The 56253-nt window shown below is 46.9% G+C and overlaps 2 protein-coding genes across 4 annotated transcripts; one reads left to right on the top strand and one right to left on the bottom strand.

Annotated features, from left to right (window-relative positions):
- The first annotated feature begins 7649 nt into the window (after nt 1-7649).
- LOC144597466 (zinc finger protein 410-like) lies at nt 7650-26043 on the top strand. Of its 3 annotated transcripts, none has more exons than XM_078406895.1 (10): nt 7651-8817; nt 9079-9126; nt 12548-12683; nt 14210-14389; nt 15406-15571; nt 16418-16599; nt 17558-17647; nt 19015-19137; nt 24525-24668; nt 25226-26043. In XM_078406895.1, the coding sequence occupies exons 1-10, from the start codon at nt 8809-8811 to the stop codon at nt 25375-25377; spliced, it is 1230 nt and encodes a 409-aa protein (XP_078263021.1). In that variant the 5' UTR covers nt 7651-8808; the 3' UTR covers nt 25378-26043. The 3 variants fall into 3 exon arrangements, with proteins under 3 accessions (XP_078263022.1, XP_078263021.1, XP_078263020.1); XM_078406894.1 differs by having other exon boundaries at nt 7652-8817; nt 9076-9126; XM_078406896.1 differs by lacking the exon at nt 19015-19137 and having other exon boundaries at nt 7650-8817; nt 9076-9126.
- Nucleotides 26044-26757: 714 nt separating this feature from the next.
- On the bottom strand, nt 26758-54924 carry fam161b (FAM161 centrosomal protein B). The gene is made up of 10 exons (XM_078406893.1): nt 54754-54924; nt 43599-43930; nt 41304-41449; nt 39316-39726; nt 37179-37510; nt 35546-35673; nt 31987-32154; nt 31283-31382; nt 29195-29349; nt 26758-28771 (listed from the first exon to the last, which is right to left on the bottom strand). Exons 1-10 carry the CDS (start codon nt 54883-54885, stop codon nt 28510-28512), a joined length of 2166 nt encoding a protein of 721 aa, XP_078263019.1. The 5' UTR covers nt 54886-54924; the 3' UTR covers nt 26758-28509.
- Nucleotides 54925-56253: the final 1329 nt, after the last annotated feature.

Below are 56253 nucleotides of genomic sequence, written 5' to 3'. Positions count from 1 at the left end.
AGGGGGGAAGGGGAGAGAGGAGGGGGGAAGGGGAGAGAGGAGGGGGGGAAGGGGAGAGAGGAGGGGGGAAGGGGAGAGAGGAGGGGGGAAGGGGAGGGGGAAGGGGAGAGAGGAGGGGGAAGGGGAGAGAGGAGGGGGGAAGGAGGGGGGAGGGGAGGGGGAGGGGAAGGGGAGAGAGGAGGGGGGAAGGGAGAGAGAGGAGGGGGAAGGGAGAGAGGAGGGGGAAGGGGAGAGAGGAGGGGGGAAGGGGAGAGGAGGGGGAAGGGGAGAGAGGAGGGGGGGAAGGGGAGAGGAGGGGGGAAGGGGGAGAGAGGAGGGGGAAGGGGAGAGAGGAGGGGGAAGGGAGGAGGGGGAGGGGGAGGGGGAGTGGGGAAGGGGAGAGAGGAGGGGGAAGGGGAGGGGGAAGGGGAGAGAGGAGGGGGAAGGGAGAGAGGAGGGGGGAAGGGGAGAGAGGAGGGGAGGAAGGGGAGGGGAAGGGGAGAGAGGAGGGGGAAGGGGAGAGAGAGGGGAAGGGAGGGAGGAGGGGAGGGGGAAGGGGAGAGAGGAGGGGGGAAGGGGGGGAAGGGGAGAGAGGAGGGGGAAGGGGAGAGAGGAGGGGGGAAGGGGAGAGGAGGGGAGGGGAGAGAGGAGGGGAAGGGGAGGGGGAAGGGGAGAGAGGAGGGGGAAGGGGAGAGAGGAGGGGGGAGGGGAGGGGAAGGGGAGAGGGGAAGGGGAGAGGAGGGGGAGGGAGGGGGAAGGGAGAGAGGAGGGGGAAGGGGAGAGAGGAGGGGGGGAAGGGGAGAGAGGAGGGGGGAAGGGGAGAGAGGAGGGGGGAAGGGGAGGGGAGGGGGAGAGAGGAGGGGAAGGGGAGAGAGGAGGGGGAAGGGGAGGGGGGAGGGGAGTGGGGAAGGGGAGAGAGGAGGGGGGAAGGGGAGAGAGGAGGGGGGAAGGGGAGAGAGGAGGGGGAGGGGAGAGGGGAAGGGAGAGGGGAAGGGGGAAGGGGAGAGGAGGGGGAAGGGGAGGGGGAGAGGAGGGGGGAAGGGGAAGGAGAGGAGGGGGGAAGGGGAGAGAGGAGGGGGAAGGGGAGGGGGAGTGGGGAAGGGAGAGAGGAGGGGGGAAGGGGAGAGAGGAGGGGGAAGGGGAGGGGAGGGGGGAGGGAGTGGGGAAGGGGAGAGGGGAGGGGGGAGGGGGGAAGGGGGAAGGGGAGAGAGGAGGGGGGAAGGGGAGAGAGGAGGGGGGAAGGGGAGAGAGGAGGGGGGAAGGGGAGAGAGGAGAGGGGAGGGGGAGGGGGAGTGGGGAAGGGGAGAGAGGAGGGGGGAAGGGGGAGGGGGAGGGGGGAAGGGGAGAGAGGAGGGGGGAAGGGGAGAGAGGAGGGGGAAGGGGAGAGAGGAGGGGGGAGAGGGGAGGGGGAGTGGGAAGGGGAGGGGGAAGGGAGAGAGGAGGGGGAAGGGGAGGGGAGGGGGGAAGGGGAGAGAGGAGGGGGAAGGGGAGAGGAGGGGGGAAGGGGGAGAGAGAGGAGGGGGGGGAAGGGGAGAGAGGAGGGGGGGAAGGGGAGAGAGGAGGGGGAAGGGGAGAGAGGAGGGGGAAGGGGAGAGAGGAGGGGAAGGGGAGAGGGGAGGGGGAAGGGGAGAGAGGAGGGGGGAAGGGGAGGGGGGAGGGGGGAAGGGGAGGGGGAGTGGGGAGGGTAGGGGGAGGGGGGAGGGGGAAGGGAGGGGGAAGGGGAGGAGGAGGGGGAGGGAGGGAGGGGGGAAGGGGAGAGAGGAGGGGGGAAGGGGAGGGGGGAGGAGGGAAGGGGAGAGAGGAGGGGGAGAGGGGAGGGGGAAGGGGGAGAGAGGAGGGGGGGGAGGGGAAGGGGAGGGGGAAGGGGAGAGAGGAGGGGGGAAGGGGAGGGGGAGAGGGGAGAGCGGAGGGGGAGGGGGGAAGGGGAGGGGGAGTGGGGAAGGGGAGAGGGGAGGGGGAAGGGGAGAGAGGAGGGGGGAGGGGGAGTGGGGAAGGGGAGAGGGGAGGGGGGAAGGGGAGAGAGGAGGGGGGAAGGGGAGGGGGAGTGGGGAGAGGGGAGAGGGGAAGGGGGGAAGGGGAGAGAGGAGGGGGGAAGGGGAGGGGGAGGGGGGAAGGGGAGGGGGAGGGGGGAAGGGGAGAGAGGAGGGGGGAAGGGGAGAGGAGGGGGGAAGGGGAGAGAGGAGGGGGAAGGGGAGAGAGGAGGGGGGAAGGGGAGAGAGGAGGGGGGAAGGGGAGAGAGGAGGGGGAAGGGGAGAGGAGGGGGGAAGGGGAGAGAGGAGGGGGGAAGGGGAGAGAGGAGGGGGGAAGGGGAGAGAGGAGGGGGGAAGGGGAGGGGGAAGGGGAGAGAGGAGGGGGAAGGGGAGAGAGGAGGGGGGAAGGGGAGGGGGGAGGGGAGGGGGAGTGGGGAAGGGGAGAGAGGAGGGGGGAAGGGGAGAGGAGGGGGGAAGGGGAGAGAGGAGGGGGGAAGGGGAGAGAGGAGGGGGGGAAGGGGAGAGAGGAGGGGGGAAGGGGAGGGGGAAGGGGAGAGAGGAGGGGGAAGGGGAGAGAGGAGGGGGAAGGGGAGAGAGGAGGGGGGAAGGGGAGAGAGGAGGGGGGAAGGGGAGAGAGGAGGGGGGAAGGGGAGAGAGGAGGGGGGAAGGGGAGGGGGAAGGGGAGAGAGGAGGGGGAAGGGGAGAGAGGAGGGGGGAAGGGGAGGGGGGAGGGGAGGGGGAGTGGGGAAGGGGAGAGAGGAGGGGGGAAGGGGAGAGAGGAGGGGGGAAGGGGAGAGAGGAGGGGGGGAAGGGGAGGGGGAAGGGGAGAGAGGAGGGGGAAGGGGAGAGAGGAGGGGAAGGGGAGAGAGGAGGGGGAAGGGGAGAGAGGAGGGGGAAGGGGAGAGGAGGGCGGGAAGGGGGAGAGAGGAGGGGGAAGGGGAGAGAGGAGGGGGGAAGGGGAGAGAGGAGGGGGAAGGGGAGGGGGAAGGGGAGAGAGGAGGGGGGAAGGGGAGAGGAGGGGGGAAGGGGAGAGAGGAGGGGGAAGGGGAGAGAGGAGGGGGAAGGGGAGGGGGAAGGGGAGAGAGGAGGGGGAAGGGGAGAGGAGGGGGGAAGGGGAGAGAGGAGGGGGGAAGGGGAGAGGAGGGGGGAAGGGGAGAGAGGAGGGGGGAAGGGGAGAGAGGAGGGGGGAAGGGAGAGAGGAGGGGGGAAGGGGAGAGAGGAGGGGGGAAGGGGAGAGAGGAGGGGGGAAGGGGAGAGAGGAGGGGGGAAGGGGAGGGGGAAGGGGAGAGAGGAGGGGGAAGGGGAGAGAGGAGGGGGGAAGGGGAGGGGGGAGGGGAGGGGGAGTGGGGAAGGGGAGAGAGGAGGGGGAAGGGGAGAGGAGGGGGGAAGGGGAGAGAGGAGGGGGGAAGGGGAGAGAGGAGGGGGGAAGGGGAGAGAGGAGGGGGAAGGGGAGGGGGGAAGGGGAGAGAGGAGGGGGAAGGGGAGAGAGGAGGGGGGAAGGGGAGAGAGGAGGGGGGAAGGGGAGAGAGGAGGGGGGAAGGGGAGAGAGGAGGGGGGAAGGGGAGAGAGGAGGGGGAAGGGGAGGGGAAGGGGAGAGAGAGGGGGGAAGGGGAGAGAGGAGGGGGGAAGGGGAGGGGGGAGGGGAGGGGGAGTGGGGAAGGGGAGAGAGGAGGGGGGAAGGGGAGAGAGGAGGGGGGAAGGGGAGAGAGGAGGGGGAAGGGGAGAGAGAGGAGGGGGGAAGGGGAGAGAGGAGGGGGAAGGGGAGAGAGGAGGGGGGAAGGGGAGAGAGGAGGGGGGAAGGGGAGAGAGGAGGGGGGAAGGGGAGAGAGGAGGGGGAAGGGGAGGGGGGAGGGGAGGGGGAGTGGGGAAGGGGAGAGAGGAGGGGGGAAGGGGAGGGGGAAGGGGAGAGAGGAGGGGGAAGGGGAGAGAGGAGGGGGGAAGGGGAGAGAGGAGGGGGGAAGGGGAGGGGGAAGGGGAGAGGGAGGGGGAAGGGGAGAGAGGAGGGGGGAAGGGGAGGGGGAAGGGGAGGGGGAGTGGGGAAGGGGAGAGAGGAGGGGGGAAGGGGAGGGGGAAGGGGAGAGAGGAGGGGGAAGGGGAGAGAGGAGGGGGGAAGGGGAGAGAGGAGGGGGAAGGGGAGAGAGAGGGGGGAAGGGGAGGGGGAGGGGGAGAGAGGAGGGGGAAGGGGAGAGAGGAGGGGGGAAGGGGAGGGGGGAGGGGGAGTGGGGAAGGGGAGAGAGGAGGGGGGAAGGGGAGGGGGAAGGGGAGAGAGGAGGGGGAAGGGGACGAGAGGAGGGGGGAAGGGGAGAGAGGAGGGGGGAAGGGGAGAGAGGAGGGGGGAAGGGGAGGGGGAGGGGGAGAGAGGAGGGGGAAGGGGAGAGAGGAGGGGGGAAGGGGAGGGGGGAGGGGGAGTGGGGAAGGGGAGAGAGGAGGGGGGAAGGGGAGAGAGGAGGGGGGAAGGGGAGAGAGGAGGGGGGAGGGGGAGTGGGGAAGGGGAGAGGGGAAGGGGAGAGAGGAGGGGGGGAAGGGGAGGGGGAGAGGGGAGGGGGGAAGGGGGAAGGGGAGAGAGGAGGGGGGAAGGGGAGAGAGGAGGGGGGAAGGGGAGGGAGGGGGAGTGGGGAAGGGGGAGAGAGGAGGGGGGGGAAGGGGAGAGAGGAGGGGGGAAGGGGGAAGGGAGGTGGGGAGGGGGAGTGGGGAAGGGGAGAGGGGAGGGGGGAGGGGGGAAGGGGGAAGGGGAGAGAGGAGGGGGGAAGGGGAGAGAGGAGGGGGGAAGGGGAGAGAGGAGGGGGGAAGGGGAGAGAGGAGAGGGGAGGGGGAGGGGGAGTGGGGGAAGGGGAGAGAGGAGGGGGGAAGGGAGGGGGAGTGGGGAAGGGGAGAGAGGAGGGGGGAAGGGGAGAGAGGAGGGGGGAAGGGGAGAGAGGAGGGGGGAAGGGGAGGGGAGTGGGGAAGGGAGGGGGGAAGGGGAGAGAGGAGGGGGAAGGGGAGGGGAGGGGGGAAGGGAGAGAGGAGGGGGAAGGGGAGAGAGGAGGGGGGAAGGGGAGAGAGGAGGGGGAAGGGGAGAGAGGAGGGGGGAAGGGGAGAGGAGGGGGAAGGGGAGAGAGGGGGGAAGGGGAGAGAGGAGGGGGAAGGGGAGTGGGGAGGGGGAAGGGGAGAGAGGAGGGGGGAAGGGGAGGGGGGAGGGGGGAAGGGGAGGGGGAGTGGGGAAGGGTAGGGGGAGGGGGAGGGGGAAGGGGAGGGGGAAGGGGAGAGAGGAGGGGGAGGGGGGAGGGGGGAAGGGGAGAGAGGAGGGGGGAAGGGGAGGGGGGAGGAGGGAAGGGGAGAGAGGAGGGGGGAGGGGGGAGGGGGAAGGGGAGAGAGGAGGGGGAGGGGGAAGGGGAGGGGGAAGGGGAGAGAGGAGGGGGGAAGGGGAGGGGGAGAGGGGAGAGCGGAGGGGGAGGGGGGAAGGGGAGGGGGAGTGGGAAGGGGAGAGGGGAGGGGGGAAGGGGAGAGAGGAGGGGGGAGGGGGAGTGGGGAAGGGGAGAGGGGAGGGGGGAAGGGGAGAGAGGAGGGGGGAAGGGGAGGGGGAGTGGGGAGAGGGGAGAGGGGAGGGGGGAAGGGGAGAGAGGAGGGGGGAAGGGGAGGGGGGAAGGGGAGGGGGAGGGGGAAGGGGAGAGAGGAGGGGGGAAGGGGAGAGGGGAGGGGGAGGGGGAGAGAGGAGGGGGAAGGGGAGAGAGGAGGGGGAGGGGGAGAGGGGAGGGGGAAGGGGAGAGAGGAGGGGGGAGGGGGAGGGGGGAAGGGGAGAGAGGAGGGGGGAAGGGGAGGGGGAGAGGGGAGGGGGAAGGGGAGAGGGGAGAGGGGAGGGGGGGAGGGGGAAGGGGAGAGAGGAGGGGGGAAGGGGAGGGGGAGGGGGGAAGGGGAGAGAGGAGGGGGGAAGGGGAGGGGGAGGGGGAGAGGGGAGGGGGAAGGGGAGGGGGAAGGGGAAGGGAGGGGGGAAGGGGAGAGAGGAGGGGGGGAAGGGGAGAGGAGAGGGGGAGAGGGGAAGGGGAGAGAGGAGGGGGGAAGGGGAGAGAGGAGGGGGGAAGGGGAGAGGGAGGGGGGAAGGGGGAGAGGGGAGGGGGAAGGGGAGAGAGGAGGGGGAGGGAGGAAGGGGAGAGGGGAGGGGGGAAGGGGAGAGAGGAGGGGGAGGGGGGAAGGGGAGGGGGAAGGGAGAGAGGAGGGGGAAGGGGAGAGAGGAGGGGGGAAGGGGAGAGGGGAGGGGGAAGGGGAGAGAGGAGGGGGAAGGGGAGGGGGGAAGGGGAGAGAGGAGGGGGAAGGGGAGAGAGGAGGGGGAGGGGAGAGAGGAGGGGGAAGGGGAGAGAGGAGGGGGGGAGGGGGGAAGGGGAGGGGGGAAGGGGAGAGGGGGAGGGGGAGAGAGGAGGGGGAAGGGGAGAGAGGAGGGGGGAAGGGGAGAGGGGAGGGGGAAGGGGAGAGAGGAAGGGGAAGGGGAGAGAGGAGGGGGAAGGGGAGAGAGGAGGGGGGAAGGGGAGAGAGGAGGGGGGAAGGGGAAGGGGGGTGAGGGGGATGGAAGGGGGAGAGAGGAGGGGGAAGGGGAGAGAGGAGGGGGGAGGGGGAAGGGGAGGGGGGAAGGGGAGAGAGGAGGGGGAAGGGGAGAGAGGAGGGGAGGGGGGAAGGGGAGGGGGGAAGGGGAGAGAGGAGGGGAGAGGGGAGAGAGGAGGGGGAAGGGGAGAGAGGAGGGGGAAGGGGAGAGGGGAGGGGGGAAGGGGAGAGAGGAAGGGGAAGGGGAGAGAGGAGGGGGAAGGGGAGAGAGGAGGGGAGGGGGAAGGGGAAGGGGGGTGAGGGGGGTGAGGGGGATGGAAGGGGGAGAGGAGGAGGGGGAAGGGGAGAGAGGAGGGGGAAGGGGAGAGAGGAGGGGGGAAGGGGAGGGGGAAGGGGGAGAGAGGAGGGGGAAGGGGAGAGAGGAGGGGGAAGGGGAGGAGGGGGGGAAGGGGAGAGTGGGAAGAGGAGAGGGGAGAGGGGGAAGAGGAGAGGGGGAAGGGGAGAGGAGAGGGGGAATGGAAGGGGGAGTGGGGAGGGGGAGGAGGGGGGATGGAAGGGGACAGAGGGGAAAGGGGATGGGGAAGGGGACAGGTGGAAGAGGAGGGATGGGGAAGGGGAGAGGAGAGGAGGGGGAAGGGGAGAGGGATGGAGGGGGAGAGTGGGGATGGAAGGGGAGAGGGGGGGATGGAAGGGGGAGAGGAGAGAGGGAAGGGGACAGAGGTGGAAGGAGAGGGGTGGGGGGATGGGGAGAGGGGAATGGGGGAAGGGGGTGGGAAGAGGGGAAGGGGAGAGAGGGATATGGAAGGGGATGGGGAGAGAGCAGGGGTTAGGGCAAGGGAGGGTGATTGGGAAGGAGGGTTGGGTGGGGTGAAGGGATGGTGGGTAAGAGGGAGGGGAGGTGAAGGGTGGGTAAGAGGAGAGGGGATGGTGGGGGGTTGGAGCAAGGGAGGGTGTGGGTGAGGTGAAGGGAGGGTGGGTGAGGAGGGGAGGGAACGGGTTGGGGGTGTGTGAGGGGGAAGGGAGATTGAGGGTAGGATCGGAGTCGGTGCCCCAGTGCTGTGGGAGGGCGAAGGCGTGAGTCAAGACCCCTCTAATCCTTGCCTCCAACACAGCGAGGTTCATCGTTGTTACAGGAACCACTGGCACCTGGACAAGAGCTGCTGTGTGGGGCTGGGGGCTTCTTTCCCCTTGCCCCCCCCACTCTCTCACCTCTCACCTTTAATGCCAAGTCCGACAATCGGCCGGTGTGGAGCTGAAGGTGTCGGTGTGCCACAGTATGGGAGGTGTCTCCCGATCACTGAGGTCCGTCCTCACCTTGAGTTGGGTGGGTGCCAGGGATCTCCTGTCCTCACCTGGGATACCTGTCCTACAGGACAGGTTTAGAGGGACATGGGCCAAATGCAGGCAAGTGGGACAAGTGTAGATGAGACAAGCTGGTTGGTGTCGGCAAGTTGGGCTGAAGGGCCGGTTGCCACACACTGGATGACTCCATAACCTTGAGGTGGGTGGGGGTTGAGGCCAGAGATCCCATGGCAATGTTTTGAAGATGAACAAAGAGATTAACCAGGATATCACTGGCTTCAGTAATAGGCGCTGTTTGGATAGGCTGCGATTTTTTTTTCTTGTTCTAGGAAGTCCAGGCTTGGACCTTATCGAGGTGTACAAGTTCGTACAATGCTCAGTCTTTTTTCTCAGGGTCGAGGATACTAAAACTAGGGCTATGATGTGTCATAAGGAGAGGTTGAGTCGGCTAGGACTTTATTCCTTAGAGCACAGGAGGATCAGGGGGTATCTTATGGAGGTGTATCAAATCATGAGAGGAATAGATCAGGTAAATGCACAGAGGCAGGGGAATCGAGAACCAGAGGACATAGGTTTAAGGTGAGGGGGAAAGATTTAATAGGAACCTGAGGGGTAACTTTTTTACACAAAGGGTGGTAGATGTATGGAACGAGCTGCTGCAGGAAGTACTTGAGGCAGGTACTATCACAACGTTTAAGAAACATTTAGAGAGGTAGATGGATAGGTTTGGAGGCATATATGGGTCAAACGCAGGTAGGTGGGACTCGTGTAGATGGGACTTGTTGGTCGGTGTGGGCAAGTTGGGCTGAAGGGCCTGTATCCACACCATTTGACTGACTCGAGAGGGCATAGGCTTAAGGAGAAGAAGTGTATCAGTGCAACGAAAGAGCTGATTTACATTGCACTGAGCACAGTGAGGTTTGGAGTTCACCAATTGATTTTCTTCATTTTCAGTGAGCACATTCATGAAATAATTCTTGAACCAAGAGTTTTAAATCAAGAATTTTAAAGAAAGCTAGCTTCTTCAACGATTACAACTTCTCATATGATAGAGGTAAGAGCTGCTTTGTGTAAGATTGTTTGAACCCAAAAAAAAAATGTGAATTTGAAATGACACCAAACTTTGCAACATGTTAATTTAATGCTGCGGCATAAATATTTGAAAGGGAAAACTTTCTCTGCCAAGTGTCAGGAGGCTGGGGGGAGAACTCATTGGAAAGGCTTTCATAGACACTAATATATCTAAGGTGTCTGTCTGCTCTGCACATGTCGGCAATCGATCACTATAACCTATTTGGGCTTTTCCTTCCAGAAGTCAGAGGCTGAATCTATGTTGTCTGATGAACTCGAGCCCAAACCCGAGGTGAGTTTTAATTAATTAAAGATTTATTTGTCATATGTAGGGTGGCATATGTAGGGTCAACGCTACAATGAAATGTATTTGACAAGACAACGGGTCACTTCAGCAGTAATATTCCAAGGATAAATAAGATAAAAATGACTTATTCACAAAATGCTGGAGTAACTCAGCAGGTCAGGCAGCATCTCGGGAGAGAAGGAATGGGTGACGTTTCGGGTCGAGACCCTTCTTCAGACTAATGTCAGGGGGGCGGGACATAGGAAGGATATAGGTGGAGACAGGAAGATAGAGGGAGATCTGGGAAGGAGGAGGGGAATGGAGGGACAGAGGAACTATCTAAAGTTGGAGAAGTCGATGTTCATACCACTGGGCTGCAAACTGCCCAGGCGAAATATGAGGTGCTGTTCCTCCAATTTCCGGTGGGCCTCACTATGGCACTGGAGGAGGCCCATGACAGAAAGGTCAGACTGGGAATGAGAGGGGGAGTTGAAGTGCTCGGCCACCGGGAGATCAGTTTGGTTAATGCGGACCGAGTGCAGGTGTTCAGCGAAGCGATCGCCGAGCCTGCGCTTGGTTTCGCCGATGTAAATAAGTTGACATCTAGAGCAGCGGATGCAATAGATGAGGTTGGAGGAGGTGCAGGTGAACCTTTGTCTCACCTGGAAAGACTGTTTGGGTCCTTGGATGGAGTTGAGGGGGGAGGTAAAGGGACAGGTTTGCATCTCGTGCGGTTGCAGGGGAAAGTGCCCGGGGTTGGGGTGGTTTTGGTAGGAAGGGACGAGTGGTCCAGGGAGTTACGAAGGGAACGGTCTCTGCGGAACGCAGAGAGGGGAGGGGATGGGAAGATATGGCCGGTGGTGGGGTCCCGTTGTAGGTGACGGAAATGTTGGTGGATGATATGTTGGATCCGCTGGCTGGTGGTGGTGGAAGGTGGAAGGTAAGATAAAAATGACATTGGTAAGGTAAAAAGACAATATTAAAATAATCAACATATATGATGTGAAATGTGTTTATGAGTTCAGAAGCCTGATGGCCTGATGGTAGAAACTGTTCTGGTGTCTGGTGGTAGGCGTAGCCATACTCCTGTATCGTCTGCCTGACGGTAACAAGGAGAACAGCCTGCGTGCTGGGTGGCTGTGGTCCTTGATGATGCTGCGTGCCTTCCGCATGTTGTGACACCTTTTTAAATTTGTTCATTCGTGGTTGCGTTTGTTGCGCAGGGGATGCGCGGAGCAACTTTGTTTACAAAGAGAATGGGTTGTGTCTGGAATATGGTGCCGGGTGTGCTGATGGATGCTGATGAGGTTTATTGGATAAGCACATAATTATGCGTGGAATGGAGGGATATGGATCACGTGTAGGCAGAAGGGATTAGTTTAATTTGGTATCATGTTCAACATAGACATTGTGAGCCAAAGGGCCCACTTTTCTCCTTGGATTGCTGCATGAAAAGTCACGAGAATGACACTTGACATGCTTATCATTTGCATATTTGGGTCTTTTGTGTAATGGAGACCTTGTAAGTCCCCTGGGAGGATGCACAAGATCTTGGCGCTGTTGGAAGAGCAAGGGAGTTCTGGGGATTTCAGGGATCAGGAGATATAGTGATACTGTTGGGATTGGTACTGAGATGAAAGATCTGCCCAGGACAGGATGGCCCTGCAGAGAGTAGTGCGTTCGGCACCATGGGAACTACACTCGTCCCCCTGCAGGAGGTGCAGATCCAGAGCAAGCAAGATCATGAGGGACCCCTGCCACCCCAGTAACGGACTTCCAGATGCTACGGTCAGGCAAACGCCTCCGCTGTCACGCTGTGAAAACGGAGAGGATGAGACGGAGCTTCTTCCCACAGGTCATCAGGACTGTCAACTTTGATAACCCCAGAGACTAAATTTTTGTCGACACTTTTGGTGCTATGTTTAGTAACTTATTAACTTTATTTATTGTAACTGTAATTATTTTTGTGCACAACCCGCAGGCATTGCCACTTTCATTTCACTGCACATCGAGTATGTGTATGTGACAAATAAATTTGACTTGACTTGACTTGACTTGATCTTGGTGAATGGTGGAGCAGGTGTGAAGGACCATGTGGCTAATCCTGCTCCTGTTTCTTAAGTTCTGATGGGGAAAAGTCTTTTGTCCAAATCTGAAAACAATACCTGTTGAATATCTCGCCACAGGAACAAATGCTGGGTATAAATTGGCTTACACATTGAAGTTCCAGAAAGTGTATGAATCGAGAGTCAAGAGTGTTTTAATCTCATATGCACTGAAAACAGAACAACAAAATCTGTTAGCGATGCTGATTTAAATTATTATATCGTGCAAGACCAGAGACTTTCCTCTCCTTTTCATCAAATGGTCTTGCAGTCTTTCACTTAAAATCTCATTCAAATGCACAGACTGCTCTTTTTGCCTTCCATCACAGTGAAGGGGTGTCTGGAGGAGTCACTGTGATGGATGTTTGTGTTAAAATTGTGTGTCTTGTGTCTTTTACTCTGTACTGTTGTGGCTGCGTGGCAAATGATTTTCGTTCAATTCATTTTGAATGACAATAAAGGTAATTCAGATTCAGATTCAGAAATGATCTGGGATGTTTGGGATAATTCGTAATCCCACAATCTGTGTTTGAAATACAATTTTACTTTGTCTTAGAGTCACAGTCGTACAACGTGAAAAAAGACCCTTTGGCCTACCTTCCACGCCCACCAAGTTATCCTTCTAAGCTCGCGTTTGGGGCTTATCCCTCTCAACCTTTCCTACCCTTGCTTGCCAAACATTACTGTGTCTAATTTCTTTGTGGAATCCTTCCTCTGTACTGCTTCTTTTCGTGTCCATCATCCACGTTTTAAATGTAACATCACTGTCATCATCCATCCTGAAACGGGCACAAGCTTCCGGCGACAATCAGTGGGAGCCATCGCCTGTACAATAGATGATGGTGGTTGCAGAACCAGCTTAGGACACTTCCAGTTTCCAGCCTCGCCATGTGAACGCTTCTGCTACGGGGCTTCTGCACTGCTTTTACTGTATAATAATACATTTTATTTATATAGCGCTTTTCATATACTCAAAGACGCTTTACAGAGATTTTGAGAACATAGGGAAATTAATAAATAGATAAATAAGTAAATAAATAAATGAACAGAGAAAGGAGACAGTAGGTGAGGTGACCTTCAGTGGTTGAAGGCAGTACTGAACAGGTGAGACTTCAGCGATGTTTTGAATGTGGTGAGTGTGGGGGAGTGTATGACCCCTCGGGTTTTGCTACTGTAGAATTTGATATTAAATAATTCTGCACAAAGGTGCTATTTGGTCCATTGCGGTTGTCTTAATTTTAAACACTTTACCATGCAGGACTGCTACTGAAGTGTGACAATTTGAGCCTTGTAGCTGATGCCCCGATCTGTTTTGTTTACAGTTGCTGGTGCAGTTTGTCCAGAATACATTTATACCCCTGGGAGAAGGTCTTGAAGAACTAGAACAAGGTGCAGTACAATGTCTACTTCCAACTCGAGCCAGTAAGAGTGTGTTACCCAACCAGGTCGTGCCCTCTGGTAAGTAGAACAGAAGCGTGGGTTGGACAGGCTCTGTGCTGGGAGGTGTGTTTGTAACACAGAGCACTTCACTGGAATAAGCTGCTCTGTGTTCACATTGTCACTAATCTCAATTAGCATTGCCTCGCCACTTAATTCTCTGGATGTGGACACTGGCTTTGCGTGACATAAATAGAACAAGGCGACTATTACGTGCACTATTACGTGGGTACTGATTGAGAATGATCAGCCATGATCACATTGAATGGTGGTGCTGGCTCGAAGGGCCAAATGACCTACTCCTGCACCTATTGTCTACTGTATCCAGTTTTCCAGGTGTGAACTACACGACCGATTCGCCGAACACCAAGTTCAGTCCGCCTTGGCCTACGCGATCTCCCAGTTGACAAACATTTTAACTCCCCTTCTCAGTCCCATACCCATCTTTCTGTCCTGGGCCTCCTCCACTGTCAACCAGGTAATGCGTTGACCTTTTTAAATTGTGCGTTCAATTCCCACTCTATAGATAGTGAAGTAGACCTGGATAGATACACCAGTACTGTATTGAGAGAGAGAGAGTGTGTTGCTGTGTAACTGTGCAATCATTCAAATGAGATGTTAGTCTGCCCACTTGGATGGATATAAAATATCCCATGGCTCTATATTGACGCTGAGATTTACTCTGCGGCTTGCCTAATATATATCCTTCAAAAACGTCTTCAAAAATGTTGTTATGTGCGTGGGAGCTTGCTGTGTGCAAGTTTGCCGTATCTCCAATCTTGCAACCCACTAGGATGGCACATTGGCGCAGCGGTAGAGTTGCTGCCTTACAATGCCAGAGACACGGATTCGATCCTGTAGGAAGTTTGTACATTCTCCCTATAACCACATGGGGTTTCTCCGGGTGCTCCGGTTTCCTCCCACACTCCAACGATGCGCTGGTCTGTAGGCTAATTGGCTTTGATTAAACTGTAAATTGTCCCTAGTGTGTTGGATAGTGCTAGTGTCAGGGGTGATCGCTGGGTGGCATGGACTCGGTGGGCAGAAGGGCATGTCTCCACGCTGTCTCTGTAACGTCTTAAAATTTTACCTTAAAAAATACACTTCATTATCTATCAAATGGTTTGGGATATCTGAAAAGGATGTGGCAGGAGATCTTATCGAAATGTATAAGATTATTAAGGGGTTGGACACGTTAGAGGCAGGAAACATGTTACCAATGTTGGGGGAGTCCAGAACAAGGGGCCACAGTTTAAGAATAAGGGGTAGGCCATTTAGAACTGAGATGAGGAAAAACGTTTTCAATCTGTGGAATTCTCTGCCTCAGAAGGCAGTGGAGGCCAATTCTCTGAATGCATTCAAGAGAGAGCTAGATGGAGCTCTTAAGGATAGCGGAGTCAGGGGGTATGGGGAGAAGGCAGGAACGGGGTACTGATTGAGAATGATCAGCCATGATCACATTGAATGGCGGTGCTGGCTCGAAGGGCCGAATGGCCTGCACCTGTTATCTATTGTCTATGTCAACAAAGTTCTTTCTCGTGTTTCAGAGGACCCCTCGGTTTCTGCTCTCGCTGTGCCGCCACAAGTCGAGGTGCCTGACGCCAGCAAGAGGCCAGCTTCTGGTGAGAACGCGGATGGAAGCGCACCGTGGTACCTCCGCGTTCAGGAGCTGGCGCACGACAGCCTCGTAGCAGCGACCAGGGCACAGCTGGCCAAGGATTCAAAAGGTGCCAATGGTGTTGATGATTTGTGGGCCGAAGGCTCCTGTGCCGCATGATTTCCTGCACCCCAACCTCCTTCTATCCGACCCATTTATTCACCCAGAATTAAACCTTGCAATGAGCAATGTGGAATTAACTTCAACCTTGCTGTTCTAATCACACTGCTTCCAATGCAACTGTTCCATTTAATTGCTCTCCAATGTGAAAACATAAAATGCGAATAGTGATGGCCCTGGATAGAATGAATGTGGAGAGGATGTTTCCACTAGTGGGAGAGTCTAGGACCAGAGGCCACAGCCTCAGAATAAAAGGGGATGTACCTTTAGAAAGGAGATGAGAAGGGAGTCCTGACCCAAAACATCATCTATCCATGTTCTCCCAGAGATGCTACCCGACCTACTAAGTTTTTTTTTGTAAACCAGCATCTGCAGTTCCTTGTTTCTACAGAATCAAATTCCTATCCTGCTGTTCGATGCTTCGAGAGACCCCAAAGCCTTAGTACTGAGAAGGAAGTACAGACCTTGTTTGACTTTGGGACAGCCTTCAACCTAAACATGGCGCAGCGGTAGAGTTGCTGCCTTACAGCGCCAGAGACCCGGGTTCGATCCTGACTATGGGTGCGATCTGTACAGAGTTTATACGTTCTCCCTGTCACCATGTGAGTTTTTTCCGGGTGCTCCGGTTTCCTCCCACACCATAAAGACGTACAGGTTTGTAAGTTAATTGGCTTCGGTAAAATTGCAAATTGTCCCTAGTGTGTGGGATAGTGCTAGAGCACGGGGTGATTGCTGGTTGGCACAGACTCAGTGGGCCGAAGGGCCTGTTTCCGCCCTGTGTCTCAACAATTTAAACCTAGTCCGAAACGAGCTGGACAGTCTTGTAATATTTGGTTTCGTTTAGAGATGCGAACATGTTCCTGTCATGGTGATCATGGCCGGAGGAAGCTTCCCTCTACACCTCCTCCCAGGCCGATCGCAGATATCCGAGGCCCTTTTTTGCAATGTGCAATGCTCCTTCCCCAGGAGATCCTGATGAAACCTGCAGTGCGTCCAGCTGTACGGAAGGCGAGCCACCCGAGGTGCCGCGCAACAATGCTCAGGGCGAGAGAACTCTCAAGTGCTCGTACGAAGGCTGCAGCAGGACCTTCCTCTGGCACGCCCATCTGAAATATCACCTGAAGACGCACAAGTGAGTTTGCATGTGCTTTTGCGATTAAGACTGGGCAAAATTCACTGATTTGCATGGAATCTTTTTCTTTTTTTGTAGCACATGGTTTTTCTTTTCAGGACCTCAGTGGAAGACCTAAACCTTTTCTATGTACACGTCTGGGGAGCTGTTCCACTACCCTATGTGTTCTTGGTTCTTGGTCCTCCAAAATATTCCAAATGGAATTTAAACTGGAGGTGCTTCCCCCTGTTTGAGCTGCATCTTACTTTAAGTTTGGTTTAGAGATACAGCGCAGAAACAGGCCCTTCAGCCCACCAAATCCGCGCCGACCAGCGATCCCCGTACACTAACACTATCCTTCGTACTAGGGACAATTTACAATCTTTACTGAAGCCAATCAACCTGTACGTCTTTGGAGTGTGGGAGGAAACTGGTGCACCTGGGGAAAACCCACGTGGTCACGGGGAGAACGTACAAACTTTGTAAAGGCAGCACCCGTAGTCAGGATCTAACCCGGGTTTCTGACGCTGTAGCGCAGCAACTCTACCGTTCAACTCTCCCCCTGAAGAAGGGTCTCGACCCGTAACGTCACCCATTCCTTCTCTCCAGAGATGCTGCCTGACCCGCTGAGTTACTCCAGCATTTTGTGTCCACCTTCAATTTAAACCAGCATCTGCAGGGTTTTTTTTCCCTAACTCTACCATTGTGCCACCGTACTGCCTCAATCTTTTCCCATTCTCATTGTTAGAGTTTAAAACCCCAATTCGAACATCTTAAGTTTTAGCTTTGGACTAGGCAAACTCGTTGCCCATTCCTGGCGGCGTGGGATTAGTTCCCTTCATTGCATGAACTCCCATCTCCCTGCAGGAATGACCGTTCATTCACCTGTCCGAAGGAGGGGTGTGGGAAGAGTTTCTACGTACTCCAGAGATTAAAAGTACACATGAGGACTCATAACGGAGAGAAACCCTACACCTGTCCTGAGGATGACTGTGGGAAGAAGTTTACAACAGCCGGCAACTTGAAGAACCACATGCGAATTCACACAGGTATCAGCTGCAGTCAGTGCGCGCATTACTTTATAAGGTTGTGGCAGGGCTGTGTGGGTGGCCAGGTGCTGAGGTTTGGTTTAGTTTAGAGGTACAGCGTGGAAACAGGCCCTTGATCCCACCGGGTCCCCGCACATTAACACTATCCTACACCCACTAGGGACAATTTTTACATGTACCAATCCAATTAACCTATAAACCTGTACGTCTTTGGAGTGTGGGAGGAAACCGAAGATATTGGAGAAAACACACGTAGGTCACAGGGAGAACGTACAAACTCCGTACAGACAAGCACCAGTAGTCGGGATTGTACCCGGGTCTCTGGCGTTGCAAGTGCTGTAAGGCAGCAACTCTACCGCTGTGCCACGGTGGTGGCATCTGCTTGAGAGCAATGTGTTCTGCCCACACGAGCTCACTTGCTCTGTGAATGAAGGAGCTTCTGAACCCATTACTCCTTTATACGATGCTATGTTAATGTAAAGAGAGTCATAGAGTCACAGAGCATGGAAACAGGTCAGGGGGATAACGTACAAACTCCGTACGGACAGCACCCTTAGTCAGGATCGAACCCGGGTCTCCGGCGCTGTAAAGCAGCAACTCTACCGCTGCGCCTTTTTCAAGTCATTTTCTTAAATTGTCATGCTGAGACTTGGACCTTTTGAACATTAGCCAAAACCAACTCTCTAGCAAGCTCCTGCAGTGAGACTGACTATGAGGATCCATCCAGTTGGTAAGCGAATGACTACTCCCATCCTACTACTGTGTAGAGTATTTCTGAAAACAAAAGTATGATCACTGAACACTTAAGGAACAATGGTAAAGATGTAGCAGTCGATTGTGTCTCTTCTTCAATCTAAAATGGAATAATAGATTTTCCTCTTTCGCCAACACCTGTAGAAACTTGTGGCAGATATTTTTACCCTACGTTAATTTGATGACACGTTTTCCTTCTTGCCAGGGGAGAAACCGTTTGTCTGCGAAGCAAGTAGCTGTGGCCGATGTTTTACAGAGTATTCCAGTCTACGCAAACACATGATCGTGCACTCGGGTATGGACCTCGCTGTAATTCTGGCAGGGGAAGGGGAAGGGAAATCCATTGTATCCATGGTGGCATTTATGAAGGATACTGTAAGGAAAGACATTTATTGCTGGATCATTTCCAACTCTCAGAGACCACTTAATCTGAAGGATTGTGGAGTTTTCGGGCAGCTACAGTTCCTCCTGTACAAACTCCCAATCAGGCTAGCGACACAAAGTGCTGGAGTAACTCAGCAGCAACTCAAGAGAAAATGGATGGGTGACGTTTCGAGCTCGGGACCCTTCTGCAGACTCTGAAGTCAGGGTCTGAAGAGGGGTCCCGACCCGAAACGTCACCCATCCATGTTCTCCAGAGACGCTGCCAAGTTAATTCAGTACTTTGTGTCTCTCTTTTTGTAAACCAGCATTTGTGGTCCTTGGTTTCTCCCACTCGGGTCACCCTGCCCCAAACGTGCCTCTTCACTGATTCCATCCTCTCTCGGCCAAGGACCACTGTCTCAGATTGAAGCAGACAGAAGGCTTCCTACTCGCTTCCACTCCGTAAAGCTATTGGTCGTGATCAACCCCCTCAGTCTGCCTGATGCTGGAATATTCCCTCCTGCCTTTGGTGCCTTCAGGCTCAACTGGATTTGAAATGCTAACACTGTGTTTGGGTAGTCTCCCCTTAACCTGTTCACTGCCAAAAAAAATGTCACTATTGGCCATGAGGCGAATATACTCGTGGGTGGCACTGAACAGGTTGAGCATTCAGCTCAACTCCACCTGAACTGTATTAATGAGCCCATATTCTCGCCAATCTCTGAACAGATGTAATACGGTGCTTCACTCACTGCAGAACACACTGTCAACACTTGTCAACACTGTATGTTGAAAGACTGGAGCGACTAGGCTTGTATACACTGGAATTTAGAAGGATGAGAGGAGATCTTATCGAAACGTATAAGGACACGTTAGAGGCAGGAAACATGTTCCCAATGTTGGGGGAGTCCAGAACAAGGGGCCACAGTTTAAGAATAAGGGGTAGGCCATTTAGAACTGAGATGAGGAAAAACTTTTTCAGTCAGAGTTGTGAATCTGTGGAATTCTCTGCCTCAGAAGGCAGTGGAGGCCAATTCTCTGAATGCATTCAAGAGAGCGCTAGATAGAGCTCTTAAGGATAGCGGAGTCAGGGGGTATGGGGAGAAGGCAGGAACGGGGTACTGATTGAGAATGATCAGCCATGATCACATTGAATGGCGGTGCTGGCTCGAAGGGCCGAATGGCCTCCTCCTGCACCTATTGTCTATTGTCTGTCACGACAAATCAAAATGCACTGCAGGTTTGCGAAGGAGTCATTAAAACCCCTTTTAAATGATTTATTGTTCATTTGGATTAAAGGTGAGAAGCCTTACCAGTGTAGCATCTGCTGGACGACGTTCTCCCAGAGTGGCAGCAGAAATGTCCACATGCGGAAATACCACAATGTCCCGTCGCCCTTCAGTGAACAAGAGGAGGCCGCAGGTGTGTGACGTGAGGGTGCGAGTGGAGGGTTACATGGGAGGGGGAAACCTTTCCACATATCAGACCAACTATCTCCGATCATCCAGCCTTGGAATATTGGGTGGGAATGGAAATAGAATTTCCCTTTGCTGGGAGTGTGTTTTATACCTCAATTTTAACAACTCCTCCATTGCTCGTTTTTCCTTAATTTCGTCTTAATTTGGAACCAAGCAATTTTTGGTCCAATTTTTGATCAATTCATCTTAAATCACACTGTTCTGGGAATGAAGTTTCCTGAATGTAAACTAATTTCCTTTCACTTACTACATGAGAGCTAATAGAGATGAGTGGGGATCCCGTAGGTCTAGGAAGCAGGAGGACTCTCTATGGAGGTGGCTGATCATAATATTATGAAGGGTCGTACGATGCTACCAGTGTGTTTACCTGTGATAACATTTACCTTATTGCCACAGGTAATCGCATTTGAACCATTCCTTCTGTGTTTCTGTTTCATTCCCAAATTCCCGGGTAATGTAAAGCTTCAAAGGATGGGGGAGTTTCTCTGTCCAGTGGCTAAGAGTGGCCATTGTTCATTCCAAGTGTCGGGAAGTATCGCAGCCAGTCTCAATTCTCTGCTCCATTTCTCAACAAGTTCAAATTCCCTCCATGTCAGCTGAGGCCAGTATCAAATCACTTGCAGGAAGGAACTGCAGATGCTGGTTTAAACCAAAGATAGACACAAAAAAGCCGGAGTAACTCAACGGGTCAGACAGCATCCCTGGAGAAAAGGAATATGTGACCTTTCGGGTTGAGAACCGTCATCAGACCAGAAACGTCACCCAATTCCTTTTCTCTGGAGATGCTGTCAGACTCGCTGAGTTACTCCACCTTTTTGTGTCTATCGCCAGTATCGTCACCCCACCTTTTGCTTTGATTCAGATGTGCTAATGACACGTATCTCGATGAAAATTGTGCGAGTTGTGGCTGTGGCGAAGGAGATGAATGTTCTGGATGTTGGGTGGGATGCCATTCAAGTGGGCTGCTTTGTGTTGGATGCTGACGAACTGCTCGTGTTGGAGCTGTACGTGTTCCTGCTGTGAGTGTCGTAGAGGGTGGAAAGGACTTGGTGCCAGGGTGAGCATTACTTACTGAAGAGTGTCCACTTTCTGAATTGTAGCATGGAAACAAGTCCCCTGGCCCGCTTTCTCTCTGCTGGCTGTTAAGGACGTTGATCCCAATTCCATTTGTGTGATCCCTGCCCACAGCCGTCTTTGCCATAGGATTCCAAATGCTCCTCAAAACACTTTAAAATGTTGCTAAAGTCTTTTCATCCACCGCCCCATCAGACATTGCATTCAGAGTGGAAAACAATCTTCATCAAATTCCCTTTTAAATATCCTGCCCCTCGTTTTAAACTTGTTCAGTCTCATTACAGGTACCTCTGCACAGCCGATTTCTCACCCTTAGCATAACTTTATATGCAGATCCTCCCCAGGTTCCTTTCCTGAGAACTGCTCGTAAACATTGAGGAAAACAAACCCAACCTGTCCTTATAACTGAAACATTCTGTCCCAGGCAGCACCCTGGCAAATCACCTCTGCACCCTTTCCCGTTCTATCAAATCTTCTCTATAAGGTGGTGAGCAGAACTGTATGCAGTATTCCAGTTAATATATTCCTTTATTCGTCCCACACTGGGGAAATTTACAGTGTGACAGCAGCAAAGTGGATAGCAAGAGATCATTCATTATAAATAAAAATAAAGACAAGGATAAATTGTATTCCTTAGCTGTTACTGTTGACTGGTCTGCTGGGAGCAGTGCTGGTTGTGCAGTCTCACAGCAGCAGGAAGGAAGGACCTCCTATATCTCTCCTTCACGCACTTGGGGTGAAGGAGTTTGTCACTGAAGGAGCTACTCAGTGCACTGACAGTGTCCTGCATGGGGTGGGAGTCGTTGTCCAGCAGCGATGTTAACTTTGCCATCATCCTCCTCTCTCCCACCGCCTGCACTGAGTCGAGGTGACAACCCAGGACAGAGCCGGCCTTCCTGACCAGCTTGTCGAGTCCCTTCCCCTCCGCCGCTGAGATGCTGCTGCTCCAGCAGACCACTCCGTAGAAAATGGCCGATGCAACCACCGTGTTGTAGAAGGTCCTTAGGAATGCCCCCTGCACTCCAAAGGACCTGAGTCTCCTTAGCAGATAAAGTCTGTTCTGGCCCTTTCTGTATAGCGCATCGGTGTTGGTACATCAGTTGTGGTATAACTTGTGTTTTATATATTTGTACTGTGACTTCCCCACTCTGTTCTGGCAAATGAATCCAAGTATCCTCGGCCTCCTTCAGCACGATATCTAGCTGTACTGCCATCAGGGGTTCTTGAATGTGTTCACCAGCGCCCTATTCCTCAGTGCCTTCTAGGATTTGCCATTCATTACCTTTATTAGTCTTCCCAGAATAAATAATCTCACACTAAGCATTAAATTCCAACTGCCACTTCTTTGCTTGTCTTCTATATCATTCTCTGATGAAAGACTACCCTCCACACTACCTGCAATGCCACCAATTTTGCTATCTGTGAGTTTACTAATCACCTACAGTCATATCCAAATTATTGATGCACATAACAGACAGCATAGGACCTAGCACCAATCCCTGAAGTTTACATTGGCCATTCGAAAAAAACAATCCTCGACCATTAACCTCTGTCTCCTCCCACTAAGGCAAGTGTTGATATAATGTGCCAAATTGTCCTAATTCCCTTGAGCTCTTATCTTTTGGCCTAGTCTCATATGTGGGACCTTGTCAAAGGCAGTACTGAATCAATGTAGACTATGTCAATCGCTGTTAGTCACCTGCTCAAATTTCAATTCAATTAATTGGACAGAGCCTCCCTTAACATCATACATGCTGACTGATGCGCATATCCCGAGCATTCTCTGCTATGCCAAGTGAAGATTAATCCTGCTCCAGATTACCCTGCCCCCAATAATTTAACCATCACATCTGGTGAATCTGTGGAATTCTTTGCCGTCGGTGGATATTTTTAAGGCAGAGATAGATAGATTTTTAATTAGTACAGGTGTGGGGAGAAGGCAGGAGAATGGGGTTAGGCGGGAGAGATAGATTGAATGGCAAAGACTTGATGGGCTGAATGGCCTAATTCTACTCCAATCACTTATGACGTTGTTTAGGTAGCCTGCGTGCAATTACTGGTCGTATTGCAACCACCCTCCTTGGGGAAAAAAAGGCACCATGTTCATTGTCCTCCAATCATCTGGCATCTCTTGAGGCCTAAAGATTTGAAAATTATTGGCCCAGTAATATCTTTGCAAGTCATTGCCCCATTTTTGATTTATGAACATTGGAGGCAGATCTCTCTACTGATTGCAGTAATTATTCGGCAGGTAATCTTCAATATATTTTGCCAGAGGGGTTTGGCAATAGTAATGTTGGAGAACATTTCTAGAGTTCCTAGAGGAAGACGTATACTGCCTCTCAGACACTAGTTTTCCCTGCATGGTCCAGGTTTTTCCCAGTCCTGCTCTTTTTGTTCAGAGTTTACACATAAATTGAATCTGAAACAAAATTTTGTCCAATTGCTAAAGTATTGAAAGCCACTGAGATACCTAATTAGTGCAATTCAGTAAGTCACTGAGACTGAATCGTTTGCTGGGATCAGGATTGCAAAATCCCTGACCAAATTAATAGGCATGGTGCTTCTTTAGATTTTAGATTTAGATTTAGAGGTACAGCGCGGAAACAGGTCCTTCGGATCACCGAGTCCGCGCCGCCCAGCGATCCCCACATATTAACACTATCCTACACACACTAGGGACAATTTTTACATTTACCCAGTCAATTAACCTACATACCTTTACGTCTTTGGAGTGTGGGAGGAAACCGAAGATCTCGGAGAAAACCCACGCAGGTCACGGGGAGAACGTACAAACTCCGTACAGACGGCGCCCGTAGTCAGGATCGAACCTGAGTCTCCGGCGCTGCATTCGCTGTAAGGCAGCAACTCTACCGCTGCGCCACCGTGCCGCCCCAGTTCCACTCTCCTGCTCGTCCCTTTATTCATCTGAAGACTCTTTCCATTTAGATAATCGCCCAGCTCCCCATTGAATACTACAATTGAATCTAGCTCCATGACCACCCTTGACATTGCATCCAGGTGCCACCCAACCATCCTGTTACATAGGTTTTTCACGTGTTACTTTGGATTCTATTGTCAGTTTTTATTCTCTGTTCCCTGCTCCTTGACCCTTCTGTCAAGAGCCTCCGACTCTGTCTATCTACTCTGTGCGTGTAATTTTCAACACTGTCGAATTTTTCCATAACACTCTCTATTCATAGAACATAGAGCCTTTAATTGATCTATCTGAGAAGTATGGCAATAAAACACTCATGACTCTTGAGAGCACACAACAGTGCAGACAGGAACAAGCTCCTGGGCTCACAATGACCATGCCAACCATAATGCCAATCTCCAATGATCTAATATGGATCATATTGCCAAGTATAGTTGACAGTGCGAATCACTCATGCAGCCAATGCTCGCTCAGTAGATACGTCACAAATTTCACAAAATACACGCTGAGATTAAACACACCAAGTTTAAAGAAAACGGTTAAAAGCCCGCCTCGACTAAAATAACGCACCTCGAGTAAAAAGCCCACCTCGACTCAAAAACACAAGAGGAAAAAAAATCATAGTGAGCGAAAATGCACCAAGTTTAAAAAAAAACACAGGAGTTAAAACCCACCTTCACGAAAAACCCAACTCGAGTAAAAAGCACCTAGATTTTAGATTTAGATTTAGAGGTACAGCGCGGAAACAGGTCCTTCGGATCACCGAGTCCGCGCCGCCCAGCGATCCCCACACATTAACACTATCCTACACACACTAGGGACAATTTTTACATTTACCCAGTCAATTAACCTACATACCTGTACGTCTTTGGAGTGTGGGAGGAAACCAAAGATCTCGGAGGAAACCCACGCAGGTCACGGGGAGAACGTACAAACTCCATACAGACAGCGCCCTTAGTCAGGATCGAACCTGAATCTCCGGCGCTGCATTCGCTGTAAGGCAGCAACTCTATCGCTGCGCCACCGTGCCGCCCTTCTTTGAGAAGATGAGAGTCATTGTTTTTAGACCCTGCTATAAGGGGAGGGGAGGGGGGGGGGGGAGAAATTCCCTGGGCCGAGATGGGCAAAGGCACGAGGTGTTTGACAGCAATAACTGTTGGCGCCTCTCCCAAGTCATACACCATCCTGAGCTCTCTGAATTGCCATTGATTCAGTGCCAGCAATACCTCCTGAGAGATTGAAGCTCAAAGCAATATTCAGGGAGAAAATCTTTGTACACAACATTAATATTACTATTTTCATCATTGTACCTTCTAAAGCCAGTGCCCTGCCTGATGATGGTGTGGAAGGCGTGCCAGAGGTACTGGCAGAACGTTCAGTCACAACAGCTTCTGTGCTGTCACCGTCTACCCTGGAAGCCCAGCCTTTGATGATGCCACACAATATACTTGGAGCAGAGGAGGGTACGTGTAAATGATGTGCATGCAAGTAGTTCTTTTTGTTGCTGGTTTTGCCTCTTAACCCCGGGATCCCCTGAATTTGTAGGTTTAGTTTAGTTTAGAGATACAGCGCGGAAACAGACCCTTCGGCTCACCGAGTCTGCACCGACCAGCGATCCCCGCACATCAACACTATCCTACACACGCACTAGGGACAATTTACACATACACCAAGCCAATTAACCTACAAACCTGTACGTCTTTGGGGTGTGGGAGGAAACCGAAGATCTCGGAGAAAACCCACGTGGTCACGGGGAGAACGTACAAACTGTACAGACAGCACCCGTAGTCAGAATTGAACCCGCGTCCCCATGCTCTAAACGCTGTAAGGCAGCAACTCTACTGCTGCACCACCATGGCCGCCCTTGTGTTGACCTTATGATTGTTCGGTCCATTCTGTTCAACAAGCAGTTGATGCTTGGCTTTATGCCTATCCTTATGTTTGCTTGAAGCTGCATTTGTAATGTGTCCCTTTTGAGAGGTAATGAATATATTCAAATATTTTCTCTTCTTTCTGTTAGATGTGTTATCCGAGAGTTCACTGTTAGCGTCTGGCACCGCGACAACAGCATCTGTGGTGGTTCTGCCCCAGCCTCACCATCTTGTTACCATTGCCTCTGCGGGACATTCTTATGAGGAAGTAGTCACCATGTTACTAAGTGAATGGCTGTAAATCCTCTTGTTGGACCGTGTGCCCTGTATTGTGATTGAAGGACAACACAGAATGGAGAGCAAGATTACTGCTGCTCTGACCCAGGATTGATTGCCTCTCCCACCACTTTATTAAAAGTCCGCTCTGTAGTTACGCAAGAAATCGACATCCAAAAGCACCGACGCTGGGTAATTTCTCATTCTAGCACGTTTACCCATGTGTGCAAGATCCCAATGATATCCTGCATGAGGAAATTAATCAAAGTTTGACTACTTCATGGAACCGCAGAGAGAAGGAGTAGACCCATTTAACTTGCAACCCTGCAGTGAATTTCGTCAAGTACTGGCATTGTGAAAGGCCTAACGGATCTTGCAGATCAGTAGATGTGGATGCTGGCAGAATTCTCCATGCCTTCTAGCTTCCATTAACTGCCCTGTGTTGCCCCCCCAAAAGTCTTATTCCGCTGGGAGGTTTAATTCCCCTGGCAAGGCGACACTGCTGATTATCAGAATCGCCTGTGGACTTTAGCTTCTGAATAACTCAGCAGGTTCAGTGACTGATTTCGCCGAAGTGTTTGTGTTTAGATTACTAAAAAGTCTTCCAAATATCTCTTCATGCGCCCTTCTCGAATCGGGTATGAATGCTGCGTGAATTTTGCTATACTTTACATTAAATAAAATATGTTTCTAGCACCATCATGTGAATTGCATTCAGAACTTCTGGAGAGACTGATTTGCACCAGAGTGAAAGTGCAGCAAGCAGTCCTAAAACCTTTTCACAACACAGATTACCACTTGTAACAGCATGAGAATCAGCCTTATTCTGTATAGTTGAGAAATATAATTTAATAGGAGGGAAAAAACCAAAGCATTAGTAATAAATAAACACATGCCATTCTTTAAAAAAAATTAAAATCATCCTCTCAAGTTACAATTGAGGTAAAGAAACCAGCTGGGCATATTTTGGATATTGCATCACGGCTAAATTTTCTGCAGTCAATAAATTTGTCCTCAACAGCAGATATTTTTTTTTAGATTTAGAGATACAGCGCGGAAACAGGCCCTTCGGCCCATCGGGTCTGCGCCGCCCAGCGATCCCCGCACATCAACACTATCCTATACCCACTAGGGACAATTTTTACGTTTGCCCAGCCAATTAACCTACAAACCTGTGGGAGGAAACCGAAGATCTCGGAGAAAACCCACGCAGGTCACGGGGAGAACGTACAAACTCTGTACAGTACAGCACCCGTAGTCAGGATCGAACCTGAGTCTCCGGTGCTGCATTCGCTGTAAGGCAGCAACTCTACTGCTGCGCCACCGTGCTGATTATAAATTGATTGCATTTCAAGCAGAAATGGGAATTTCAAAGAAAAACAGGAAGAAACTTGGAAGAGCCAGGTCACTGCAGGAGAGACTTTATTTAACACACTTGTTGAGTACATTATAACAAGTCAGAAGTATCAAATAAATACTGATATCTCATAACAGGACAGCCTACATTTGGGTGTTTTACAGTGGTCAGTCATTGAATACAGGGGTCCAAGGAATAATAATTTAAAATGAACATTTAACAATTTACCACCGGCACGGTAGCGCAGCGGTAGAGTTGCTGCTTTACAGCGAATGCAGCGCCGGAGACTCAGGTTCGATCCTGACTACGGGTGCTGCACTGTAAGGAGTTTGTACGTTCTCCCCGTGACCTGCGTGGGTTTTCTCCGAGATCTTCGGTTTCCTCCCACACTCCAAAGACGTACAGGTATGTAGGTTAATTGGCTGGGTAAATGTAAAAATTGTTCCTAGTGGGTGTAGGATAGTGTTAATATACGGGGATCGCTGGGCGGCACGGACTTGGTGGGCCGAAAAGGCCTGTTTCCGGCTGTATATATATGATATGATTCCTCAGAACTATTTAGAAAGTAAGTAGCAAGTGTATTAGTGAGTTCCTACAGTTTACATAATTTAATTACCTTTCTAAAATAATAAATGAATAAAACTTTAAATCTGAATGGAGTTATTCTATTTAAATACTCTAAAAATTTCCAGTTGCACTATTAAATAAATAATGCTTGCAGTCAAAGATCTTGGTGATAAGTATTCAAATCAAAGCAGAGCAGAAGTGACTTACATATGTCTAATGTTCAGACCCTATTAAATCAATAAAAGATTAAAGGGTGATCTTGTCTTCAAACTTAATGGAACTAACTAGGAAGGGATCATACCGTAGAACAGTCATGGTTATACAGCACAGAAACAGCTCCCTTCAATTTAACTTGCCTATGTCAACTAAGATGTCCCATCGACACTGGTCCCACCTGCCCGTGTTAGGCCCATATTCCCCTAAAGCTTTCCTATCCATGTATCTGTCCAAATGACTTCTAAACGTTGAAGACCTCTAGACATTGGAAGCTAGGATGAGGAACCATAGATTTAAATTTGTGATTTACGTAACATACAATTTACCACTGCATAGGGTGGCGCAGTAGTAGAGTTGGTCCCTTACAGCGCTTGCAGCGCCGGAGACCCGGGTTCAATCCCGACTACGGGTGCTGTCTGTCTGTACGGAGTTTGTACATCCTCCCCGTGACCGGTGCGGGGATCGCTGGTCAGCGCAGACTCGATGTCCCCTTGCCGTATCTCGAAACTAAACTAAACTAAAAAAGTGTGGGTTTGAATGAAGTTTTTTCTTATTTGATAACTAGATGTTTTCTGCAACTAGAAAGTTAAAATAATTATTTCAAGTTTAGGAGACATTTGCAGAGATGTGGGATGTTATTTTAGTCAATGTACAATTTTGTTGGGCCACGGTACCTGGAGTAAAATAACATTCTTTGCCTCCAGCCCAATGCCTCTCAACATGATCTAAATGAATAAAACACAGTGCATAAATAGCACAAATCCTTGAACATATTACACCTTGAAAAACTTTATTTTATGTGAAACTCAATGGTTTGCTAACACTTACAGTATTAGTCTGCTGGAGAGAGGAAGGTGCATGTGGTTAGTTTAAGTGGCACACTCCTCTGGCATATTGTCCTGGTTATCCTATCAAAGACAGCTGGTGCAAATGTAGTAGTTTCAATGCAAAATAAAGTCATGTGGCCAAAAAGTCCTTCATAGAACCAGGACACGACTATTTTAAAGGACAGAATTACTAGTCCAGTTCGCAGGTTGAATTCTCTCGTACACAAGAATCAAAATGGTGCTCCTGGTCAGTATCAGAAACGGTCTCTTGATCTCGCTCGTCATCCTGCTCTCCATTTTCCTTCTGCTCTTCATTCTCTCCATCCTCGTCCTGCTCTCCACTCTCTCCATCCTCATAATGCTCTTCATCCTCGTTCTGCTCTTCATCTTCATACGAGGACCTAAAGTTTTCCGAAGATTCTCTTGACCTGTTACTCTCATGTTTTCCTGTCCTATGACACAAAATAAAAATTGGTTGCCCTTGGTTCTTGATTGGACCTTGCCTAATATCAAAGGGATCTTCAACAATTTTCTGTGAATGTTTGGTTTAAAAGGATATATTGTTTACCCCTACGTTATGGCAGTTAAAGGTAACAGAAATTCACTCTTAATTAATTCACAAATCATTACCAAAATATTTGAGATATTGAATTGGAATTTGCTCTTTCAGAATGTGAGGGGGGGAAAAAAAACGATATCAGCAATAACACAAAATGCAAAAGAAACAAATTGTCAAGGGTTCACGTTATGGAAAATCCCATTACAGACAGGTTTTGGGGAACACCACCTCTGCATTATTGTAGTTGGATATAGTGATCTTTTCTATTTCTCAGTAATGACCCAAATGCCCAATTCTGATGCCACAAATCAATTACCTGCGTTCACTCTCATGGATGCTGTCTTCAAGATCAGATATTGTGAGAGGAATATCCTCTGTATTTCCTCCTTTATCTCTCACAAATTCTTCATCCACCCCGGCTTGCCGCAACGTTTCACGGTAACGTTTCTCGGCCTCAAAGGTGGCATTTTTCTGGCAGAAGAAAAATATATGTTTTTGCACAAAGTAAAGATCAATGGCAGACTCTTTCACCGTGCAGGTAGGGAAATTAAATTATTTCTATCTTCAGCTTAATTTTCTCTCCAACAAGATTCTTCCCCTTTTGAAAGACTTGCACTCCTGATGATGGATAGAAATCACCTACATCTAGAGTCCCCAATTGCAGCATAAATCTTTATGGTTTGTGTTCCTCAGCTGTGAAGGTTGAGGCTTTCACTACTGACACAGACCTTGCTAGCGGTATGAATATTGATTTCTCTAATTTCAAGTAACCCTTGCATCCCCTCTCTCTCTGTCCTTCCCCCACCCTAGCCGTCCTGCTAGTTTCACTGTTCGTATTCCTTCATTGTTACCACCCCCAGGGCCAACAATGGACCATTGTGGGCTCCTTGTCCATCAGTGCCAGCTCACATTTCTTCTGCACCAAGTTAGGAACAGGGGACGTACAACGAGATCTGGGTGTCCTAGTGCATCAGTCACTGAAAGGAAGCATGCAGGTACAGCAGGCAGTGAAGAAAGCCAATGGAATGTTGGCCTTCATAACAAGAGGAGTTGAGTATAGGAGCAAAGAGGTCCTTCTGCAGTTGTACCGGGCCCTAGTGAGACCGCACCTGGAGTACTGTGTGCAGTTTTGGTCTCCAAATTTGAGGAAGGATATTCTTGCTATTGAGGGCGTGCAGCGTAGGTTTACTAGGTTAATTCCCGGAATGGCGAGACTGTCTTATGTTGAAAGACTGGAGCGACTAGGCTTATATACACTGGAATTTAGAAGGATGAGAGGAGATCTTATCGAAACGTATAAGATTATTAAGGGGTTGGACACGTTAGAGGCAGGAAACATGTTCCCAATGTTGGGGGAGTCCAGAACAGTTTAAGAATAAGGGGTAGGCCATTTAGAACTGAGATGAGGAAAAACCTTTTCAGTCAGAGAGTTGTGAATCTGTGGAATTCTCTGCCTCAGAAGGCAGTGGACGTCAATTCTCTGAATGCATTCAAGAGAGAGCTAGATAGAGCTCTTAATGATAGCGGAGTCAGGGGGTATGGGGAGAAGGCAGGAACGGGGTACTGATTGAGAATGATCAGCCATGATCACATTGAATGGCGGTGCTGGCTCGAAGGGCCGAATGGCCTCCTGCACCTATTGTCTATTGTCCATACCTCTAGTTTCCCTCTCACCTGATTCTCAGTCTGAAGGGTCTTGACCCGAAACGTCACCTTTTTCTTTTCTTCGCTGAGATAGCTAACTCAGCCTGAACCGCTGAGTTACTCCAGCCACTTTGTGTCTATCTTCCTTGCTTTTATTGATAGCCACACACACCAGATGTATTTAGATGATTACCACAATGGGGATCTAGGGATTTTTTCCTTGTGTAAAGATAGTATCACCATGCTGAGAGTATTCTGTTTCAAATTATTCAAGGATGTCCTTTGTATTTCTAAATTAGCAGTATTCGGGGAATCACTGCAAAATATCCAGAAGGATATTTCCATGATTTTCTAGTGGGAGAAATGCTGCTAAAACTGGATTCCTAAGCTTGAACCTCATTTATCTGGTGAACCAGTTTCTTCTCCCCACCCCCCCAATCCCTTTGAGGTATAATCCAAATTGGCTCCAAACGGTCACCGTCTAGACTTGGATAAGGAACACTCCTGGAAAATACTTGAGAGTCATTGCTGGTTATGGTACTTAGTGAGCCTATTCCTCTGTTAGGAAATGTGTAGTGAGAAAAGAAGTCCAAGAGGTGTGCATTTTGGCTGCTGGGCGCACTTATTTGACTTCAAACATCTGAGTGCATTAGAACTCACAGAAGACTTCCCGAGTCTAATTTCCAATCTGAATTATTGTGCAATAATGCTCATCTCTTGGATTCATGTTGAATAGCTTTCCACCTTCTACCACCCTTACCTGAGAGACTTGTTCAAAAAGGTACGGTCTGCTGCAGACTCGCCTTTGCATCGCCTCTAGTTCCTTCTTGTATTCGTTCTTCCTCTTGAGGTCCGTCTGCCTATAAATTGTGACAGAAAATTAAGCAATAGATACAGGAGAAAGTCATGACCATGGCTAAATTATGAGCAAGAGTTTGGCAGAGTTGGTTGGCAGAGAAATGATGGGGAGATAATACATAATTTCATCATCTCTGAAGTAATATCATGGTTCGTTTCCTTTCAACTAAAATGGGATAATAGTCATGACTAGCAATAACAAACATGACAGATAATCCATTTATATGTGATATTTTGGCGGCACAGTGGTGCAGCTGGTAGAGCCGCACCTCACAGCGCCAGGCACCCGGGTTCGATCCTGACCTCGGGTGCTGTCTGTGCGGAGTTTGCTCGTTCTCCCTGTGACAGTGTGGGTTTCCTCCGGGTGCTCCGGTTTCCACCCACATCGCAAAGGCGTGCGGGTTTGTAGGTTAATTGGCCTCTGTAAAATTGGCGGAGTGTGTCGGGGGTAGATGAGAAAGTGAGATAACTGCCGAGAACTAGTGTGACAGGTGATCAATGGTCAGTGTGGACTCACTGGGCCGAAGGGCCTGTTTCCATGCTGTATCTCTAAACAAATACAATAGTCTTACATGTTCTATACGCCTAAAATAGAAGTTTACAGACCTATGCTTTTTTAATATTCCTTTGAAGGTCTCAGCAAGGCTTTGATGAGGATCCATTGCTTTAGCCCGGATTGGTAATGTTTTACGCATGTCTTGAACATTCATTTTATACCTCTCCGTCCATTCAGCTTTCTCTACATCATGCTTGTCTCGTTCTTCCAGAGATTTTCTGAGGGGTCAAAGAAATCAGAATCCTATACAATGAAACACAACTTTGTTTTCCTACTGTTAAGAGTGCTTGACATAGAAATTTACCTTTGATGGGTCCTGGTGTAATAGTAAATGGGTGCTGGGTCATTGGTGAATGGGTGCTGGGGCATTGCTTAAAAGCTTCAGTTCCTGCCAGAGTACTTGATGAACCATTATACTCAAGACTAGAACTGACAGCTGGAACTGTCCGAGTTGCACAAATAACTCCAACTCTGGCTGGCATGGACACAGTGGGCCAAATGGCTTCCTGAACTCCAAATTCCACAATGGACTTTTGACAAGAAAGATGCTGATGTAAGTTGGCTGTGATACAAGTTCAGATTTGTCCAAGTATGTTATCCAAGTATATATTGGGTATTCCAAGTGTAAATTGTAGCTGGCCAAAGTATATAAACACAAGCTGTTGTTGGCTTACATGCCTGTCTAAGTTCTTGGATATTTCCCAGGTGTTATTTGTATTTGGGCTGCTAAATAATCAATTTGTTGGCAGTTAAATTGGAGTTGTAGTTGACGATATGTTTAAGTTGTTATTGGCTATTATCGCATTGTTGTTGTTGAACTATTTCGGCTGAGCTGGGTGAACTGATGAGGGGGTATGGGGAGAAGGCAGGAACGGGGTACTGATTGAGAGTGATCAGCCATGATCGCATTGAATGGCGGTGCTGGCTCGAAGGGCTGAATGGCCTACTCCTGCACCTATTGTCTATTGTCTATTGTCTATTGATGATGGCTGCCATGCAGGTTCTTTGATATTGAACTTTTCACAAATCTTGCATTTTGCTAACAAAAATCTATCTTATTGTCTGCTGCTATAAAAAACATAAAATGCCAGACCATTCCTGTTGACTGCTACCTTGGCCATAATCCAGACCCAGCTCATTTGAACCTATTCCCACCACATGATGTCCACCCTAATTCACTTTCAGGCTCCCCAGGTTACCCAATGTTATTAATGGTTTATTGTAGGAAGGATTTGCAGATGCCGATTTAAACCGAAGATAGACACAAAATGCTGGAGTAACTCAGCGGGACAGGCAGCATCTCTGGATAGAAGGAATGGGTGATGTTTCGGGTCGAGACCCTTCTCTAGACCTCTTCTGAAGAAAGGTATTGACCCGGAAGGTCTTCACCCATTCCTTCTCTCCAGAGATGCTGCCTGTCCCGCTGAGTTACTCCAGCATTTTATGTCTATCTTCATTATTAATGGTTTATCTCCTTCGTACTGCTCTCTCACCTTAAAAAACTTTCTTCATCATCACACTCCTTAAACATAAAAGCTGATCAATGACCCCCCCTCTCATTCAAATAGAATCTCACTTAGCCCACCTCCAGTACAAAGACAAGTTTCAATAAATAGTGAAAATCTTTGACAGAAGCGTATTAAACCGGTCTTTGTATTCCCTTCCCTTTACAATCTCTTGGATGTGTCCATCTCTCCCACTTGTTCAATCTCCTCAATTGTTTCCATCTATTCAATGCTAGTTAAAATCCTTTGATCAAGAACATTTATTATACACATGTAAGAAGGACCAAGGTTAGGACCTTCCTCATCTTGTCTTGCCAACAATGTCAAAAGGTCAGGCAACAATCCTTCTTCAAGAGTCCTGTCTCTACGCTGTATAGCTTGATGACTCAATTCAAAAGCCCTGAACAACTAATTCTGCACGACATTCCCAACAGTTTGTAAAGGAGTTCAGGGTGGCACGGTGGCGCAGCAGTAGAGTTGCTGCCTTACATCGCCAGAGATCCATGTTCCATCCTGACTACGTGTGCTCTCTGTACAGAGTTTGCACGTTCTCTCTGTGACCGCGTGGATTTTTTCTGGGTACTCCAGTTTCCTCCTACATCCCAAAGATGTGCGGGTTTGTACGTTAACTGGTCTCTGTAAATTATCCCTAGTGTGTAAGATAGAACTGGTGTACAAGGTGATCGCTGGTCGGTGTGGACTCGGTGGGCCTATTTCCACAGTGTATCTCTAAAGTCTAAAGTTTAAAGAGCAAGCAGTCATGGTAACAGTTCAGTAATGGAGGGGAAGACATTAAGCTGATCAAATCTTTTGAAATGCAGTTGTTACATGTTTCAATTAGTGATTTAACAAGCATTAGTTTTTATTTGCTGCTATTTCAACTTAAATTGTTTTTTATTGTTGTATACTAGTGGGTTATTAGTCAACATACAAGGTAAGTTGTTGGCTGTTATTCAAGAACAAGATCTTTCTGGTTGCTTTGCATGGCTGCTATATATATAAATATTGAGAATGCTGAATGAAGAAAGACCAAGAAAGAGTAAAGGATTTTATAAAAGTAAGGAATTCCTCCATTTTGTGCTATGTTGTCATTGCATTACTTTTTATTGCACTGTCATGCAAGAAGAACGCAAATTGTATGTAGTAAACACCCATAAACATTAAACAATTAAAAAAAATTATGATTGGAGGATAAATATTGGATTGGATTTGTACATACACAAGTTTTTGAAGGACGCAGAGTGAGTTTATCAAAAAAAGGCATCTGGAATTAACAAAAGAACAGAGTAAAACTAGAGTTTAGATGGGTTACACTGGGCAGTTTCGGAGGACCAAGCTTCAGAACGGATGTCAAGGCCGATAGTAGACACAGGAAAGTTTTACTAAACTAGTAGCAGGGGATGAAAGTCCAGAAAAACTAAGACAAACCAGTTAGAGTAGAAAGAAAAGGAAGAGTTACTAGAGGTACTTAAATTATAGGATTTTGATAGAGTAACTAAGGGGAAAAAAAGGTGCAAAGACTGAAAGGTCAATAACCATAACAAACAGATTTAAGTTAATTGGTGAGAAATATTCAGAGCTGACATGAAGAAAAAGCATCTTCAATGCATCTTCAAGATAGACACAAAATGATGAAGTAACTCAGCGGGACAGGCAGCATCTCTGGAGAGAAGGAATGGGTGGCGTTTCAGGTCGAGACCCTTCTTCAAACCTTATGCACCCTGCTGTAATTAAAGATGGAAAGGTATTAAGATGGAGAGGTTTCAGAAGGGAATTGGATAAAGGGGGTGATTTTCTGGGCAAAGGGGAAAGAACAGGGGAGCAGGAACAACTTGTATTGGTTTAGTGTAAAGCTCATGGGCACAATGTGTGCAGGGTCATTGAAGGAAACTCATTAAAGTGTAATAAGAGGCTGAAGCCTCAATCCAAATTTAACACAAACAAAAACCTCTTAGCTTAATTACTGATCACAGGTGACATTATAAGCTCAGACACAGACAGACTCCATAATCCATTATTAGGTCATTTATTTTCAACAAACTAAAAAGAAACATCAGGTGTATTAACAACGACCATTTATGCTTAAACTTCCAGTTTTGTTTACCTGACAGCCGACTGCCTTTTTCTTGCAGCGTTTGTTGTCGAGATGGGAAGCGTATGAGAAAACAATGAACGGATATCACTGAAAGAATGACTTTTTTTCAAGTGAATCTGTGCGTTTTTATGGGAATCCTATAAATGTGACAGAAAAGATTGATTTTACTCTTGCAAAACATTATTCGATTTATTTACTTACTGAAATTGATCAGAAAATGATCAAAAAGAAATTAGGATAAATAATCGTTCTGGCGCTGCGGTTGATGATGGTTAAGTAAATACTAATTTATATGCACATGTAACTAGAATCAAAAACTTCAAGTTGGATGTGCTTATTATCTGATTCCCAATAATGTAACTTTATCGTTTAGTCTGGCTCATTCAGTCAGTTCTGCTGCTCTTGAAGAGACTCTTGACTTCTCTATCATGGAAACATAGACACATAGAAACATAGAAAATAGGTGCAGAAGTAGGTCATTCGGCCCTTCGAGCCAGCACCGCCATTCAATACGATCATCGCTGATCATCCAAAATCAGTACCCCATTCCGGCTTTTTCCCCATATCCCATGATTCCCTTAGCCCTAAGAGCTAAATCCAAGTCTCTCTTGAGAATTCTCTAGAATGTCAGTATGTGGCAGTACGAAATGCTGGAGTCATTCTGCTGGACAGGCAGCATATCTGGAGAGAAGGTAGACACAAAATGCAGGAGTAACTCAGCGGGAGAGGGAGCATCTCTGGACAATAGACAATAGGTGCAGGAGTAGGTCATTCGGCCCATCGAGCCAGCACCACCATTCAATGTGATCATGGCTGATCATTCTCCATCAGTACCCCGTTCCTGCCTTCTCCCCATACCCCCCGACTCCGCTATCCTTAAGAGCTCTATCTAGCTCTCTCTTGAATGCATTCAGAGAATTGGCTTCCACTGCCTTCTGAGGCAGAGAATTCCACAGATTCACAACTCTCTCACTGAAAAAGTTTTTCCTCATCTCCGTTCTAAATGGCCTACCCCATATTCTTAAATTGTGGCCCCTTGTTCTGGACTCCCCCAACATTGGGAACATGTTTCCTGCCTCTCACGTGTCCAAACCCTTAATAATCTTATACATTTTGATAAGATCCCCTCTCATCCTTCTAAATTCCAGTGTATACAAGCCTAGTTGCTCCAGTTTTTCAACATATGACAGTCCCGCCATTCCGGGAATTAACCTAGTAAACCTACGCTGCATGCCCTCAATAGCAAGAATATCCTTCCTCAAATTTGGAGACCAAAACTGCACATAGTACTCCAGGTGCGGTCTCACTAGGGCCCTGTTCAGTCTGAAGAAGGGTCTCGACCCAAAACGTCACCCATTCCTTCCCTCCAGAGATGCTGCCTGTCCCGCTGAGTTACTCCAGCATTTTGTGTCTACTATCACTTGAAAGGCTTTGTCCCACCACCACCACCTCTTTTCCAGCCTTCTCCCCCTTACTAAAATTAGTCTGAATAAGGGTCCGGGCATGAAACGTCACCTATCCATGTCCTTGAGCGATTCTGCCCTATCCACTGAGTTATGGCATTGCTTTGTGTTGAAAGAACTTTGCCAATTCAAGCAAAATCCAAACAGTGAAGCTGAAAATAAAATAGTTTAACATATACCTTTGATCCGATTTTACTCTTGTCTTTACTTTGACGTGGCGGCAGCTTTGAAGTCTGGAGTTCAAAAGGCACACATTTTGTTGTCTCCTTTGTCTCCTTTCTTGCTTCTCTTTGAAATGCATTGTACAGTTTTGTGTAGTCAGGGATTTCTGGATTTATCCTTGGCTTGAACTTTGGTTTTTCTTCCAGGAAGGCCAGCTTCTCCTGTCTTGTCCTCATGGAGCTTGTCGTGCCCGTTTTTTTGCTTGGTCTTTGATCTATGGGTGCTGCGGCTTTTTTGAGCAAATCCTCAGCTCTCATCTGAATCCGGATTTTTCTGTAGAGTTCGTTTTCTTTAAGGGATGAAGGGGGGGGGGGGGGGGGGTGAGGATAAAAAAATACATCTATTAACGAGAAAAATACTCGCCAATAGACTTGGAAATAGTGATATATTGTACCAGTGCTTTTTTAGTGGACAAAAGGTGCCAGTACACATATCAAATTAGGCTACACCGACCGATCAACAATTTTTTTCCATCAATATAGCCCCTTCTGTTTTGATTTTGCTACCAATCAACCTGAGTTAGTAAACTAATAACCAAAACGTTTTACATCAATGTTTTAGTTAAGTAAAATATAAAGATTTTCAGTTGAGAATACAGTGGCACAGCAGTAGAGCTGCTGCCTCACAGCGCCAGAGACCCGGGTTCGATCCTGACTACGGGTGCAGTTAGAGCAGAATTTGCACGTTCTCCCTGTGACTGTGTGGGTTTTCTCCGGGTGCTCCGGTTTCCTCCCACATCACAAAGATGTGAAGGTTTGGCTTCTGTAAATTGCCCCCAGTGTGCAGGATGCGAAAGTGGGATAATGTATAGAACTAGTGTATGGGTCGAAGGTATCACAAAATGCTGGAGTAACTCAGCAGGTCAGGCAGCATCTCTGGAGGGAAGGAATGTGCACCGACTAGTGTATGGGGGATTGTTGGTCGCTGTGGAGTCGGTGGGCCGCAGGGCCTATACCTCTAAACTAAACTAAACTAAACCAAACTAGAGGTGTCGGTATGCCACACCGGCTATGTACCATCACAAAAAAAGCACTGTTATACCATGGCCTGAGGAAAGAATAGGCAAAGTTTTCAGGCCCAACACTGCATCATGTGATTGTCAGCTGCTCTGTTATGAAGTGTTACTGCACACAGTTTTGCAACATCTTGTCAATTGACTGGAGAGACAATTACATTTTACCACAATCTGTTTGGAGACTCATGAGAATGTGCCAAAGTCCTTTTCATGTGACAACCGAGAACGACAAAACTGAATAATTTAATGTAGAAAACATAGAAACATAGAAAATAGGTGCAGGAGTAGGCCATTCGGCTCTTCGAGCCTGCACCGCCATTCAATATGATCATGGATGATCATCCAACTCAGTATCCTGTACCTGCCTTCTCTCCATACCTCCTGATCCCTTTAGCCACAAGGGCCACATCTAACTCCCTCTTAAATATAGCCAATGAACTGGCCTCAACTACCTTCTGTGGCAGAGAATTCCACAGATTCACCACTCTCTGTGTGAAAAAAACCTTTCTCATCTCGGTCCCCCTTATCCTTAAACTGTGACCCCTTGTTCTGGACTTCCCCAACATCGGGAACAATCTTCCTGCATCTAGCCTGTCCAACCCCTTAAGAATTTTGTAAGTTTCGAAAAGATCCCCCCTCAATCTTTGGTGGCAAGAACAGGAAAGCGGACTATTATCTGAATGGTGGCCGAACGGTGTGTTTTGGGGGAGTGTTGATTTTTGGTAGCTGTATAACACATGGCTTGTGCGTTGGCATTTTCTTTGAGATGCCTCGCATGGCAAGTTTCCCCAATGTCAATCACCTCCTACACTGCTTGAGACGCAGACAGAAAAAGAAACAGCATTCCTTGTTCTTGCTTCTCCAACGCTTATGGCCAAGTCAGGTCTTATTTCTAGTCAAAAGCTGGACAGACAGATGCCAAAGATCATGTTACTGTCTCGTCCGTAGAGTGCCGTATGGAAATATTTCCCAAATCAAAAATGTAACATGATCAGAATGCTCCTGCACAATAACAAACTGATCATGGTAAATACATATTGTGATTATAAATACATATTGTGATTAGTTATTTGTTTTACCTTTGAGTTTCTCGCTCATCGATGGATCTTTGACAGAGCGTGGAATTTTCTTTATCTGTTTTGTTGTGTTCTCTGCTTCTGGAACCAAGGTACAGAGCTGTTCTTTCAACTTCTCTTTCCTCCCTTCTTCCTTCTTGGTAAAGCGAAATGGTTTCTGTGTGGATAGCAGATACTCTTGCCGTTTCTCCATCTCCTTGCGTCTCTTTTCTTCATTCTGTTCATTGATTTCGTCGTAAAGTTGCAGGTAAACATGACCGGGTGCAGGAAGGGCTCGGAATTTCTTCTGACATTCTGCCTCTTCCTTCTGCCACTTTTCCACCAGCTGCTTCTCCATTTCCAGTGTCACTCTCGATCGAAGAAGCTCCGTCTTCCTCTGGCTTTCCCGCATTGTCATGTTGAACGGCTGAGGCACTGCATAAAATAATTCAGTAAGGAATCATTTTTAGATTTAGAGATACAGCGCGGAAACAGGCCCTTCGGCCCACCGAGTCCGCGCCGCCCAGTGATCCCTGCACATTAACACTATCCTACACACACTAGGGACAATTTTTTAAAAACATTTTACCCAGTCAATTAACCTACAAACCTGCACGTCTTTGGAGTGTGGGAGGAAACTGAAGATCTCGGAGAAAACCCACGCAGGTCACGGGAAGAACGTACAAACTCCGTACAGACGGTGCCCGTAGTCAGGATCGAACCTGAGTCTCCGGCGCTGCATTCACTGTAAGGCAGCAACTCTACCGCTGCGCCACCGTGCCACCGAATCATGTGTGGTGTAGTCCAATGCCAATGCTACACGAGCTTTTCACATGCTTTATAAGACTAGTAAATCATAGTGCAATTCCTCACCCATCTAATAGATTGTACCTGCAGCCCAGAGGCAAGACATTGGGGCTGAATAATTCATACAAGTATTGAGGTCGGTGTGAGCATCCTCCTGTTTTATGGAAACATTCTTTGATTCCTTTCTTTCTCCTGTGTTTCCAGTCCCTTTCAACTAATTGGTTTTATAGGTCAAGTCAAGTCAATTTTATTTGTATAACACATTTAAAAACAACCCACGTTGACCAAAGTGCTGTACATCAGTTCAGGTACTAAGAACGAACATAACAGCACACAAACATAACAGCACGTACATAAACAGTTCACAGCGCCCCCTCAGAGGGCCTCAAACGCGCAAGGGAGTAGAAATAGGTTTTGAGCCTGGACTTAAAGGAGTCGATGGAGGGGGCAGTTCTGATGGGGAGAGGGATGCTGTTCCACAGTCTAGGAGCTGCAACCGCGATTAAGCCTAGTTTTAGTTTCGTTTTTAGTTTAGAGATACAGTGCGGAAACAGGCCCTTTCGGCCCACCGGGTCCGCGCCGCCCAGCGATCCCCGCATACATTAACACTATCCTACACCCACTAGGGACAATTTTTACATTTACCAAGCCAATTAACCTACAAACCTGTACGTCTTTGGAGTGTGGGAGGAAACCGAAGATCTCGGAGAAAACCCACGCAGGTCACGGGGAGAACGTACAAACTCCGTACAGACAGCACCCGTAGTCGGGATCGAACCCGTGTCTCTGGTGCTGCATTCGCTGTAAGGTAGCAACTCTACCGCTGCACCACCGTGCCTAGACCGCGGGATAGTCAGTAGCCCCAAGTCGGCCGGCCTGAGGGACCTGGAGATAGAGTGGTGGTGTTAGATAGGTCTCAACTACTATATCCTGGTAGGTTCCACATTCTAATTCTGTGTAAAGAAACTTCTGTCAAATTCCTACCTGGTTGAATTAATGACACCCTTGTAACTAAGTCAGTTTGGTTATATTCCTTCCAAAAAAGGCAAGGAATGCCACAGAGACTGAGTACCTTTCCACTTGATATTTGTCCATTGTAATTTTGTCTGCTTTAAAACTGACCACATGCAATGAATGAAATGTTCTCTTTCAACATAGATAGAAAAAACTTGCATTGGCTGGTGAATAAATGTGAAGTGTTTCACCTGTAATCTGTGAGATCCATGCTGACGTAGCACTCTTAGGTCCACTGGGCTTCTTTGGCTGCAAATAATGCTTTTCAACACTCCCCTCTGAAGCAGTTAAACTGCAGAATTCATTACCAGAGGAGGGGTTTCTCTTCATAAAATTCCTGGTGAAGAAAACAATTTCCTGGTAAGATAAACAATTAATAGGCAGGCATGTTTGATGGTGACATATGATCTAGATATGTAGAAACAAAGAACTGCAGATACCCGGAACGAGATGGCTGGAGGCCTGCAATAGCCTGGGACTTGTCTAGAACAGGCACCGCTCAGAAGAACTAGTGTGTGGACTTTGAAAATGGTGCCAAAATATGGGGCCTCTAGCATGTGGACTCAGTAGACTGTGTCTGTACACTTGCTCATCGAGGATTGGGGATATGGCATAACTCTATTGGACTGTTTGTATGAAAAATAATTTCACGGTGTTAGCACTTTGCTAACAATTGGTGACAATAAAAGCACCATTGAATCATACCAAAGATAGACACAAAGTGCTGGAGTAACTCAGTGGGTCAGACAGTACCTCTGGAGAAAAAGGATGGGTGACAATTTGGGTCGGGTCCATTCTTCAGACTCGGATGAGAACAGACAGGGCAAGATTAGCAAGTTTGTTGATGATACAAAAGTGAGTGGTTTTTGCAGATAGTGAAGATGGTTGTGAAAGATTGCAGCAGGATCTGAATCGATTGGCCAGGTGGGTGGAGGAATGGTTGATGGAATTTAATACAGAGAAGTGTGAAGTGTTGCATTTTGGGATGTCAAACAAGGGCAGGACCTACACTGTAAATGGAAGGCCTCTGGGTAGTGTTGTAGAGCAGAGGGATTTAGGAGTACAGGTGCATGGTTCCTTGAAGGTCGAGTCAGTTAGATAAGGTGGTCAAAAAGTCTTTTGGCATTTTGGCCTTCATCAGTCAGTGTATTGAGCATAGAAGTTGGGAGGTCATGTCGCATAAGATGTTGGTGAGAACGCGTTCAGAATATTGTGTTCAGTTCTGGGACCATGTTACAGGAAAGATATTGTCAAGCTTGAAAGGGTTCAGAAAAGATTTTTACGAGGATGTTGCCAGGACTCGAGTGTGTGAGCTATAGGGAGAGGATTAGGCTGGGTCTCTATTCCATGGAGCACAGGAGGATGAGGGGGGATCTTATAGAGGTGAAAAAAATCAAGAGAGGAATAGATCGGGTAGATGCACAGAGTCTCTTGCCCAGAGTAGGGGAATTGAGGACCAGAGGACATAGATTGAAGGTGAAGGGGAAAAGATTTAATAGGAATCTGAAGGAGTAACATTTTCACACAAAGGCTGGTGGGTGTATGGAACAAGCTGCCAGAAGAGGTAGTTGACTCTGGGACTATCCCATCATTTAAGAGACAGTTGGACAGGTACATGGACATGGATAGGACAGGTTTGGAGGGATATGAACCAAGCACAGGCAAGTGGGACTAGTGTAGCTGGAACATTGTTGGCCGGTGTGGGCAAGTTGGGCCGAAGGGCCTGTTTCCACACTGTGTCACTCCATGACTCTATGATTCCCTTTGGGAATGAATTAAAAAATCATAAGACTTTTACACTTTAGCGCAGAGATAGGCCCTTCGGCCCACCAAGTCTGTGATGACCAGTGATCACCCCATACACTAGCACTGTCTTACACACGAGGGCCAATTTACAATTTTATCAAAGCCAATTAACCTACAAAGCTATATGTCTTTTGCCGTGTGGGAGAAAACCGGAGCACCTGGAGAGCACCCACACAGTAACAGGGAGGATGTACAAACTCTGTACAGACAGCACCCGTAGTCAGGATCAAACCCAGGTCTCTGGCACTGTGAAGCAGCAGCCCTAAGACGTCCACTAATTCTAGAGAGAGTTAGTGAGACATGCTAGATGTGGTGTGTTGAAGAGGATAGTGTGGAAAGAAAGTGAAATAGTCCTGAGGGTAGGAAATGACTGCTCATTAATTACTTAAATTCATTATCCTTTACTCTGGACACGTTCCATCCAATACTCCTTGCTTCCCTAATGGAAACACCAACTGAAAAAACAGGATGGGAGTTGAATAAAGATAATAAAAATAATATTGCAACTTTGTTTTAAGTGAATGAGAATATTATGAACTAGACCAAGTGGACCCAAACCTCCATGGGTCCAAAACTCAGTGGGTCAGTCAGATGCTGCCTGACCCACTGAGTTACTCCAGCATTTTGTGTCTACCTGCACTGAACAGTGGATTGATCCATGTTAACCACAATAGACTCACCCAGATGAATTTGGCTTGGGGGATCTATTGTTCATGGAGATTCTTCCTTCATTCATTGCAAAGAATTTGACCACTTCTTCGGTCAGTCCTATGTTCTTATTTTTTTCCAGATGCTCTAATTTATGTTTATTAGTCAGTTGCTCATACTGCACGTCCAGTGCCAGCAGTCTTTGTCGACAGGAGTCCTGCAAGGCAATGAGACCTTCGTAGTACTGCTTATTAGAATCTCCCTGATCTTGGCTCAGAAAATCCATTAATTCTCCTTTGTTGCTCTTGTTGGATCTAACATGAGGAGATTCATTACTTGAATCGGAGTCATTTTCAGGCATAACCTGCCAAGAAATCAAATTGTATCATTTTATTACAATCACTGATAAACGATTAACATCAATAATCTGTATTTACAGCATATTAGCCATTTTGATGGGTATGTCACCTTCATCTGATTTGTTCTTTAGTAGTAGTAAGCACAGAGTAGTGATTGTGGGTGATTTCAATTTTCCGTATATAGACTGGGAATCACATTCTGTTAAAGGGCTGGATGGTTTGGAGTTTGTAAAATGTGTGCAGGATAGTTTTTTGCAGCAATACGTAGAGGTACCTACCAGAGAAGGGGCAGTGTTGGACCTCCTGTTAGGAAATGAGACGGGGCAGGTGACGGAGGTATGTGTTGAGGAGCACTTTGCCATTAGTTTCAATATAATTATGGAGAAGGTCAAATCTGGACCAAAGGTTGAGATTTTGGATTGGAGAAAGGCTAATTTTGAGGAGATGAGAAAGGATTTAAAAGGAGTGAAATGGAACTTTTTGTTTTATGAAAAGGATATAATAGAGAAATGGAGGATTTTTTTTGTTTTTTTTTTTTGAAAAGCATATGTACAAATAGAAATAAGAAAAAACACATTTGTTACAAAGTTCTTACATAGCTTCAATTTTTAAATTTTTGAAGAGAGAAAGTAAAAATAAAAATAAAAAACTATAAACTTGGGGAGAGAGAGTAAGAGGGTTAATAAAAAATAAAAAAAAGGATCTAACAATAAAAATTAAAGGGAGTAGATCCGGGAGACAATAACCACAGTTGTACATCCAACCCCTAACTCAAGTTTCAACTTTTAATTTAAATTTTTTTATTTTAGTCCTGTGCCAAACCCATTTACTTTTCTAAAAATTCAATAAATGGAGACCATATTTTTAAAAATAACTCAGGTTTGTCGATTAAGGCAAACCTTATTTTTTCCAAATGCAGGGTCTCTGTCATTTCCGTAGTCCACATTTTAATTGTGGGGGTTATTGGTTTTTTCCAAAATTTAAGTATTAATTTTTTCGCAGTTATTAGACTGTAATCAAGAAAATGTACCTGACTTACTTTAAATTTGTAGTATGTTCTGATAATCCTAATATAATTAATTTTGGGTCCATATCTAATTTTTTATTAATAACTTTAGAAACTATTTAAAAAATCTCCAACCAGAAGTTTTGCATTTTTATACAAGTTACGAAAATATGAGTTAAATTAGCTTCTTGAAATTGACATTTATCACAAATAGGAGAGATACTAGGAAAAATCCTATTTAATTTCGTCTTCGAATAATGTAATCTATGTATTATTTTAAATTGTATTAAGGAATGTCTAGTATTCAATGAACATTGATGTATATGTTGTAAGCTTTCATCCCATATATCTTGCATTATAAATTGATTCAATTCGTCCTCCCATGCTCGTCTATAAGATTCTGATGACGGAATGTCAGTGTCAAGGAGAGTATTGTAAATAAAGGATATTAATTTATTTGAATTATAATATCGATTCAGGCATACATCAAGTGCTTCTGGACCTCTAAACTTATATTCTTGCATGTGTGATTTTACATAATCTCTAAGTTGTAAATATCTAAAATAATTATTAACATGTAATCCGTACTTCTGCTGTAACTCCTGAAACGAAAGAAAAGTTCCCTTATGATAAAGATCTCCCACCCTTTTGATTCCATAACTTTTCCATTGAGCAAAGCCTCTATCTAAGACAGACGGTTTAAAAGAAGGATTATTCGCAATAGGAAGGAAAACAGATAATTTACTCAATTTTAACGTAAGCTTTAATTGTTTCCAGGTACGGATAACACTATGTATAATGGGATTACCTCCATATGTTTTTTTATTTAAATTTATTGGAGCTAAGAGGATCGCACCAATATCGAATGGTAAACATTCCTCTTTCTCCATCTTTAACCAATCCGGTTGTTGATCAGAATCATCCAACCAGCAGGTTATATTTTTAATATTAACCGCCCAATAATAAAATAAAAAGTTAGGTAAAGCAATTCCTCCATTAATTTTAGACTTACATAAGTGTCTTTTATTTATTCTATGAGTCTTGTAGTCCCAAATAAAATTAGTGACAATTGAATCAATTTTTTAAAAAAACTTTTTTGGAAGATAGATCGGAATTGCTTGAAATAAATATAGTAGCTGTGGAAGAAAGATCATCTTTATAGCATTACTACGACCAACTAATGATATAGGAAGTGTTTTCCAAAATTGGATATTTCTGTGTAATTTAGCAAGTAAAGGAGGAAAATTTGATTTAAATAAAGAAGAATATTTCCTAGTCACGTAAATTCCAAGATATTTAAACTTTTCATAGGCAATTTTAAAAGGAAATTGTTGAAGTATGGCCGGATTATGCTCCATTATTGGCATAATTTCACTTTCATACCAGTTAATTCTATAACCTGAAAATGAACCAAATTGAGTTATGAGATTTAATAAATTCGGAATGCTAATTTCTGGCTTTGTAATATATATTAATACATCATCCGCATATAAAGAAATTTTATTGGTTGTATGTTTAGTGTTGTAGCCATGAATATCTGAATTTGATCTAATACTCTCAGCAAGTGGTTCTATAATAAGGGCAAATAAAAGTGGTGATAGTGGACATCCTTGTCTACAACCCCTAGCTAAATGAAATTTAGATGACAGCATTTGATTAGTTAATATTCTAGCTGTTGGGGATGTATATAAAAGTTTCACCCATGCACAAAAATTTTCACCTAGTTGAAATTTTTCCATCACTGAGAAAAGATAGGGCCATTCTACTTGATCAAATGCTTTTTCAGCATCTAGCGAGATGATTGCTAAATCTTCATTTAATAGTCTATTTGAATAAATTATATTAAACAAGCGTCTCAAGTTGAAAAATGAATATCGTTTAGCTATAAAGCCTGATTGATCGGGGTGTATCAATTTGTCTATAACTAGACTTAATCTCTGAGCTAAAATTTTCGCTAATATCTTCTGATCAGTATTTAAAAGAGCTATCGCCCTATACGAACCAGGGTCTTCAGAATCCTTATCTTTTTTAGGAATGAGGATTATTGTTGATTCAGTCAGAGTTTGTGGCAATCTCTGTTGTTTAAAGGCGTGACTATATACAGTTTGCAAACGTGGAGAGATCAAACCACTAAATTTTTTATAAAATTCATTATTTAAGCCATCAGGGCCAGGAGTCTTCCCATTTTTCATGGATTTAATAGTCTCTTCAACGTCTTTCATAGTTATTTCTGCGCCCAGTAAATTTCTATCACTCACATTCAAACCAGGAAGATTACATTCCTGCAAAAACTTTTGCATCTGCGCAGAAGTATCTGTTATTTTTGATGAATATAATGACTGATAAAATTGCAAAAATCTCTGATTAATATCCTTAGGTAGTTTAAGCAAATCTCCATTTTCTGATCTAATTTTATGAATTGTAGAATCATCTTCTAATTTACGGAGTTGACGTGCTAGCAATTTCTGTGGTTTATCTCCAAATTCAAAATGTTTTTGTTTAGTATATTGAAAAAGCCTTAAAATATGAGCTGAAAGGATATAATTTAACTTATATTTGAGAACTGCAATTTTATTATGTATTTCAATAGAGGGAGCGATGGCATTTGTTATGTCTAACTGTCTTATCTGACTTTCCAAGTCATTCTGTTCAGCTCGGTTCTTCTTGTTTTGAGACGCTTGAAAAGCAATAATACATCCTCTCACAAACGCTTTAAATGTTTCCCAAAGCAGGGACGCAGATGTTTCAGGAAGGTCATTTGCGTTAAAAAAAATCTCAAATTGCGATTTAAGATAGTCATAACATGCTTTTTCATTTAAGATTTGCGGATTAAATCTCCAATTAGTCTGTTTCCCCGTTACTCCTTGGAGTTTTACCCTAAATGTTAAAGGGGCATGATCGGATATAATAATATTATGATATTTCGAATTATACGTCTAAGGAATAAGTTTGGAGTCCACCAAGAAATAATCAATTCTTGAATAAGTTTTATGCACAGGTGAATAAAATGAATACTCTCGGCCTGAAGGATTATCAATCCTCCAAACATCTTTTATATTTGCATTATTTATATAAGAGTTTAATAATTCACACGACTTGGATTTTGTTTTCCTTTGAGTTGAAGATCTATCCAAATAAGGATCTAATGTACAATTTAAATCTCCTCCAATTATCAAGTTATATTGTCCAAATTCTGGAATGGTATTAAATATTTTTTTAAAAAATAACGGATTATCAAAATTTGGTGCGTAGACATTCACCAATATCAATTTTGTAGAATATAGTTCTCCCACTAATATAACATATCTACCTTCAGTGTCGACTATAGAGGAAGTATTTATAAATGGTATACCCTTACGAATTAAAATAGCAACACCTCTTGATTTAAAGGGAAACGATGAGTGAAATACTTTATCAATCCATTTGCCTTTCAGTCTATTATGTGCTACATTTTTTAGATGAGTTTCCTGAAGGAACATTATGTCTGCATCAATAGATTTTAAATGTGAAAGTACTTTACCTCTTTTAATTGGTTCATTAACACCCTTGACATTCCAACTACAAAATGTAATACCTTTAACCCCTTTTTTCCTAATAGAATCTGATTTATTGATGAGATTAACCGAAAAATGTACTGACTTAGAGGGTCATTCAAAACGACAAAATTTAAGAATCCTTGGAGTTAAAGAAGGCAAAGAAAAAGATAAAAACGTTCGTGATTTTACTGCTGAGTTATTACAGGAAGTTTTGAAAATGGATTCAAAGCCCTTGCTGGATCGAGCCCATAGAGCACTGAGAGCACGGCCAGGTGCTAATGCGCCTCCAAGACATTTGATTCTGAGGGTGCATAATGCCAAGAAATCAAATTGTATCATTTTATTACAATCACTGATAAACGATTAACATCAATAATCTGTATTTACAGCATATTAGCCATTTTGATGGGTATGTCACCTTCATCTGATTTGTTCTTTAGTAGTAGTAAGCACAGAATAGTGATTGTGGGTGATTTCAATTTTCCGTATATAGACTGGGAATCACATTCTGTTAAAGGGCTGGATGGTTTGGAGTTTGTAAAATGTGTGCAGGATAGTTTTTTGCAGCAATACGTAGAGGTACCTACCAGAGAAGGGGCAGTGTTGGACATCCTGTTAGGAAATGAGACGGGGCAGGTGACGGAGGTATGTGTTGAGGAGCACTTTGCCATTAGTTTCAATATAATTATGGAGAAGGTCAAATCTGGACCAAGGGTTGAGATTTTGGATTGGAGAAAGGCTAATTTTGAGGAGATGAGAAAGGATTTAAAAGGAGTGAAATGGAACTTTTTGTTTTATGAAAAGGATATAATAGAGAAATGGAGGATATTTAAAGGTGAAATTTTAGGAGTACAGAGTCTTTATGTCCCTGTTCGGTGGAAAGGAAAGAATAATAATTTGAAAGAGCCGTGGTTTTCCAGGAAAATTGGACACTTGGTTCGGAAAAAGAGGGAGATATACAATAAATATAAGCGGCAGGGAGTAAGTGAGGTTCTTGAGGAATATAAAGAATGTAAAAGGAATCTTAAGAAGGAAATTAGAAAAGCGAAAAAAAGATATGAGGCTGCTTTGGCAAGTAATGTAAAAGTAAACCCCAAGGGGTTCTACAGATAGCAAAAGGATAGCGAGGGATAAAATTGGTCCATTAGAGAGTCAGAGTGGACAGCTATGTGCTGAGCCGGAAGAAATGGGGGAGATATTAAACAATTTCTTTTCTTCGGTATTCACCGAGGAGAAGGATATTGAATTATGTGAGGTAAGCGAAACAAGTAGAGTAGTGATGGAAATTATGAGGATTAAAGAAGAGGAGGTATGGACACTTTTGAAAAATATAAAAGTGGATAAGTCTCCAGGTCCTGATAGGATATTCCCTAGGACATTGAGGGAAGTTAGTGCAGAAATAGCAGGGGCTATGACGGAAATATTTCAAACGTCATTAGAAACGGGGATGGTGCCGGAAGATTGGCGCATTGCGCATGTTGTGCCTTTGTTTAAAAAAGGTTCTAAAAGTAAACCTAGCAATTATAGACCTGTTAGTTTGACGTCTGTGGTGGGAAAATTAATGGAAAAGATACTTAGGGACAATATATATAATTATTTGGTTAAACAAGGCCTGATTAGAAACAGTCAACATGGATTTGTGCCTGGAAGGTCATGTTTGACTAATCTTCTTGAATTTTTTGAAGAGGTTACCAGGGAAATTGATAAGGGCAAGGCTGTGGATGTTGTCTATATGGACTTCAGTAAGGCATTTGACAAGGTTCCACATGGAAGGTTGATTAAGAAGGTTAAATCGTTGGGTATTAATAGTGAGGTTGCAAGATGGATTCAACAATGGCTGAATGGGAGATACCAGAGGGTAATGGTTGACAATTGTATGTCAGGTTGGAGGCCAGTGTCTAGTGGAGTACCCCAAGGATCTGTGTTGGGTCCACTGTTGTTTGTCATTTACATTAATGATCTGGATGATGGTGTGGCAAATTGGATTAGTAAATATGCAGATGATACTAAGATAGGTGGTGTAGTTAATAATGAAGTAGAGTTTCAAAGTCTACAGAGAGACTTGGGCCTTTTGGAAGGGTGGGCTGAAAGATGGCAGATGGAGTTTAATGCTGATAAGTGTGAGGTGCTGCATTTTGGTAGGACAAATCAAAATAGGACGTACAGGGTAAATGGTAGGGAATTGAGGAATGCAGTGGAACAGAGGGATCTGGGAATAACTGTGCATTGTTCCCTGAAGGTGGAATCTCATGTGGATAGGGTGGTGAAGAAGGCGTTTGGTATGCTTGCCTTTATAAATCAGAGCATCGAGTATAGAAGTTGGGATGTAATGTTAAAATTGTACAGGGCATTGGTGAGGCCGAATCTGGAGTATGGTGTGCAGTTCTGGTCGCCAAATTATAGGAAGGATGTCGACAAAATGGAGAGGGTGCAGAGGAGATTTACTAGAATGTTGCCTGGGTTTCAGCACTTAAGCTACAGAGAGAGGTTGAACAGGTTGGGTCTTTATTCTTTGGAGCGTAGAAGGTTGAGGGGGGACTTGATAGAGGTTTTTAAAATTTTGAGAGGGACGGACAGAGTTGACGTGGGTAGGCTTTTCCCTTTGAGAGTGGGGAAGATTCCAACAAGGGGACATAGCTTCAGAATTGAGGGACAAAAGTTTAGGGGTAACATGAGGGGTAACTTCTTTACTCAGAGGGTGGTGGCTGTATGGAATGGGCTTCCGGTGGAAGTGGTGGAGGCAGGCTCCATTTTATTATTTAAGAGTAAATTGGATAGGTATATGGATAAGAGGGGATTAGAGGGTTATGGTCTGAGTGAAGGTAGATGAGACTAGGTCAGGGAGAGTGGTCGGCGTGGACTGGTAGGGCCGAACGGGCCTGTTTCCGTGCTGTAGTTGTTATATGGTTATATACACATACGACTTGTAATTTGTGCACTGCCTAAATAATGCCATAATAAAGGAATGGGTGGTTTCGGGTCGAGACCCTTCTTCAGACTGAAGGGTCTCAACCCGAAACGTCACCCATTCCATCTCTCCTGAGATGCTGCCTGACCCGCTGAGTTACTCCAGCATTTTGGTGTCTATCTTCAATTTGAACCAGCATCTGCAGTTATTTTCCTGTACATGGTCTTTAGTGTACATGAACTCTGGAGTGTCCTTGGTTGCACCTAGGAATTTGGGCCTTTTTGTACTAGTATTGGGTTATTAATTAATTGATTTATTTTGTTTATTATATATTGTAAAGTCATACAGTGTGGAAACAGGCCATTTGGTCCAACGTTCCCACACCGCCCAACATCCCATTTACGATAGTCCCACCTGCCTGCATTTGACCAAAATCCCTCTAAACCTGTCGTATCCAACATGCAAATGTTTCTTAAACATTGCGATACTACTTGCCTCAACTACCTCCTCCACCAGCTCATTCCATATACCCACCACCCTCTGTGTGAAAAAGGTTACTCCTCACGTTCCTATTAAATCTTTCCCCCCCCTCACTTTAAACCTTTGTCCTCTGGTTCTCCATTCTGGGCAAGAGACTCTGTGCGTCTACCCGATCTATTCCTCTCCTGATTTTGTACACATTCTCTATGAGTATTATATTTACAGGCTTGTTATTTTGCTGGAAGTAAGAAATTCATTGTTCCACTGTTGCTACATATGACAATTAAACTCTCTTGACTCTTGTATTTTGCATGTATTGTATAGCTTGGAGGATTGTCATCTACAGATATATTCACCAAGTATCTTTGGCCAATACAATAAATTCCAAAATTTGTCAGGATTATGTAGACTAGTAGCTATGATACCTGACTAGATCACAAGTTCAAAGTCTGAATCTGGCAAGGTTTTGATTGTAGCGTAGTAGTTTTGAGCCAGTGCCAGAATAAATTGACATGGAGCAATGAAAGAATGTTGTAAAAAAAAAACCTCCTGCTAAGTCCACATTTGAATGGCCTAGATTCAACTAGCTCCATACACTCCAGTTGATTATTCATATCCTGACGATAAGCAGCGATGCACAATAAATAACTCATTACTAGTGTCACATGCAAACCCATGCACAAATTTAGTTCAAATTTAAATCTGTGTCATTCTGCAATGTGCCAATAGATATTTATGAAAGGTAGTTGTTACTCTCTCCAGGAACCCAAGCTTACGATGATGCCAGAGATAGTGGCCAGGATTGGCAAACAGCTGCTAATTTGCAGAAAATCTTTCTGTCAGAAACAAATAATTAGGAAGTACAGTGAGGTTGGACACAAAATGCTTGAGTAACCCAGCAAGTCTGGAGAAAAGGAATAGGTGACATTTTGGGTCAACACCCTTCTTCAGTCTGAGGTCAGTTTAAAGAAGGGTCTCGACCCAAAACATCACCTATTCCTTTTCTGCAGAGGTGCTGCCTAACCCGCTGAGTTACTCCAGCATTTTGTGTCTGTCTTCAGTGTAAACCAGCATCTGCAGTTCCTTCCTACACAAGCACAGTGAAGTGTCTGTCAGGGAATGTTGGCAACTGACCCATTCCACATTACAAGAGGATGTGCTGAGGGATGAACTTAAACTTAGTGCAGCCAACATGAAGGCTTAATATGGAAGCCCACAGTCTAAGGTCCTTCTGCTGCTGGACATTGAGGGGCTAAGTCAGTTGGAGATGCCCCACAAACAAGGTAGGCATGAGTGGCAAGGGTATTTTGTTGAATGACTGGTGCAAACACTATCAAGTATGACACTATTGAATGTATACGAGAATGTATGAAAATGTTTTTGCAGGTTTTGTTTCGTACATATTTTTTATTCTGAATAAAGTTTTTTTCGAAATTAAAAAACATTTAATCATACAAGCATACTCCAGCAATTATATTAAACACAAAGTCCAATAATATTCCCAGACTGCAAACTTCAGCGAACAAGACACTATACCCTTATGTTTTAGACTTTCCTACTCTGGGGGGAAAAAAACTGTGATCACCCATGTTATTTATGTGCCTCATGATTTTTATAAATCCTTTGCTCCAGGAAAAACACTCTCAGCCTCTCCAGTCTCTCCTTATAACTTTAGGGGGCAAACACAGGCAGGTTGTACTAGTGTAGATGATACATTTTGGTAGGAATGGGCAAGTTGGGCTGAAGGGCTTGTTTCCGTGCTTTATGACTCCATGGCATATAATCTATCAACTATTTACAGGTTTAAAATTACTCAATATATTTACTCAGTTTTGGTCTTCTCAAATCTTAAATTCGTTTCTCTTAAGCTGTACTTGACAGTGCCGGAGTTTCCACTCAAGGCAAGAACAATTTCAGTATCTCTTCTACGAAAGGTTTTATGTACATCAGATCTCACATTTAGTACAATTGTTACATTAGCATAATTGTTCCCATAACTATAAATACATTGAATCAACTGTTAAAATTAAACTAAACACAGGCTAATAATACTCAACTACTACATTTGTCTATTGTACTTGGTATGTTATTACACACCATGAACTCAATTGCTCAACTTCTATTTCAGTTGTGTCTCAAGACATTAGCTTCGTGCAAAAACTGCGAAAGGAAATGTTGCATGCTCCTGTCCAATAATTAATTGGCAATTGAATCCATCCATTACCATTGCCAACTCTATGTTACCACCCCCTCACCAACCTTACCCCAGCCGACTTCATGACCCCCCCCTCCCCCCTGCCCTCCAGGATCCTAACACCCCTCTCCCCACCCACGACACCCCTCTCCCCACCCACGACACCCCTCTCTCTCCCTCTGCCACAGAAGGCAGTGGAGGCCAATTCACTGGATGATTTCAAGAGAGTTAGATTTAGCTCTTCGGGCTGTGGGAATCAAGGGATGTGGGGAAAAGTAGGAACAGGGTACTGATTGAGAATGATCAGCCATGATCATATTGAATGGCAGTGCTGGCTCGAAGGACCGAATGGCCTACTCCTGCACCTATTTTCTATTTCCCCTGCCCTGTGGTCCCTTCTTTCCTCCCTCCCCCCCCCCCCCCCCCCCGGGCGCTCCTTCCCTCCCCCGGGCGCTTCCTCCATCTACCGACCCCCCCGCTCCCTCCCCCAAACCCGGGCACTCCCTCCCCGCCTCGGGCGGAGCCTCCTTGCCCCCTTCCCTGGGCACTCCCTCCCCCTGCCTCAGGCGCTCCCTCAATCCCCCCACTCCTTCCTTCTCTCTGTCCCGGGTGCTCCCCCCGCAACTAGGCCGCGACGCCGTTCCCATGGCAACCAGAGGCCTAGCAGGCCAGGCTGCCCCGGCGATCCCACTGGAGCCACCCACCTGGGGTCTCCCGCGGCCTCCTGCCGGCTCCCCCTCCGCCGCCTGGCTCCAGTCCAGCGGCCGGGCCCGGCCTCGGCTCCGGTTGCCGGGCCCGGGGTCACCGGTGAAGCCGAGGCCGAGCGACCCCGGCATCTTCCCCGCTGCTCAGCCCGCCGCCACCGCCACCGCCGCCTGGCAATAGGCCCCGATTGGTCAGTCATAACACCGGCCCGCCCACTTCTCAAGGATTACACTGGATTAAACATAATTATTGTGCTCCAATTATTCTGATAATCATGTTCTAATCTAATGCATGAGAAGTAAAATGCTGCAAATAACAATAATGCAAAATCCCATATACCCAATCCCATATACTCAAATATCCATGATTTGGAGATAAACACAAAATGAGGGAGTAACTCAGCAGGACAGGCAGCATCTCTGGAGAGAAGGAATGGGTGACGTTTCAGGTCGAGACCCTTCTTCAGACATGATTTGGAATCCCATATACCCAATCCTATATACTCAAATACCCATGATGAGGAATCCCATATACCTAGTCGCATATACTCAAATTTCCATGATGTGGAAAAGGAACTGTTAAGAGAATGATTGAGTCAAAGGTGTTTTATTGCCATATGTTCCAAATATATACATAATTTATTTGTCTATATAATGTGTCGATATAATTTATTTATTGACATAAACATACACATAAAACAAACAAACATTTATCATGACCATTGGAGGCGCCAACATTAACCTTTGTGATCGTATTTATGGTCATAAGAATGTGAGTATGGAGAAGAGTCAAGAGAGTGTTTTTATTGTCATACTAGACCAAGTGGACCCGTTGGGCCCAAACCTCTCCTGCATTGGTGCAGCACCCTCTCCTCCCCCCTCCCCTCTCCTTACCCCCTCCCCTCTCCTTACCCCCTCCCCTCTCCTTACCCCCTCCCCTCTCCTTACCCCCTCCCATCCCCGCTCCCCCCTTTCCCCCCTCCCTTCTCCCCTCCTCCATCCCCCTCAACCCCCCTTATCCTTCCTCCCCCCCCCCTCCTCCTCCCTCCCTCCCTAGGAGATAGATTTAAACTTTAAAATGTGAATAACTTAAAAAATAACACCGATTTCAATGAAACTTTTTCCATTAGCACCAAAGGGACGACGGTTAGTAAGATGGGCCTAAAATTGTCACGCTATCCTGTACAGTTTTGGCTGTAGTTCAGGAACAAACAAACAAACAAACGAGAGTTTTAGTATATAGATGTCCCGAAACAGAACAATGTAATTCTTAGATAGGCACAAAAAGCTGGAGTAACTGAGCGGGACAGGCAGCATCTCTAGAGAGAAGGAATGGGTGACGTTTCAGGTCAAGACCTTTCTTCAGTAATTCTTACTTGCAGCAGGACAACAGATATGTAAACATCGTACTCAGTAGATACCATAATTAAAAAACAAAAATAAGTTTAATCGTCAATACAATGCACAAACAAAAACAAAGCCCCGGGTCCCTAGTGCAAT

The sequence above is a fragment of the Rhinoraja longicauda genome, chromosome 10, assembly GCF_053455715.1.
Source record: "Rhinoraja longicauda isolate Sanriku21f chromosome 10, sRhiLon1.1, whole genome shotgun sequence".
Classification (NCBI taxonomy): Eukaryota; Metazoa; Chordata; class Chondrichthyes; order Rajiformes; family Arhynchobatidae; genus Rhinoraja; species Rhinoraja longicauda.
This window is presented reverse-complemented; position numbering and strand designations above follow the sequence as displayed.

Bases quoted from the DNA above. Each gene is read 5' to 3' on its own strand.
- LOC144597466 (XM_078406894.1), top strand. The intron at 9,127-12,547 runs GTGAGTTTTAAT...TTTTGTTTACAG, and splicing joins AACTCGAGCCCAAACCCGAG to TTGCTGGTGCAGTTTGTCCA. The intron at 17,648-19,014 runs GTATGGACCTCG...TTTGGATTAAAG, and splicing joins ACACATGATCGTGCACTCGG to GTGAGAAGCCTTACCAGTGT.
- fam161b (XM_078406893.1), bottom strand. From the start codon at position 54,885: ATGCCGGGGTCGCTCGGCCTCGGCTTCACCGGTGACCCCGGGCCCGGC. The intron at 37,511-39,315 runs GTAAAACAAATA...CATCCCTTAAAG, and splicing joins GATGAGCGAGAAACTCAAAG to AAAACGAACTCTACAGAAAA. The intron at 29,350-31,282 runs GTAAGGGTGGTA...TTCTTCTGCCAG, and splicing joins TTTTTGAACAAGTCTCTCAG to AAAAATGCCACCTTTGAGGC.